This window comes from Rhipicephalus sanguineus, chromosome 5, assembly GCF_013339695.2.
Source record: "Rhipicephalus sanguineus isolate Rsan-2018 chromosome 5, BIME_Rsan_1.4, whole genome shotgun sequence".
NCBI lineage: Eukaryota > Metazoa > Arthropoda > Arachnida > Ixodida > Ixodidae > Rhipicephalus > Rhipicephalus sanguineus.
In genome coordinates, this window is record NC_051180.1 from 138,401,290 (window position 1) to 138,473,378 (window position 72,089).

The window sequence follows — 72,089 nt, forward strand, 5'->3', positions numbered from 1 at the left end:
TTTTACACGGTATAGATGAAAGTGGTGTGTACCAATTTGGGATGAAAGTGGTATGTATCGCGCCGCAGCACGCGATCGTTCTTGTCACGTCGGCTCAGGTCTGCAGTTAAAACATCAACACGACGTCGACCACTAAAAACTACTCGTAGACAGTTGTGACTCGCGCTGAAAGCAGGATCGAATCTCACCTCCCCATATTCCTAGCTTGAGTTGGGACGTGTCCAAGTTCTCGATGTAGTCTCCGAGAACGTAGTTCACGAGCTCGACAGCCACCGACTCGAAAACCATCGTCGGTCGCCGGCTGGGTAAGCGTGGCCGGAAGTATCCTTAGCGAAGAGAAACCTTGGTCCCGACGACAAAGCGTGTTTCGTTCCACATGTCATGCAGCGGGCGTGGAACGCTAACAGCTCGCACCGATCTCGCGTTCTTCTTCGTCTTCACGCGCAGGCAACACCCTCACGTGCTGCTCTTTGCTGCTTGCTCGCTCTCCCCAAAGTGGAGCCAGTGGAGCGGCGGATGTGCGCGCGCCGTCACGCCCCCTCCTGGTAAGACATGTGCAACATGCAGGGACAGAAGCCTCCGAAGAATGTCCGAAGAGCTCTCATCGCCGCGGTCGCCTCATGTTTGCTTCATCCGCTGCTGGATTATCTCCGCAAACTGTATGGAAGAACAAGCACTGATAGGCGCGCTTTACTTTCTCGTTCATATCCCTGCTGAAACAATGTGAAGACTCGAGTGCTTTCGGTGTTTTTTTCTCCCATTGTGTGTCATTTATTGGAAGCCAACGAGAGCACATTTCATGTAGAAGAAAACAGGCTACTGCAATGGGACGTTTTATTATATTGCCCAGCATTTACGTGTTTGCTGGGCGACCAGCAACACGACCGCAACCTTTCCGTCCCGCCTCTCGGTGGATTTGTCCCATTTTATCCTGCGATGTTCTTGTAGATGTTTTGTGGCTCCCGCGCGTGGAAAATTTTGGGAAACGGGCAAGCGCTCCCCGAGCACACTGATGAAAAATTCATTTAATCACAACACGCTGAAGTAGGTGTCTCAGCGAGTCATCTCGAAATAAACAAAGAAAAAAAAAGACAGAGAGAAAAATCTTGTGCAACGTGAACACGGCTAAGAAATATAATGGAGGAGTCCGTATGGAATATTGAGGTTAAACAATAAAAAGCCCAAACAAATGTAGAAACAACACAAATACAAGAAAAAAAGTTTTCTTTTTATTATTTATTCCTTCTCGCTCCGAGCAATTCGATTGGTTCGCTGAGTCACGTGACATTGAGTACGTCTTCAATGGAATAACGCTGCGCTCGTTTGGTTGGCTGGTTTTGGTGCTCGGTGTGTTGAGGAAAAGTGGTAGTCGTGGTTGTGGTTGTGGTGGACCGAATCTGTGGAGGTGGCACACTTGGAAGACGGCTCTGCGAAGATGTAAATGGGTTCATAAAGCCTGACGGTGCACTAAAGGTATTTTCACCGTTTCATCATGCTTGCGAGACGCTGAACTTCGTTTTACGTAAGCTGCGTTCGGGTGTACAACGACGCGATGCCAAGCGGGCTTCGCCGTTCCGAAGTCTCGATCGGGCTCTAGAGACGTCGAGGAATCGAGAAATCGCGGCTTTTAAAAGCTACACTCTTTGTGAGCTGATCTTGCGGGATATTTGTAGCTGAATGTTCTCGAAAGAAATAAACGATTTGACCGCGTTTGTGATGACCCAGTGCTGCTTTGACGGAGTCGGTTTCCCGCTTCTCGAGGTCCCTGGAAGTTTCCAACGAGCTGACCTTCGAACAAGAGAGCCAAATTGCTGCCCCTGTCTAAAAGAAAAAAAATTGGAAAGTTATGAAAGCGGCTGCGGTTTTTATCGGAGGTCTAATGTCGGGTATCGTGCGGCTTAAGCTTGCCAGCCGAACAAAGGGAACCGATTTTGTGGGGGGGGTCGGCTATATCTCGTCGGATTGCTAGCTTTATTAATGAAACGAAAACGATCGCAGCCGATGTCAGTCGCTCTCAGTTTTCTTTAAAGCAAGATTTCTCGATGTGCGCAGTAATTTTTCTGTGAAACGCGAGTCTGTATCGTTTCGTGTGGCCCCGTTTTTCGTTTCTGAACGTCACCTAGCCCGCGATAAAATTAGAACAGGAATAGCTTCCCGGTATTATAATACGCTTCCTGGCCTGTAGATATGCGTGAAAGTTGTTAACCCGCTTTTCCATATCTGATTTTGTTCGTGGTATTCCACTATGTCAAAAAAAGGTAATCGCGTCAAAGCACCGGAGCGGTTCCAAGGTAGATTATCGATCAGCCACCTCCGCTATTCAGATACAAGCGTTTATTCCGCATGTGATGTAAACATTCATTTACACTCGTTAATTTTTTTACGCTACGGTAATCGCATCCCTAATCGCAAGACTACGCTATCGTATCCTCTGCTGTCGAGGCCCTGATTCGATCCTATCACGCAGTTGGGGGCTACGTAACGCAGCTCTTTGTTCTGCATCTTACGAGATCATCTCGTCCACTCGGACAAAAAAATTTTTTGCTCTTGCTTGTTAGGTAATTTAGGACGTCGCCTCCTTTCACATGTGCGTCATTGATAATGCAGAAAACGAATAGATGCTTTCAATGTTTCGCACGAACTGAGGTGAAGTCATAATAGTACCGTCGCCCGGGCATTTTGCGATCGAGACCGAACTGCATTGAATTTCTTTATTGTAGTTTGTGTAACTGCCAGCATAGGAGTTCTATCGCAATTAGACTCGATTACGATCGAAAATACCCGATACACTTCCCTATGTTCAAAAGAGGCATGACCTCATTCACTTCGCTTGTGGGCTTATATCACTGCTAGATAAAAACAGCGTCAATTTCCCGCTTCTCAGAGTGTGAATAGGCTTTCCTTTAATGTAAATCACTGTGCACATCATCGCACTATGGTAGTTGTGGTAATGAACATAATTCGTTCAGTGTTGTGGGGAGAATTTGACCCCATATAACAAGCAGCCTCCTTGGATGTTCACTTCGTTAATTCATTGTATCTACAGTTATTTCCTGCAAAAAATACACCAGACAGCACTTGAACCTACGTAAATGCTTCTGTCAAGCGGAAACGAATAAAACACCTGGGTAAATTAAGGTTAAAGAACCCTCGATGGTCTAAGTCCGAGTCGCCTACTACGGTGGGTCTTCAATCACACGGTAGTTCTGCCACGTAAAAGCGGCGAATTTCGGCCTTATTTTGTACGTGTGGGCAAGGTTTAAACGCCACATTTATTGAAAAGTTGTGCTCACGAGAGCTGAGACTTGTGCAACGTCGCACTTGAACGTAGGTCTCACGAATGTCTCATCAGCCTTGTATCAGGCAGTCCTGTGAATAAATCAGTGCTATGGAATGTGCTGCCTAGGCTTCTACTTTGTCTAGTTGTGGTTTGCGGTGTGATCAAGATGAGCTGTGCAACTGCTACGCGTGTGTTATACCAGACATGCTCCAAGTATTTCAGTATGACGTTGCGTTGTGAAAGAAATTCTTGCCTGCTCAATGTACCTGCAATGGCTTTTCAAAGCATGTATTATCAGGGGAATCTAATGCAAGAAGACTTCAGGTTGGAATAACAGCTTTGAAGTAATATTGGCTAGCGCAAAGAAATCTCATGAATGTCAAAGTGCGTTTTGTTTAGAGGAAACAAAATTGCTGCAGAATTTACACCATTACCATCTTTTAAGATTGTAATGGCATGTGGGAATTAACTGGCCTAAATGGGATCCAGTACACAGCTGATGTCAACCTGGAGCAAAAATGACCATGGAATATCAGCAGCTCATCAGACAGTAGTGTCAGTGTTGAGTCCTTCTCTGCTGCCTTCACCTTTTTTGTTGTTTTTTTTGTGCTAATTAGTTATGTCTGTAGTCAGACATACCAACTAGGTCAACTAGGCCAACTTGCTTCTCTAAGAGAGTAGTGCTATGTTCCAAATCACAGGTTCACATACACACTCACTAATACACTGATAATGCACTCACTTTACAGGCATAACATAGAGCATTAATGAGAGTGAGTGTCCGAGTATAAACTTGAGTGCCATTTGACATCGACATGAATGATTAATGACCTGAATCGAGACACTGTAAAAGTAACGTCTCAATTTGCATTGTATTGATAGTGTTACTTTTTCAATTACTGTATGCTTGAATTGGGACTGTATCTTTCACTTCCAATTAATCCCCCCCTATGGAATGCCTTCCGGGCCCTTAGGGTATCCAAATAAATAAAGGTAAATATGCAGAAGACAAAGATAATGTTAGGAGGCTCAGCGGAAAAAACGGGAGTTCACATTTCGCAGCCAGGCCCTAGAGTCTGTGCAAAGATGATGTATAGCAACAGTCATGTATAACCTAAGAAGGCAGGAGAGGACTTATTCAGATTACCAAAGTGCGGCAGGCAGTTGTCTCCATGACAAGAGAAATCTTATGTTCATGTTCCCAGCCACGTTGTCTTGTCGGCAAGGTCACTGGTTGCGTGGCTCACAATGTCAATCTCTAGTTGTGCCCATCGGTGCTGGCTTACGTGCATCTTACCTTTGAGTGGAATGCTGACACCACTTGGAATCTGGAAGATGAATTAAAGTGGCTAGGAGCCCTGTGTTCATTCAAGCTGCTGCCATCTGAAGGCGACAGAGAAACCAGGGAAGATAAAAGGAGATCAAATATTTGTTTCAATCAAGTATGCTGTGGTTCACTGCTTGTTGATATGGCAGCAAAGATGCACTAACAACCTCGAGCCAAGAATAGAGAAAATGGTTGTGGAAGTGATTAGTGTTGCTGTAGCTCGGTCCAGTAGAGCACCACAGCTGTTGCGAGTCCTTCCGCTTCTGGTTGCAAATTCCTTTGTCTTGTCCCTCCACGTGGTTGTTTGTATTAAAGAGAGAGAAAGAAAGAGAAATGGTTACATGCTTTTGGAATGCTGGAAGTTTTTGTCACAAGAAGGGTTTGAATTTCACATGGTAGTTTTTTGTGGCGTTTCAAGATTTTATCAAAGCATTGGCTCAGGCTAGTCAGCACTCCGTGACACTTCCGATCTTCAGCACAGAATAGCACAGGTGATGTCTGCGCTCATTTTTTGCATTAGTCGGCTGTTCTTTTCTGTGCTGCAAGCCAGGGTTATAAATGTGGGCAGTAGTATCAGCTCAGGGGCGGTGTTCTAAGATAATGGCTTTTCGCTACACTTTCACGAGATTTCATGATATTAGTGCCAGCCTTATCAGCACCTTCGAGCAACGTTTGTGGCCGGCTGTCTTGGCACATCGCAATGCTGCTGTGACACCCATAGAGAGCCGAAGATGCCCTTTTCTTGTTTTCCTAAACAATATAGGAGTTAATGCGTTAATGTGTGGTCATGGATTCATTACTAGTTAGAGCCAGCTTGCATGTGACTGTCATGAACCACCAACACTACTGCACATTGCATGTCCACATACTGGAAAACAAAGGCAGAAATGCTACAGCACACTGTAAGGCTTACACATCCCAATGTTACCTTTAGGGGATGGTTCATTAGTACCTCTGGCTAATGTGATCAGCTTTTTAGGTGAAACGGATGTTTTAAAATAAGATTCAAGTACTGCAGTGCATGCTGCATTTACTAGCGAAATTATTCGTCCCGTAGCTGGTGCATCATAGCCTTAGGCACTTTTGCTCCACTGAACTTCTTAACTAGTGAATTTGCTTAAACCTCGAAAGGACCTGTTAGCTGAAGCCAGGATTGCACTGTTCTATGCAAACCTTTGCTCTATAATCTTTTTTCCTCACTTTATAACCAGGGGATTGTATAGCCTTGTTTCTGCGTACTAGTCACGCTAACCTTTATCTAGACTTAAATCACCTTACTGACGCATGCCTTTGACAGTGTTTCAGCACGTATTCAAACTGTAGGAGGGTTAGTGGTAGCAATGGCAGATTGCTTTCGTCCATATCGGACAAGCACCTCTCATGACTTATGAAAATGTGTGCGCAGTCCACTTGTTTCAGCAGTCAGCCATACCAATCCTGCCATTTGAAAGCGCCGAAACTTCATCATTGTGAACATTTTAAGGATCCTTAGGATCTGCCGGAAGCGACCCAGACTGTTAGAGGGACACTAATGAAAAAAACTATTTTTGTCATATTAGTAAATCACAAATCCTCAATACCGAAACCTCTATGTAACCTTAACGCGAGAAGACACGCAAAAAGAAAATACTATGGGCGGCGCCAGCGCCCTGAAGTTCACAGTGATGGGAAAATGACATGGAAAACTTCTAATGGAGAGACAAAGCAGCAGATTTTACATTATGCGGTAACCCAGAAATAGTGCAGGATGTAGAAGTAACAGGCAAGGCGTAGTGATCATAGGTTGGCAAGGACGTGGATTGCCCTCAATGTGAAGAGAGCAAGAACAAAATTAACCACTAAAAAACAGGCCGACCTACATGCGCTAAGGTAGCCAGCTGCAGCCTTGAAGAAGACAAGACCGCTTGTCGTAATGATGGCTCCAGTGACATCCCATGTCCAAGAATTTTTCATCTCTTCAACCTAGTCACGCTAAAAACGGATGAATTCAGGGTTGCCTGTCATTACAAGTATGGTGGCTTAGAATCAGGAAATGGCAACAGACTGATTTCTGAAGCAGCAGTTGAAGTTGAATGTAATGCACCAAGGCAAGAAGCAAGCAGTATCCCTCAAACAACAAAAGACAATAAAGAAATGACAACAGATGAGAGCGACCACTTCAAGGGATAAAATAGAATTTGTTGAACTCTCAGACCTGATCAGAGTAAGCTCGGTAACATACCGACTTCCAAAGTGAAAGAGATAAAAGCAACCGTAAGAAAAAAGATGGGAGTATCGAAACGGCTAAAAAGAAACTGTGTAAGGAGGATCAGCATGTGCGCACTAGAAGAAAAAGCAGTGTTAGCAATTTCAATGGCATAGTGATGTGACGGAAGACTTTTATTCTGCACTGTAGAGTTTGCATATTAGTCATCCAACCAACCCATCCAATCAAAGTCGAACAGGATGTTGAGGTTTCACATGCAACTATTCATGAGGTTAGAAATGCTACGAGATGTACATCACAGAAAAGTGGTCAGAGAAGGCGGCATGAAAATTGATTTGATGAAAGACGGACGGGATATTAAGTTTAAGAAGCTTGCGGCACACTGCACACAATGGCTTAAAAGATCAAATGTACCAACCAGTCAGCTAGAAAGATGATGTCATTATATTAATGCATAAGAAGGGAGACAAAGGACTTGGAAGATTGTAGACTCATCTGTTTACTTTCAGTATTGTACAAAATATTCATGAAGTTAGTTTTGAATAGGATAAGAGAAACACTTGACTTTAACTAACCTAGAGAGCAAGCTGGTTTTAGGAAGCGGTACTCAACAATGAATCGCAACCTTGTGATCAATCAGTGAAATGGGAAACCTTTTGAGCACAGCAAAACCCTTTATATAGCTTTCATAGGCTACGAAAGGGCATTCGACTTCGTAGAGATACCAACAGTCATGGAAGGATTTCGTCACGAAGGAGTACCTGAAGCAATGGTAAATATCAAACTAATGTCCGCAAAGGTTTCAATGCGACCTTGCTTCTTAAGAAGAAAAGCAAAGAATTGTGATTGAGAGAAGGATCAGGCAAGGAGATATTTCTCCAGTGCTTCTGACTGCATGCTTACAAGAAGTATTCAAAGATCCCAGCAAGCTATGGTTTGCAAATGACGTTGTGCTCATCAGCATTGATGGCAATGAATTGCAAAAAATTATTGAGGACTTGAACTGAGAAAGTAATAACCCTTTGCGACACGGGCATCCTCATTTGTAGACATTTGTAGACATTGAGCATTCTTGTTCTTTTATATCACTTCCGAGTGAAATATTTTGCTGTGTACGATCACTTTGGTTAAGGCAGTACCATGTTTAATGAGTCATTGCAAGTGGGTCGTTTTGGCAGGAATTTTGAAATATCTTTACCTTTTTAGGAATGCTCGCTGTTAGCAAGCAACTATTGCATGTAATTTGAGTGGGTAGTTGAATTCAGTTTATGAAGTGATATAGCGTGACTGCCTGGATATTTATCAGTGTTGTAATTACAATTAATTGCTGTAAAATACACTATGATCTATTCTAACACTTCCACTTTCTTCGAGTTTGGGCCAGAACCTTAGCATAAAATTATGTAAATTTCACGCCTTTATAGATGGTTGATTGTAATGGGTGTTGCAAAAGGTTAAAGTAGGGCTAAAAATGAATATGGAGAAGACCAAGATAATGCTCACTAGTCTGGCGAAAGAAGCAAAGCTCACAATTAGCAACTGCCCCTAGAATCTGCAAAGAGTAGGTGTATAGACCTCGTGAGCTGGTATGGTGGCGCTACTGCTCTCGCCCTCTATTGGGCTAGCGGCGCGCTGTTAGGATTGTCGCCTACGGGCCCGTCCGCTTGTTTCAAGGCGGCGGCTACGGTTGCGGCGGCCGCTGTTCTCCAAGAACGGCCACCGTAGTTCTTCTTTTTCTGTCTGCGTTTGTAAATACGCTGTGCTAACTTATGTTTATTTTTGTTTGTTTTTTTTTTTTTTTTTTCCTGTCTGAAAAACCTCTCAAACTACAGCCGTTTAAAGCTGTAGCCGAAAAACCAGCTTGCAGCCACTCTTGTTAACGTAAGCATTCAACAAAACTTCGTCCCCTTTTTGCCTCAAGCCATTCGAGAGAGACAGGCCCCCCTCTGTCCGTCTTTTTGCTGAAAACCGAACTGCGAGCCCTACCAAAAAAAGAAAAAGCCGACAAAACACAGCTGCTTGCGCCGGAAACAAGTTCTTTTCTGTCCCTTGGTCACCGCGCGGGGAACAGTAGATAATCACCCCCCCCACACACACACAAACACGCTCACAATGCACACACACACACACACACACAGGCGAGCGAGCGCACACACTTTACAGACAGTGAGCCTGCAAGCGCCCATCAGTTCGTCACTGGTTGTCGTCTGCTAGGAAAGCGCATCGCCAGCCCGCGCGTGAACGTGAGGACAAGAAGCGACGATTGTGTGTTGTTCTGCGGTTTCCGTAGGATTGAAATTGCAATGTGTGTTTCAAAAGGAGTTCTTGGTCGCTTGGTACGAAGTTGCACGCGAGTGGTCGGTGTGTCGTCTGAAAGAAGAATTGATGTGCGCGATCGAGTCTTCCGACACTGGGAAATGCAGAGTGCAATCGAAAACCATGGACTACGACGTACGAGTGGAGGTGAGCTTTTGATTTTTCAGTGCCCTACGTGTGCTGAGCCATACCGAACTCTTTTCGTTCCCAATGAAGAGGACGCGGCAAATTTGTGTCTGATTCCGCACCGGCTACCCCTGCTCGCCGCTCTGGCTGGCGAGAAATCACGCGTGAGAGCAGAAGACGCAGACAGGCACATTGCCCCTCTAGGTGGCCGTTGTCAGCCTGCTATCTTCCTATTTCTTTGTGACCTTGTAAGCTTGTGTATACATTTAAAATAAGTTATAAAAGGCGAAAAAAAAAAAAGCACGAGAGTGAGGACACTTATGGACGGAATTCGAGGCGTTGCTTACGCAGCCCCGCACAGCTGCGGTAGAGTAGTCTTTCATTTTCGTCCGACTTCTGAGGTAACCCGCAGAATTTTAAAGCTAGTTGCTTCCGAACGGTGTTCCTACAGCTTTTGTGCCAGCCATGCACGCAGAAGTGCGGAAAATTACCGGAGTTCTGCGACGTTTTTACGTCCTTTCGGCGAGGAGCCATGCGTTTCTACCATGACTGCGGGCAAGGGAGCAACAAACGACAATCCTAAGTTTTCCGCCGCGGCCGTCCGGTGGCGCTGCCTGTTCGGTTCAAAGCTGCAGCGCACTAGGCCTATAGCTATATAGTCTGGTACAACTTTGGAAGGCAGCAGCATTTTGCCCCTCATAGGCACACAAGCTTGCACCAATGGCCGCACTCTAGACTGATGTCATGAGCATGGGACCTTGGAGACAGAGAATGTGGCTGAGAACATGAGTGGTACTATCGGGCGATTATTTTATAACTAACCTATTTCATTGGGCTGTAGTTTTGTTGCAAATTATCCAATTTTAATGCGGCTTGCGGCAAAAGATTCAGGAAGGATGAAAATTTATTGGCTCGCTCCAGTGTCTGATGTGCAAGGTTGAAAGAAAAAGAATAAATAAGAAATAACCAAAACCAGGGAATTCCATACAAGAGGGACACTATGCGCACACAAATGTGCATGCGTCAAGGCAACGCGGCACGGGTGTGGTATATAAGTGTGTTTGGTTTTCCCGTCAGTGTAATGTGGTGAACCATATGTCGCCAACTTCTGCCGCTGCTGGCTGATGCTATCGCTGCGCCGGACTAGCCATCGCTCTTTGTATAGCATTTTGTGGTTTTCATCATTTCTTATTTATTCTCTTTTTTACCGGCATAGCACAAAAAGAAATGGGTCGGGCCATTAAATTTTCATCCTTCCTGAATATTTTGCCGCAAACCGCATTAAAATCGGATGCTTTATAACGAAACTACAGCCTAATGAAATAGATCATTTCTAAAAGAATCACCCTGTATTTCATTAGTCGTGAAGGCAATCTGCTGCCGCACTTTGGCCATCTAGGAGAGGCCTCTCCTGCCTTGTACCCAACTACGGGCCATTTACTAACAGGGAGGTCTAACTCATGAAAAGAAAATCCCTCAAAGAATAAGGATTGGCCAGAGCGCATGCAGCAGGCACTCCCAAAACATGACTGTCTACTCACTGCTGTCCCTAAACTGGAATGTGTACAACCATCGCATTTTACCAGTACTAACATGTGGTGCAGAAACTTGGAGGATAACAAAGGAACTTGAGTAGCAGTTAAGGGCCACACAACATGCAGCAGAGTACAAAATTATAGATGTAACATCAAGTGATTGGAAGACAGCAGAATGGAGCAGGGAACAGGGATCGACAATATTTTAGTTGACATTAAGCAAAAAAAGAAAAAAAAAAGAAGGTGTTTGTGCTAGCCACGTAACGCATAGCACAGATAATCGATGAGAGATGAGAAATGGTCAAGGATGGATGGCAGAGAGTTAGTTGGGGTGACCAATCTACAAAATTTGCCAATATAATATCGAATCGTATACAATAGGATGATGCTGGTGATGATGGAGGCTGCTTGCCGCAAGAGGTTTCACCTGAGAGAAACACAAACATTGGATATTGGGTATTCTGAACATACATGTGTTGCTTGCTTTATGTTCTCACATGAATTTTTCTAGGGGTGAGCAATGCACGGTATCTGGCCATCATATGATGCAGTGCTGTACTGATGCTTTTTTTGTTGTTCCAGTAGATTGATTAATTATTTATTTGCATTGAAATGGTTGTATCTTGAAACAGTGCATACTTCTGTAACTCTATTCACTTACAAAAAGGTCAACATCATTAGTAAAACTTGTTGTTGGGCTAGTTGATCATCATGGGGGGGACTGGGACAAACTTTTTCCAACTAAGCTTTTTCATTCTGAGAAGTCCACTTGGATTTCCTCGTAGCTTTGTACTACAGATTGGTGAATGCCAATTTTCGCTTTCATAACCCATCCTCGATCTTGTGGTATTCTGCAGAACTAATTTACCATCTTTATTTAGCCCATGCTTGTCTTTTGAGTGAATAAAAAAAAATCATTTTAACCGTAGCTGCACTTGCTGTCTGTAAAGTAATGAACGAGTACCCTTGTCTTCCAGGGCTGTGCTTGTGATTCTTTATTTGTTATGAAAATGTAATTCTCACTTCAATATTCTCTAACTTCTCTGATCATAAATGAAGTAATATGCAGTTCGTAACAAATACAAAAAGCAATGCAAAACTCCGATTATCCTCTTCGCTACTTGCGTCTACGTTCGTGGACATGACTTCTTAAGCAAATTACACAACAGCAAACTGCTCAGCATTATTGGGAACTTACGCCTTTGTCACCCAGAGTGTCCTTTTACTCATAGTCCAAGAGTGAGCTGCAAAAATCAACATTGGCGGCTGGTGTGCAAACAAAAAACTGCGGTGGGCAAACCGTGTAGTGCACAGCTGCATAGACCTAACTGCTTAAAGTTTGGAATTCTTTTGCATACAAAGTAGCGTGAACAAAAGTTATTCTGTTGGTCTTTGGGAATCATTAAAAAATATATTTGGAACAATGAAAGCCAGAATTCGCATTTATCGACAGTGTTCTTGCCATATTTGCAACTAATGTCCCCATTTGGGGACGTCAATTTTTGTCCTTGGAAAATGAGATTTTATTTGCAATGTTTTTCCTTTTTTGAAACCACATGAAAATAAGATTTTGCAAACTGCATCTTTTTCTTGCCTACATCTTCATTCATTAGTGAAGAGGTTGACAACCTGCCCTATTCTTCAATTGCACAGGGCTGACATGGAAGAGTTTTTCATTATTCACTAAGCTATGATTATGATTGCCTTTTTTTTTTTTTTTACAGTGCTCATCCGAAAAGATGGAGAACTGCGACACGTACGCACAGGATGATGAACAGGGACCAAGCACCAACCTGCTTGACCTGCCCTCCGAGATCATCGAGAAGATATTGCGGCATACGAACTTTGCGACCATTAGCAACACTCGCATGGTAAGCAGCCATGGAACCTTGGCTAACCTTGTGAAAACATTTACCTTCTTTGGCTTATTTAATCGAGAGTAAACTAGTACCTATGAATCCTTCTAGGCACAATGTTTGCAGTGTGCTCATACTGTGCTGGAATTTTTGCCGTAGAATTGTTTACAAAGATCAGTTGGTGTGAACACATTTTGCAGGTGTGCCTGTCACACGATGCATAGGAAGGAAAACGTATACGTGATTGGGCAGTTTAAATTATGCATTCTTGTACTAAAATACTGTTAATTATGTGTGTGTGTGTGTGTGTGTATATATATATATATATATATATATATATATACACACACACAGTCGCCGACCGTTTATTCGGACTCGGCGGGAACCGCTGAAAAGTCCGAATAATTGGGAGTCCGAAAAAAAGGATTCACCAGAAAAAAGCACTTTTATTGGCCCAGCGGCCGGAAAAAACTTGTTAGTGCGCGTCTGTACACATGTACGCTTACGCGCGACCAAGTCGGCCTGTATTTCAGCCAATGTTTGGCCACCCCTGCGGGTCAGCAATAGCACTGCAACAGCCTACGCTAAATCCGCATTTGATGGCTGTGGTGTGGGAGGTGCGTCACCACGGCAGTCACTGTCCACATGCGCTGGTTCGAGTAGCTGACGGATGATCTCATCGCCCAACTCGGCGAAAACTCCCCAGCAACTTCCACCTGGTGAATAATCGCCGCTTTTTTTCGCCATCGTCAGGGCCTTGTAGTTGCCGCGTTTCTTTAGTTCCGACGGCGCACATGGAACGGGCAGCGTCGGAGCAATTTCAGCAGATCAGGCCTCGCACGAGCAGGACACAAAGCTCGGGATGCAGATCAGGCCTAGCCACAGAAACATGAGAACGCAAACCCTCACACGCCAAAACGAAACGGTGTTGGTCTAGTTGATGTTGCAGCGCTTCTGTAATCTGTTGTACTCTCTTCGTCCGAATTAGGATCCGCGTCGTACTCGTACGCGCTGTCATTCGCCTCAAACGCCGCACAGAGCCGATTCCAAGCTTGGCTTGGCTTGGCCTGCTGTTTGGCCGTGGTAGCCGTTCAATGGATACGTGACTGGCTAAAGCCTAAAGGCAAGCGTTACGTGTAGCCAACAAACATAGCCTTCGAGATCTGTAACTTCTGCGTGGATTTTTGACACTGGCACGATCTCCAGTTATAGCCAGTGCAACATTTCAGTGCTGGCAACCTAGTAAAAATTTTGTAACCATTGCTGACGGCTTGTTATGGCGTTCAACGTCGCACTCTATCAGCCAGCCGGAGTCCGAAAAATCGAACGGCGGGCTGTGGGGCGTCCGAATTTTCAGTCGTGAGTTTACATTACTTCAATGGGACGAGTGGCGGTGCCGCGAAGGTGTCCGAATAAACGAGCATGTCGGAATTTTCGGCGTCCAAATAAACGGTCGGCGACTGTATACAGTAAAAGCTCGTTAATTCGAATTCCACGGGAACGCTGAGCAATTTCGAATTCAACAAAATTCGAAATAATGAAAGTGAGCAAAAATGGGTGGATTTCGGGGGTGGGGGCACGAAAAATATTTATTGGCCAAAAAAGTCGGTGATGACCATCTGCTTCTTTTCTCTGAATGCCACAGCTGCGGCTCTCTGTTCCAGCGCGCGGACGCGGCGCAGGGAATCCTCTTCACCCTCTTCAAAGCTCAAGAAGAGACGCGCCACATTAAGTGCCTCCATCACGGCAGAAGCTGACGGGCGCACAGGCGCTTCGTCATCTTCGTCTTCCTCACCTTCTGGCTCTTCAGCAACAGGCTGCGCACCGGCTACTTGAGCGATAATGTCCTCATCAGTCAGGGCACCACACACCGATGCACCGGTGTCAACTTCAACATAATCGGCAAAACGTACGCCCCGAAGAGTGTCGCGCAATGCCACTGGCATGAGCTCCTCAGCCCCGTCCACGTCGACGTCACAACTATCCTGCGCACTTCCAGCTGCAAATCCACTGTGGCGGAAACAGTTTGCGATTGTGGTCGCGGTCACCTGTTCCCATGCGCGCACCAACATGTGCATGGCAGTGAGCAGCGTAATGCCGAAGTCCTTCCTGTCGCCCGCGCACAAAATCATTCTCTCCAGCATGTGACGCCTATAAAAGCACTTGATGTTCCTTATCACACCCTGGTCCATTGGCTGTAGGGCCGCAGTCGTATTTGCTGGAAGGAACACTAACTTTGTTGCTCTCAGCTCAACGTCGACTTTGTGCGCCGAACAGTTGTCGACGACAAGAAGAACGCGTCTGCCGCCCAGTTCCATTCGCCTGTCGAATTTCAGTAGCCACTTCCTGAATAGGTCACCTGTCATCCAGGCTTTCTTGTTTGCGGCGTACTCCGTCGGCAGTGACCGAATGTTTTTGAAGCACCGTGGCTTGAGTGCTTTGCCAATCACAAAAAGGGGGACCTTTTCCGTACCGGTCATATTTGCGGCGACCAGAACAGTGACACGCTCTTTGCTGCGCTTGCCGCCGGCACAGCTGTCTCCCTTGTAGGTGATCGTCTTGTCTGGCTGCAACTTGAAAAATAACGCTGTCTCGTCAGCGTTAAACACATCCTGTGGTGAGTAGCTCTCCAAGTACTGCTGCAGGGTGTCGCTTCTCCAAGTAGCGCATGTTTCGGCGTCCACTTCCTTTGCCTCGCCGGATAACGTGCAGAATACGAGATTGTGCCGCTCCCTAAAACGATGAAACCATCCCTTGGAGGCGACAAAGTCTTCAATGTCCAAGCGCAGGGCGAAATCGGCTGCCTTGGCCATGATGATAGGGCCGCTCAATGCGATACTCTGGGCTCTCATTTCTTTAACCCAGATAATCAAAGCCGACTCCAGTTCCGGGAACTTCGCTGTCCTTAGCCTTTTTCGACTGGCGCTAAAATCCTCGGCTTCATAGGCGTTTTCAATGGCCGTCCTGTTGCGTATGTAGGTTGACAACGTGCTCGGAGGTATGCCGTGCTTCCTCGCAATTTCGTATTTGCTCGAGTTCCCTTGGTCAACCTCTCGCAAAATCTCCACCTTCTCCTTGACAGTCTTCGCGCAGTAGTTTCCCCGCGGCATCTTGCAACTACGATGCGGAATAAGACGGCTTGACGGCGTGAACGAACAACGTGCTCGAGGAACAAAGTGACGCTGCCGGGTGCGGCCTAGGACTGCTAGGACTACTCCGCCGACTCCTCAGCGTCCCACGGGTCCCGCGTATACAAATGGCGCCAGGCGCTGAGATAGCGGGAGGGCTACGGAAAAAAAAAAAAAATTGCTCCCTGGATTTCGGAGGCCATACTTTGCTCGCCCTTCGCTCGGAGGCCACTTGAAACTCGGAAAAGCGGTCGTGCCACCTATCGTTCGGCCGTAAAAGCTTCCACTAGTGTTTGACGATGATGACGCTCGGCGGCGCGTGCTTCGAATTATCCGTAGAGGCGGCAAGTTCTGTTCAAATTAACGAATCGTTTTACACATGGTCTCCTATGCACTGCGGACCGGACTGCGGCGACCATTTCGAATTATCCAAAATTTTGAATTAATGAGGTGTGAATTAACGAGCTTTCACTGTGTGTATATATATATATATATATATATATATATATTATATCGAACTCGAAGGGGATCGCGAAATAGTTCGATATATCGATAATTCGAAATACGAAATATGCATATTTAAGGCTTTAATTAAAGCACTGCAGGCCTCGACACAGTTTTCTGAAATCGTAAAAAGCGCGAACATGACGATTCGCTCACATATGCTAAAGAACAAGGCAAGAACTTCTTTTGCAAGTTAGCGCACTTTATTTCGCATGAAAAAAAGTCCCGTCAACTTATCTTGCTTCGTGCGCGCCGTGAATTCATCAAGTCATCGTCAATATTATATAAGCTTTCCAAATAAGTAAATTCAGCACCTTCCGCCACAACAGCGTGATCGACGCTGATGCGAGCTCTGTAGCGCGGTAAAGGGTTTAGCGGTGGCAGCGGCGGCTGGCATCTTCAAACCGCACGGGTCCATTTCCGCAGCACCGGCAACGTCACGTATGATCTCGGCATCGATGCAGTCAGAAAGAGCTACGTCGTTATCTGCACCGATAAAGCCACTCGCTGTGCTCCCGTCCGATACGGCGCCCGGAAACGCGAAGCCGCAAAATTCACTGACGCACCTTACGCCATAGTCGGCGGTCATGACGCGCCCAAAGTCGTCACCTGGCACCAAGGCCCGTAAGGAAGCAGTGCACGACGGTGCTTTACTTGACGTCGTTTCAAGCACCGGTCATGATTTTTATCGCTACGAGCGGGACAATGTTTAATTCGACTCCCGAATGACGATTTATCAAGAACAAAGTGCAAAGTACACATTCTGGAAGAGACAACGCTGCACGAAGAAACATTTCTCCACCGTCAACTTGTAGGCGATACCGATGGCACTTGTGGCTTTGCAGACGGCAGCCGCCACTTTGGCGAGAAATGCGAAAACAAGCGTAGCCTCTGAGATTAGCATTTTAAAACCGAAAACACTAAAACTACGTCACAAGGTTGCGGATCTCGAAGGCCATGCTTTGCGGGCCCGCATGCTATCGTGCGCGAAGAGACAAGGAAGGGAATGCAAACGTTACAACAAGGCTGCCAAGTCACTTCGAATTCTCATTTTGGTGCCCTCGGCAATCAGCCTCTTTGAAAAACACTAGCCCATGCGTTAAAACCTGCGGACCGCGCGTCAAATATACCGGTGAACTGACAAAGCGCTGCGCAACGAACTAGAGCAACGCAATTTCGTCACCTGCGCGCGACGAGGGATTGGAACTTACGCAAGAACGCGGCCGAAAAATGATCAATAGTTGTTAGGAAAAATTCACTTTCTGGGCTTCGGCGCGGGGCAGCGTTCGATAAAGCGGATGTTTCGCTGTGCGGGAGTTCGATATACGTGCACACCAACCCCATACTTTTGCATGGGAATTCAAGGGGATTTCTCAAATGTTCGATATAGCCAATAATTCGATATATCCGGGATCGACTGTAGATATATATATATATATATATATATATATATATATATATATATATATATATATATATATATATATAAAGGGGTTTAATGAAAGGGGATCAATAGCTGGGATCACTGGGCTAGCCCCATGGAAGCATTTCAATGGCAACACACAGAGCTCAATGTGCTTGCCTGAGACCCCTGAAATTTACAATACTATAGAGGAGGCTCTCAGTAAATGGAAATCTCTTAAATGGAATTGCTGCTTAAATGGAACAACTGCCTCTGATATGATTGGTTTCGTACCTGAATGCTACAACGCAGTTCATCTCTCGGTAAACGGAACTCTTGTTAAACGGAACATATTTTCTTGGTCCCTTCAGGTTCTATTTAACGACAATCTACTGTATTTTATAAGTGCACCACTATGCTTTTATTTTTATGTGCCTGTGAAACACCTTTTAATTTAAAAATGCTTGCATTTAGGACACTGCTTGTCTTGAGCAGACTGAATTTTACATGTTGGTGCAGTTTCATGTTGCAAGTGAAAAGTAACCTGTTTTGAGAACTTCATCGTGGTTTTTGGAACATATTTGTACCTGTGATCTCATTCTTCAATGCTTTGCATTAAAAAAAATTACTGTTTTGAAGGGGTGGACATTACAACTCTTTTTCCTAGGGCGAAATGTTTGAAGTGCCCCTTGCTCTTTAATAAATTTTTAACTTGGACACAGGGAAGCTCTCTCCATCTTTGTCCATTGTAGTGGAGTGTCCAGAAACAAACATTATTCATTTCAGGTGTGCCACCACCTGAACAATGCGGCATCTGGACTGCTCAACTCGGAGTTTGTGCGGCTGCGGTGTTCCATGCAACAGCGCTTTCAGGCCATCAAGGCGCAGATGCCACGACGGGAGTCAGCGCGCCGCAAGCACCCGCTCTCACGCGAGTGTGACATCATCGAGACGGTGCACATGCGGCTGACCCTGCTGCAGATGACTTTTGGGAAGCACATTGAGCGAAAGCACTGCTGCTTCTTCCCAGGGGAGGTACGCTGTTTAGGCTAGTCACTACTTTCGGTCACATAATGTATGCTTTCGGTCACATAATGCATACATGACAATATAGGGCCAAGCAGGGGTGCAACAGCTGCACCAATTTGACACAGTTCCTTAATTTTGCACCAAGCTGAGCCAAAACCATGAAGTTTGTTGAAATTGCACCACGCTGTGCCAAAATACCTGACCAGCCACAAAATGTTCTCAATATTGCCAATTTTATCGAGAAATTGAAAATGCGTTAATCGCCTGCAGTTTGTGCATCATCATCCAATTCAATCCAGATGTGCAGACCATAACCCTAACTACTAGTTCACTATACCCTAATCACACCGTGAAAAGAAAAAGAAAAAAAGGGACAGCAGTTCTAAACCTTTTTGTGCTTGTCCTATCATGTGCAGAACGCTTTTTAAGCCACTTTTGCCACAGTACACCTTTGCTGTACGGAGAAGCGTATTATGATACAGGAGGGTTACTAGTACTCGGTGTCACGGGACACAGCACATTTTGTTCCTTAATTACTCACACGTGCACACGCCATTTACTAACAAGTACTAGTGCGATTGCTGACATCTGAAAAAATTACTGGCAATCATTCAGAGCGGTGTATGACAGTTCTGCGGCCCGAGAAACAATAAACAAAAACGTATGCCAGTTTTATCTTTTCGCTCCTGCTTCACGAATCTCCCGAATTTCAAGGTCACCATGTTGGCAGATTCACAATAGCAGATGCAGCGCTTGTCAAATGGTTTGACAGGCTGTGCAAATGCTAATGTGGACTTCGACATTGCTTGCACTGTGGGGTGGTTCAACAGACTGCTTTTATTGAAATAGCAGTGCTCAAGTGCACTGTGCACGAGTTAGCTGATGCTACAGTTTGCACATATATTTTTCATTTCTAAAAGTAAGTCTTATTTGTTGTACTGCTCTAAATTTGTGATTTCGGGCCAGAAAAAAGTTTTTTTTTTTTCCCGTAACTTGCTCCAAATTTAGATTTTCGTGCGCCAAAAGCAACATTTTGCTGCTTCAAAAATTGCTCGAAATCCTAATTCGGCTGTTGCACCCCTGGCCAAGTCATGCACATACTTCTGTTTCTATTGTCTTCAGTTTCATGATGTTAGATTGGCATAATTTCGGATGGGACACTTCCATCAGAGCCAGCATCATCTCTAGTGGCAAGATTCTTTTTCTTTTTTTCTTCATTAGAGCATAGAGAGTCACAATTGGTTTAACCAAAATGTCGGTTCTACCAGGTCTGCGTGTGGCTTCCATTATTGATGGTTCAGTATGCTTTCTTCAGGCTGGAAAGTCATTGCTTTGATGAGGAACTCATGATAATACATAGACAAGTCGTCTTTATTTTGTCGCGTGCCAGCGTGCCGATGCAGCGAGGATGATGAAGTCTGCGGAGGCACGCTGGCACGCGACAATTTTATCTTGTGTTATTTTCGAGCTTCTATGCGCATTGATTTTAATTTAGCGCAGGATGGCTACCCTTCAAGCCACTGCAAACCGTAAACAGTGTTTACTAGGGATGGGCGAATATTCGGGTGTTTCAAATATCTGAACAAATATTACAGTATTCGAATTCACTTGGATACGAATTTATATTATTCGGAATTTCGAAGTATTCGAAATGAACGAATATGTGGATGTTTGACCACACATAACCCCCTGTAAAGGTGGTTTCACTGCAGCGTCAGGTTGCTCTACCGTGAAACCACCTTTACAGGAGAAATCTGCACTGCCGCGAAGCCACACTTCAAGCTTAAGTGTACTTTTTTTTTTTAAGTTTAAATCGTGTTATATGGGCTAAGTATAGTAATTTTTAAATTGTAACATATTGTGCCACTTATAACTTGCACCCTACTGCTATTCAAATCTTGATACTATTCAAGGTTGCTTCCACTTCGTTTCAAACCAAAAAAGTGACTTTCGCTCATACCTAGTTCCAATTCTTAAAAATACTGTGCAAGGGTCATGATAAAAACGCTCATTTTTCATAATAAAATGCGCTATATACTATACGAACTATTCGATTCGAAATTATTCGACCAAATCACTATTCGCTTTGGATTCGCTTCGAACCTCAAATTTGCCATTCGCCCATCCCTAGTGAGTGTTTACATATGAATGATGTGCTGGAGGGACTTCCAAGTGCTTATTCTTTGCTAAAGAAAATGTCGCATGTTGATTGTGCTACAAGATACTATGTATGTTATAGTACCCAGAAGCCTGCTGAGAAGAGAATGCACCCATTTTGGGTGGGTCTTGCAGTTAGCTAACGCGGGTTGTCATGGAGGTATGCGAAATTAGGAAAATGAAAGTGTGTGTGTAAGTCCAAGTTCTTATCCTAAGCTGTGTTAAAAAGAAAAAAAGAAAACCATGCTTTTTTGTGTTTAGGTAATTGGCATGACCTCAATCGTAATTAGCCGATGGAAATGAGTATAAGCTTATAGAAATCTGTTTGTGCATGCAAAATTGTCTTTTTATTTCTTTTTGCGTGTTTTATTGTTTGCATTTATAAATTATTGTACTTGCATACATTGAATATAATTTGGGCTTGCAAGTGCCTGCATTTTTCGCTTACTTGTCTTTTGTGTTTCGTTTATTTATTTTTGCTTTGTTACATGCTAATTGGGCAAATGATGCAAGGTATATCCTAGGTGTACTGGTCGTCTCACATAAGTTTGGTGCTGCCGTTCGTGCCTCCAACTTGCGTGTGCGGTCTTTGTATATACCAACTCTGCTGTCTCTGGGTGTCCTCCTCAGATCTTGGACGAAGTGCACCGCATCCTGAGGTACGTGGAGGTGACGCCCACGCTGAGCCGTGCCTACAAGGTGACGGATGAGCTCTTTGACCTGACCACCATGGCCATGGAGTACTTCAAGGAGCACATTGAGCCCACGCTGCCCGAGATCAGCTACTTCGCAGCCGACTTCCTCGACTACCCTTCTTCTTACTCTCGTGAGCACACTTCCATTTCCCGCTTCCTCCTTTACGTCTCAAGTTTCTACGAGAAACATCAGACAAGCAATGGTTTAATTGTCGGGTCTTTCCCATTGCTCCACAGCTAGCTTGAAAAGCCAGATATCGCTGATGGAGGCGCCGCCGTGTACAAGCACGCAGGGCTCACTGTCCAGTGCACCCCAGTCTCCTCAGCCGCCTCCAGTCAACCCAACAGTGAAGAAACGCCTACGAAAGCTGAGGGAAAGCATGAAGAAGTGAGTTCGACATTTCGTGTTGCGACTGCTTTGTGTTTGTGTGTTGGTGGTGTAGACCATAATGGACCGATCATCTCCCTATAAAGCAAGTTCGCTTGTCTGCCTTTGCTCGTTTGCCCCCCTTAAAGGTGGCAGCGATTATCGTTCAAGTAAATAACTGCTAGCTTCTCTTGCTGTGTCTTTTCTCCTGTGCATGGTTCAGTCAGAAAAGCAGCATGCGTTTTTGATGACAGAGTGCACCATGCTGGTACCCAACGCTGTTTACAGAAATTACTACACTGCCACTGTAGAAAGCTTTTGGGAAATCTAGCTCTGCTCATGAGAATCTTTGCTAGCTGGATCACTCTGGACATCACTGGGTGATCAGGAGAAAGGTTGGTTCTGGGCCAAGCTTATTAAATCACTTTTTTAATGCTCTTAGTAAGTAATCGCTAAGCAAGATTGGACGGCACCTTGCAACGTTAGTGGCGAGTGATACGTGCTCACACATGACACCGTGAAGATCAAGTTGAGGGTAGGCCCTTTTTTCTTTTGTATTTTGAATTTTCTAGGCTGAATAACTTCAGGCTGCGTGCCCCCATCGCTGCCATTCTTGCTGCACTAATCTGTCCATCTTCAAGTCTACGCAACCCGCAAGTTAAAAATGTGGGCTTGAATAGTGTTAGAGGGCCCCTTTAAGTCCCTGGCCCTTTTAGAATGCAATGCAATTCATTTTTGCCGGTGAATAATTATGTGGGCCCTAGCAGGCGCGTTCCAAATTTATGATGTTGCGGGAACTTGGAGTGGGATCCTCAATGGTGGCGTTGCCACCCATAGTTCTTGCATGTTTTCTGCCTTACCGAGCACCTTCTTGCAGCATGAGTGCTGCTTTTAGTATTAAATCATTTTCCTCTTTGGTGTCCGTTTAAACCCTACCATTAAAACCCTTAATGATTATACAGTAGACTCCCGTTAAGACGAACTCGAAGGGACCGCGGTCATCTGTTCGTCTTATCAGGAGTTCGGCTTATCAGAAGTGCCCTCAAAAAGAGACATGCTAATATGCCAAGTGCATCCAAATATGTTACTTGAAAACGCTGAATGGAGTAGACTTACAATATGGGCAAAAAGACAAGAAAAGGCATTTATTTGGCTCATCTAGATAAAAACTATGCCTTAAATTAGAGTATTTACACGAATCTTAGGGCACCCGATTTCGCGTGTTCAAAAATAAAAGTGCTCATGAAGATATTTGCTACCACATTTTAATGATAAAACTGTAACACACTTCTATGTTGACGATTAGAAAAATTAAGAGACATGCACCATTTTCCTCAAAGAATGCAAAATTTATTGTCCTGGCAGTTCCTTTTCTTCTGTGAGCCTGTTTTGCTGGCTCTAAGATCACTTCTGGATACGCCTCGGTCGCGTGCTGTTGCCTTGACAAAGTCATTATACGCTGAGTTGCTTAAGAAAGTCTGCAAGGTTTTCTTCGAGGTCCGGATATTTTCCCGTTTTCGACCCGTAGTAACTTTTCCTGATCGACGTGCAGCTGGAGATATCCCATCGCGCTACTCACGGTCACAAGCCTCGCGCACACACAAAAGACACGACGCAGCTATATTCACTGTGCAAAATAGCCTTCCTTTGTCGTGCGCTTCCACAATCAAGATTGCTCATCACAATTTGCACTTCACTGGGAACAGATACAACGCGCACAGGTCCTACGCGAACCAACCACAAAAAATACATGTGCTCAGCCGCCATTGTGTGATGGCGATGACAATCGCCGCAATCCTGGTTTCGGTTTGGTACTCGATTGTGATGTTGTCGCTTTCTTTTTTTTGGCGGAGGGGCCCCAAGCCAAGCTCTTGTGTTCTTCTGTTCTCCTTCGTACTCCAGCTGGGAGGGAGACCGAAGAACGGGGAGGAGGGGGGGATACAAAAAGACGCAATGGCTTGGGGGTCCCAGTTTTAAATCCCCCTAGTCTTTTTGTTGCTTGCTTTGCTGATAAAGCCCCGCACCTCCCCCACCCACAGGCTGGGGGTGAGGGGGGACACCGGCTTTATGCGCTGACCGGTCTTTTTGGTTCGCGTCTTTGCTACAGGAAGCGCTTTTTTAAAATCTTTTTTGCTTTTTCTTGGTCGCCTGAATGCCCCACCAAAACTGCAGTGTTCGCTTTGCGCACGCGCGCTTGTCGATCACCGCGAAGGTTCGTCTTAACAGAAGAGTAGAGTTGGTTCGTCTTAAGCGAATTTTTTTTGCATTGAGTCTATGGGAAACCAAACAAGTGGTCCTGTGTTGTTCGGTATAAACGAGAATTCGTCTTAACCGAGTTCGTCTTACCGGGAGTTCACTGTATTATGTGAACTTAAACTGCGCTTGAGACAAAACACCAGAGTAGAAGTAGACAGGCGCACACACGCTCCTTGAACCATAATGATGCCTTTTTCTTCATCGACAAACAGAAACAGCGGGCAGGTGCTGGCGCTGCGTCGAGAGCTGAAGCTGACGCGCCGGCGGGTAACCAACCAGCAGCGGCACATAGTGGAAATGAAGGCGCGCCAGGACGACTACGACCAGAAGTTGCAGACGACGTCGCGCAAGCTGAACGCGGTGCTGCAGGAGCTGAACCGGTGCAAGACGGAGTTGCAGTACTGGCGCTCCAAGTCGCCCGCCGTGCCGGCCTGCACCTGCGGCAAGACCACTCCGCTTAGCGGGGGGCCCTCCCAGGGTGCCCCTATCGACTTCACACCCATCGACTTCCAGGAGGCTGCCTCTTCCTCTTTCGGACTGCAGGGTGAGTTGCTGGTAATTTTCACTGTTTGGAACCGCTTCACTACTTCAGACTACTCTGAAATTGCAGCTAAAGACACACATATAAAAAACAGAACAAATAAAAAATGAAAATTGGTTTGAAGTGGAATCGAAGCGAAAAGTATGTCGTGAAGGGCAATGCCCAGTGCTGCAGCCACATCACCAACCCTTTTCGAGCTTGCCTGACCTGTACTTGCTAGAGTAGAATCTCGGTGATAACGAATCTCTAGAAGCAGCAAAGTATTCATATCACCCAAAACTTTGTATCGCCAAAAAGCTAGTGAAATCCATTTTCAAACCATGACACACGCACAGAGCATTTGTTTCTGTAAAAAGAACTCTCGTATGTCTTTCTGGGATACACGCGAAAGGACCACTAAGAAATGGCAGCTGGTGGTAAAGCGTGTATAAATGCTTCGCTTGAGGACAACTGAAAACTAAGTGCCAAAGTTTGCTCCTCGATAGTCATAAGCGAATGACAGGAACGCCGAGGCGCTTCGTGCCTTTTTACGACTTCATTGCATTTAATCTAACGCTGTGTTAGTCGCGTACCTTCGGAGCTATGTAGCCAGTAGCGACTGTGGTTTCGTGCGTAGCGGTTGCGGAATACGATAGCTCCGTTATCAATCCGTGTGCACTGGCCGCTTACGTGGCTTCAGAAATGCGTCTTTGCTATCTATGCGTCTATGCTATCAATGCGTATCTATGCAGAAATGCGTCTTTGCTGCGGTTGCAGCAAGCAGCGTTGCTTTGATGCTGTGAGCGTTAGATGTGTGTATACTTTCGGTTTCTTTGTCACCATACATGACCGCGTCGATAGCAACCGCGATCTCGTGCACAGTGGTTGTGGCAAATGGTACAGTCGCCGACCGATTTTTCGGACCTGGAGGGGACCGAAAAATAGTCCGAAAAGTTGAACAGTCCGAAAAATTCGTTCACGCCTACATTGGCTGGAGCACACTTGGGGTGTTCGGTGGCAAAAATTCCAACCAAATGGCCTCAAGGTTAGGCACGCTCCCATGTGCGCCGCAGTTGTCTACGAAAAGGATGACTTTTCTGTGCTGACGCGCAAACTTGTGGTCAAGTCTTCGTACGTACTGCTCGAACAAAGATTGGGTGATCCACGCATTCGAATTGCTCTCATATTTGACAGGGAGGGTTTTCATTGCCCTGAAACATCTTGGGTTTCTCGCCTTTCCTATTACAAGAAGAGGGAGCTTCTCTGTTCCAGTTGTGTTGGCACCAACCATCACTGTGATGCGCTCCTTGCTGAGCTTGCCGCCGGTGCACGGGTCACCCAAAAATGCCAGAGAGTGATCCGGCAGCATTTTGAAAAATAGCCCCGTCTCGTCACAATTGAAGGTGTCTGAAGGAGGAGCATATTCTTCGATCAAGGCTTTGAGCTTGGTGAGACGATAATCAGACACAACAGCCTGATCTACCGCTCCTGTTTCACCACTCACTTTTTTAAACAAAATTCCGCGCCTCTTAAAGCCGCGCAGCCATCCGTCCGTAAACTTGAAATTCTCGATGCTCATTTTAAGAGCGAACGCCTCGGCCTTTTCTTTTAACAAATCTCCCGACACGGGCAAGTTCTTGGCCAAACTCCTTTTAAAGGGAAGCTGAAGCACTTTTTAAAAAAAATGACTTTGGAATGTGTAATCATAGTTTGATCCTTGCTGAATACGAAAACCAATGTAAGAGTTCACAGAAGTGAACGCAAATGGCATTTCTTGGCAAAATAACAGCGGCTGCAGCCGCAGGGCTTCTTGAACTGCTGAGCGAAGGCGGTGACGTCAACTTCGGTGTGCCGCGTCATCGGCGCCATCAGCTCTGTAAAAGCATGGCCTTCGCGATCAGTTCCACCAACGCGCGCAGCCAGAAGTAGTCACGGAGGCCAGGGCTCCGCCAAAACCACGGTGGTAGAATAAAACAGGTGGCCCATCGGGCGCCGCGAGCGCGTCGCCGTACTGCTCGAGTTGCTCGTGGCCGCCGCTAGGTGCGCTACGAGTTTTGGGGCCGAAAGACGCGCACCGCAAGCTCTCGCTGTGCTGTAAAAACCGGTTTCTCTAGCTAATTTTGTGGCTTTAAACGGTTGTTTGTGCTTTTACTAGCTTGTAGTGGCTGTCTGCGAGCTTCGACGGCAAAAGTAAGAGCGCCAGGCTTTATGAAGCTTAAAATTTTTTAATCGACGCGGGTAGGCCCGATATGACTGTCACAGGGTGCCGATTGCAAGAGACGTGCGCGTATTTTTTTTTTTTTTTTTTTTTCGAAACCGTGAAAATTCTTACCGGCGAGTGTACAGAGTAAAAAAAAAGCATTTGGTTTTCACGTTATCGTATGTATGTCTGAGGACTGTAGCTGGCGGTCTTTCCATGGAATTGCATTTCTCCACAACTGCAGTCGCTTTTCGTCTTTCGGCGCGGAGAAAAGACACAGCTTTTCTTTGCACGTTTTGTAGCCAGATTTGCAATCTGGAGCAAAGCATTTTCGTCCCATGGTGGCCGCCGCATCAGCGGCACAGATCGAGCCACCGTGGTTTCAGCCGTGGTTCCAGTTTACAAAGTGAGCGGAAACACTGATGCGGTCGCGCACGTTGGTTTGACAGAGCGCAACAAACGCGACGCATCAGAGCGGATCTCAAGCCGTGGGATCACCTAATCACGACCACAGTGATCTGGCCGTGATCATGGCTCGAAGGCTGATTGCGACTTTGCGACGCTGGTTGCGTCACATAGGGACGCTCTTGCTCTTCGGACGCTTCCACCCACGGACGCCTCCGCATTTATCGAAGATGACCACGCAGAAAGGAAGAGACGCGGCTGCAACGCTGGTTGCGTTGCATGCTTTCATTAGTGGCGCGTCCGTTCTAAGCGACGGCAACTCTTTAGTTTTGCTCTAGGCCTCTCTGGTGTAATAAATATACCGCGGAACTCTTTCTAAAAAGTTAAAGATGCAAATTGCAGTTTAAATGCTCGCGACGCACACTGGCCACATGCTTTCAAATGCGCCGGAGCGGAGATATCAGCCCAGAGTATACCTGCTGCCACCTTGCGGAAAAGCGGTGGCAACTCGAGCACCTCCGTGACACGCGCGGCGCATTGGCGGAGCGGCGCGTCAGGCGACCTGTTATTCTACCACCGTGGCCAAAACTACCGACGATGACGAAGTTCCGGTCACGCCCACACTTTCGGCGCGTTCGCGTGGGCGGAGCAAGATGAACTTTTCTTTCGCGTATTTTAAAGCTCCTGCTGCGACAACAGCGAAAAAAAATTACGCCATCGTCGAAAATAATGTTGGTCCTTGTTAACAACAAAGTTTTATCGAATTGTAAAACCACTTCAGCATCCCTTTAAGGGGAGACACTGGTCCGAAAAATTTTTTTTTTTATTTTCAGTATTTCGAGCTGAACTTTTAATACAATATGTATCTTTCACAGCTGAAAACAAATATGCAATTAGTTTTTTGCTATCACTTTTAGATTTTTAAATATTGACTGTTACATAAACTTGCATTCTGCCCAGCCTTTTGACATCTTCCTCATAAAATATTGTTACAAATTTGACATGACAGCATTCTATGAAGGCCAGGGAGTGCAACAAAACCATAATTTTATTTTTAGCTTCATTGATACCAGAGTTATGGCCTTAACAAGTATACTAATCAGAAATCTAAAACTGTTGCTTAACTTTGTTGCTAATTAAATCCCTGTTCTAAATAAAAATATCATATTTTTTTCTGGTTTTGTTGCACTAATCGATGCATAAGCTTTCAAATGCTGCAAGAATTATCAAAATCCGACTGCTACATCAAAAGATACTGTGGGCAATGGCTTAGGGTGTGATGAAAAATGTTGTTTTGAGAAAACGACAAAAGAAGTTTAGGAACATGCTGAGCATTTATATTCAACAAGAAAAGGTGTGAGTCTGTGTATTAACCATGTTAGAAGCCACCAGGAACGTAGTCATCATCATTCTCCTTGGTGCGCTTTCTTTTCATGGCATGCTTGAAGTTTTTAGCATGCTCATGCTTCCTCTCTGATGCCACTAGTCGGCGACTGTCCTTTTCTGAGCATCTTTCAGCGGCCACAACACTCTGCTGCAGGTGCAGCTCCTTCAATATGGCAGCATCTGCTCTCCCTTTGCCAGCGTTGAACCTTGCGACGGCTTCGGCCACAGCAGCTTCAACAGTGAAAAGGGACGCGTGTTTGTTCTTGGACACGAGCGACCAGATGATGGAGTGCAGGCTCTCCTTTGGGTTCTGCGTTTTGCCTCGCTGACAACGCTCCAGCAATTTCTTGTCAGAGAGGCGCGTGTAAACAGGCCGCAAGGCATCAACCACATACTCCGGCAGGTTGTAGCGATGCTTCGGAGGAGTCTCCTGCTTGGCAACAGCCCTGTTGTACTTGCACCATGACTCTTCACCAGTTGGGCAGTGAGAGTGCTGAGGGCTTGCATCAGTAGATGCTACGTGATAAAAGGTTGCCCAGACAGCATTATGCATGGCCTCTATGTTTCCTTCGTTACTTTGTAAAGCCCATCCATAATATGAAGTGAGCTTCGTGACCAGCTCGCCCGTCAGTTTGCCCTTGCCGCCAAGGCTTGGCTTTCCTTTGGCTCTTTGTTTTTGCAGGAGGTTTCGAAGTGCTGTGCCCATGCGCTTATGCACATGGTTGACACAGTCCTCTTTTTCTATTGGCACGAAGCCATATACCTGTGCCTCCTGCAGACTGTTGAAGGCCCGGCTGTCTCCATCACACAACATGGTCGTGTAGCGGAGCCCATGTCTCTCCAATGAGCGGCCAAATAAAATTTGTGCTGCTTCCACCTCCATTTGTCCTGGCTTACTGGAGGTATTCTTTTGGCAAGTGTGGCCAGCTAGCCACTCGGCATACCTTGAGTTGTCATCCTTCAGCCCTAGCTGGCAGCCCAAACAGAAGTTTGACAGGACGACGAAGTCGAGCACATAACCCGTGAATAGTTCAATCACGGTCCCTACACAAATATGGGATGAGTGGCCCCTGGTCAGCCAAGTCCCATCAAAGGAAACGGCGATGTTACCAGGATTTCCAAAGTTAAGTTCGGAATACACCGTTTTCACGGTGCTCGCGCAGTCCTCAATAACGCGCGCGGCAGCCTTCTGCGAGGCAGGGTTCATTTTCAATTTCACATAATCCTGGTATGTCTTGGTATGCAGGCCTCTCCGTGAAATATTTAGGGCGGAAAAAATATCATTCAGCGCAGTTTGTCCGTTTCCTGTGCTCATTGCCGCGCGAACCGCGAGCACGTTAATTTCAAAAGGGCCGTGCGCTGCGTCCCCCCCTGCTCTCGGCGAGCTCCATACGGTCTTCAGTTTGCCGCACTCGTCACATGTCAGAACAAGTTTCGCGGCGATGCCATATTCGCGGTCTTCCTTGGAGATTCTGCCAGGCCCGCCACACACACCGCACTTCATACACTGAAGAAGTTCTTTCACCAACTCTAAGCTAACGACGGTGAACGGCGTACCAGACGTTGCGGCTCCATCCGAGTCTTGGAAAAAAGACCGCTTGCGTTGTGTGGCAGACTTCGATGAAAGGTCTTGGAGAACATCACTCGCACGACACTCGAGGGCCACTTTTTCAGCGTCGGAAACCAGGGGAGTGTCGACGCGCACAGCTCTCGTGTGATCATGGGACGCGGCTATCGCGTCCGCGATCGCGGGTGCCGCGGCGGTGATAGCGCTGGCACAGCCTGCTTCGTCCGAGTTCTCGGCGGCAGAAGGTCTCACTGGTGATAAGGTGCGGGCTCTCGGACGCCGTTTTCGCTTTTTTCCGAACACATGAGCACTCCGGAACTTCCGATGACCGCCTGCCATTGCACCGAATTCACAGCTGTTGTTAGGCCTCTACGCAAAATGGCGGCTTGCACGCCGCGGTCTAGCAGACGAATCCCTTCACGTCCAATGGGAAACCGGGAACTGCCCCACGTGACAAAAACGCACCAATGATGTGCGAGTATTTGGTTTTTCTTTATGCGTGATAGCTGCGTTGTTGCTAGACGAAAAACGTTCTTCTGCTAGGAACAGATAATAGAAAAATGCGTCTTTAAAATGAGACCAAAATGGCCGCGCTACTTGGCGCGGTTCTCGCGCGCTGCGGCGTTGAATACGATCGTTTTTGAGGTGGTTTCGGAAGCAAAAATGGTCATCAAACTGACTTTGCGGCCCAATAACTCGACAAATACGCATTACAGAGCTATAGTATTTTAGGAGCAGCTTCCTTAGAACTTAATGATTATGAAAAAAAATACTTCAAAAAAATCGGTTTTTGAGAAAATTTTCGGCCTCCCATACCCGTGTCTCCCCTTAACCACAACTTCAGGGCTTCTTCAAGGGCTGGGTGAACGCCCTTACTGTCGTTCTTCTGGAATTTGTTGCTTGAGTTCTCAAACGCTGTCAATATCTTGATTTGGTTTTTCACATAATCGGACACAGTTTGCTTGGAGAGGTTGTATTCCTTGGCTGCATCAAGCTGGGAACGTCCACTCTCGATAAGCTTGACAATCGCTACTTTCTTCTCTAACGTCAGGGTCGTGTACTTGCCACGTTTCTTCACACCACCAGGCTCTCGCGATGGCGCAGATGGTGGAGCCATGGCGTCGAGCACGTAAAATCCGACGCTGCACACACGAGAAGCACAAAATGTCACGATGCGTGCGGAATGGCGACCGAACCAACAAGACACAAGAATGAACAAAGAATTACTCCTTCGCCGCTTGCTCCGCTAGCTTCGCTCATCGCCGTACTGTGTGATGATGATAGTGCTGACTGAAAAAGAAAAAGTGGCGTCTCTTGACACGTTAAAAAAAAAAAAAACAGGCTTCACCTCCGAGATCGGCAAGCGCTTTCCCATCTCGGAGGCGGTAACGGCCATTTGGAAACCAATTCTCGCCAAGTCAACTGAAAATCCAACATGGCGGCATTTGCATTGGCTGGTGGCGTGGCTCAAAACGAGTGATTTGGTCCGAAAAATCCAACTTTCAGGTGCAAATTTGTCCGAAAAATTGGTTGAAAAAATCCATTAGGTCTATGGAACCCCTGGCGGTGCATTTATGAAGTCCGGAATATCCAACAAGTCCGAATTATTGGAGTCCGAAAAATCGGTCGGCGACTGTAGTTCCGTTTTCAATCTATGTGCGCTGGCCACTCACGTGGCTTCAGAAATGCGTTGTTGCTATCTATGACCACGTCTACTGCAGTTTTGTCTGTGTCTGCAGCAGTTGCAGCGAGCGGCATCGCTTTGATGCTGTGAGCATTGGATGTGCGTATGCAGTGAACCCACTTATAACGATCCCAGATATAACGATCTATCGGTCAGAAAAACCATGTTTCGGTGCACTTAGATTTTTCTATGCTAACCATTGAAATTGCGTCCGCGAACATTTTTCAAAGCCTCCTAATTTTACAACGAACACTTCAGACACACTCGCGATAAAAATATGGCGCATACGAAGCGAAAAAAAGTTAAAACAGGCCTTCTAAAGCACGAGAGAGGCGCGCGCTCGCGCGTGCCCTGCTCCACTTTACTCGCGACGAAGATACCCTAGATTGGCGAGCACCACACGCTGATTTTGGACGCTGCAAGCGAGCTTTCCAGGCGTTTCTTCGGTGCAAGAATGGCAATGAGGAATAAAAAAAAAAAAAAGAAATAGGAGGCAGCACGAAGCCTTGTAGTCGGCTTTTGCACGGCAACCTTTTCTGGCGCCGTTCTCTGCAGCTACGTACGTCTACGATAACTTATGCCTTGGAATTTAAGAAGCCATAAAATGCAATAAGCGATGACCGCAATAACTTTTTGGAGCTTAAATGTTCACTGCATCGACGCCACAATGTGATTGTCAGAGCATCGTAGAGACGTAGGGTGCGCGTTGCTTGCAGAATGCTTGTCTTCGCCACGTTGAACGAACAGGCTACTCGCCGCACCCGTGCATGGTCTGAAGTAAAGTGGCCATGAATAACGCACAAATGTGCATAATACAGCTCAGACCACTTATAGCGTAAACCGGCTATAATGCGGTTTTTTCTGACTCCCGTTTACCCTCCCATAGAACTCCATGTATACGCATACCGCTTATTGTGCAGTCCCCCGAGATGAAAGACCGGTTATAATGCGGGCTGCCAGAACGTTCTCAGAGATGTGAGGGAGCGAGCGTGCTTCTCAGCGGAGATGCGCCGGCGGGGGTGACAGCGGCGACGGCGTCACGAAGGAGGAGGGGACGCGGAACGAACGAAGAAGGAGCGGGGGGGGGGGGAGAGAAAAAAAGGGATGGCTGTGGGGGGCAGCAGCCCGGCGCAGGTGCGTGGTGTGAGGAGGGGGAGCGGTTGCGTGGCCGTCGGAGAAGCCTTTGCCCCCCTTCGGCAGCTTGACATGCGCGCTCCGCGACGTGCGAGCGCCCGCGTCCACATCAAGAGCGCGTCACCGCTGTTTGTCTCCGTCGGGAAAATAGTTGTTTCTTCGTACAGTGCAGATATCGCGCGTGCAACCTCGATTCCCCCGCAAGTAACAATGCTTCGAGACGCGATTGAGCCAATTGAGCTTTCGCCTTTGCCACCAACAGGCGGACTTAACAAGCTTGAAAGACTTTTTCAGAATAGTTGCCGCGGCTGTTCTCCCGATCGCTAACCAAAACTTCGTTTCACGCATGATGCCCTCGGTTTAGCTCGCGAGTGCGATCTCTTCTACGCCCGATCTACGTGTTGTCAGGGCAAGCTTCTCGCGATGCATGCCAAGTTGCAACACGCACGCTAGGCCTAACAAGCGCTAGCTGCCATGTCGGCGGCCGCTAACTACAGAAGTTGCGGTTTGGTGCCAAGTCAATGAAACATTTTGCAGTTGTTGCATTTAGAAGGGGTGACTTACATCTTTAACGAAAACACGGGCGTGTGTGTGAAACACTCGAGTGGTGGTTTGTGGTCGCCACCGTTTTTGACATCGCGAACGCGCAGTGTGTTACCGCGGCGACTTCCCGTGACGGCGCGTTTTTTCCGCGTTCGTTATGTCGGCACCGCAGGTCCGCGGACGTTAACCGTTCAACATTTTCAAATGTAAGCAGATGCAAACTTACGTCCCAGTCGCATGCCACGATAGTCGCAATCGCGCGCCTGCCTGTTGGACATGTCTTGCACACGTGCAACCTTTCAAAAATGTTGTTTTGGTTATAGCTCCAATAACTTTTATGACCAGTCTGGCCGATCTACATGTGGACACAAGAAAGATAAATTTGCGGCTAACTCCTACACAATTTGCACAACAACTGACATGCCTCTGACCGCATTTTTCTTTGCCCACCGCAGACCCCTGCGACCTTAATGCGACTAAGCTTATTTAGGGCGGCATACACAGCCTTCACCCCCACATCGCTTCCCTACATTCTTCAGGCCATGCGACTTAATTATACATATGTGGAATAACTGCAATTAGAGCTGTGCGAATAGCAAAATTTTGTGTGCGAAGCGAATTCGAATAATAAAGATTGAGTGCGAATCGAATCGAATAATTTCGAATAATTTTCGAATATTTCTCAAACATTTTTCGAATAATTCGAAGTGAAATTACAGAAAAAGTTGCAGAGAATCCCTAAGTATGTTCTTGTGAGATCGCAACATGAAAGTGTTTCTTTTCGTTAGGTTGATGAAGCGCTGGTGGGGTCATATTTCATAGTTGTCTTTCTTATCAAGAGTGAGACAATGTAGAGGCCGAATTGTACTCATGTACATGATTTGTTGCAACCAAAGTGTTGCCGACAACACTTTACACGTGATAGGCAGAGATGCCATTTCCTCAGCCTCTCCTCCTCTTTCAAGTTCTGTGGAAGCCCAACTGATCTGGCGGACAAGGGTGTGCTCCCTTCAAGTCCGGAGTTCCAAATCTGCCTCGTAGACGTCGATATATAAGAACATCTGAAATTCCGGATGCTAAAAAGCTTCGGCGTCCGACTTTTCGGACTTCCTGCCCGAATTTCAGGTCCAAAACAGCATTACTTGAGCCCCCAACTCTGCCACATCTTTCATCTCCATATCGGAACCAGCGTTTTCTTGAGTTAATACATTTGTGACCGTAGCGGAGCTTGAAAAGCAGCTTTGCCGCAATACTGGTAAGTGATGAGGTGAAGCATATTGAAAATCTAGGGGCCACTTCCAAACGGACGTTGACTGTCTCTTTACCTCTGTCACACGGCCACCACCGAACTCCATTTCACTCCGTTCGGCATTTAACTACCTGATGGAGCATTACGAGAATGGAGTTGTGTCCGTGCTACACGGCTCGGTGCAAGCTTTCGACGGTTGCCACATGGGGCAGAAGGAGCGCTGCTGCGCTCGTCGAAACGTCCAATTTTTTGCCTGTGCAGTCGCTTTTAAAGCAACAAAAACGTGTTTTCGTGTGTTGATGAAGTGCTCGGAATCACCATTGTTGTCACAGTGCTTGTGCGTGCGCCTCACACGTACAGACACAAATATCGCGCGACGCTTCACAGCGGCTGCTTGGCGAGGCGTTGGTGTGGAGAGTAGCGCTGATGTCCGAAAAAATACAACCGAAACTTACACTACGGGGCGTGAAATGCCACGCAAACAAGTGCATAGTTTTTAAAATTATAATTGAGCTCATTAGGACGATTTTGCTAGTGCGGTTTTCAGCGTAGCAGTAGCTGGCTGGGAACGAGAGTACTCCATCGAGCCGAAATGGGCATAACCGAACTTCCTCCACCAAAAGCTCCATTTAACTTCCTCAGCGAAATGGTGACCGTGTGACATGAACCCCATCTCCCTCGAGGAAAAGACGAGGGAGTTAAACGGAGTTCACGGGTGCCCGTGTGACAGGGGTATTGGTCAAGTTCGACCGTAACGGACCCTGAAAGGCAGCTTTGCCGCAGTACGGGGGTGTGTGGAGGTGAAGCATATTAAAAATCTAGGGACCACTTCCAATCAGACGTTGACTGTCTCTTGCCCAAGTTCGACCGTAACGGAGCTTGAAAGGCAGCTTTGCCGCAATACGAGAGTGTAATGAGGTGAAGCATATTGAAAATCTGAAGGGGTCACTTTCAACCGGACGTTGACTGCATTTGTCTTTGGGAAGTTCGAATAGTAAAATTTCAGTGCGAATCGAATCGAATAGCAAACACTATTCGAAAAATATTCGAAATTTCGAATATTCACACACCCCTAACTGCAATATTTATAGTTTCTTCATTATTTACGGATGGAGGACGTCCGTGTTAATTTTTCTTTGCTATGCGAACAGATTTTTGCAAACCAATACAACGATACGCAGGATGTCCCGCTTTGATCACTTTGCAGCTAGAAACTACTGCTCATCTTATGTGCGCAAGGTTTTTTTCCAATGCCGTGCGTATTCATGACATCACAATTCCTCGTTTAACAATATTCGAATGCGCCGACGCGAAATTGCGGGCTATTTGCGGGCCCTACTGCCCGCAAATATGTTCCATAGTGAAACTTCAAAGCATGTATCAAGAAACTGCGAATTATCAGAGCAAGGCATCTCGCAAGTGAATTCTAGTCCCATCCCTTTTTCTTTAAACACGTTTAGAATGTGTTCACTTCTTTGAACAGCGCGTGACTTGTCAAATAAAATCAAATAATCATCTGTATACCTGAGCACTATAACACTTCTCTACAGTTTGGTTAAACCCGATCACGAGCCGCTATGCCATTAATTGCTATATAGCGGCTTGTGAACAAGTAATCTTTGAATAAATAAGAATTCGGTGTTCCAGCTCACATTGCTCACGATAGCACGTTTTGACGGCATGTATCGGCACGTGAAAACTCGCATGCCGCTTAACTGCTACATCCGGTATACATCCGCTCGGTAATACCTACACTGACTGCATCATTTATTTCGCATTTCATGCGTAGAGATACATGCAGGTGCGTTCGGACATGTGTCGTATTTAGGATTAATAATAGTCAACCAGCGGTGACGTGTTTTTTTTGTTTGGTGCCCCCACGGCACCAACGAAGAGCGAGCGACAGAACAGCCGGCGGGCTCACTGTACACACTTTTCCCATAGTGCTTCGCGCGCCCGCTGGGGGTCCTGGGATCGCTTGAAAATGGTCTATTCGACGACTTCGTATCAGACCAAATTTTGTAGCAGCCGAGTTCTTGTCACTGAGATTCTATTGTAAAATACTGCCTGCTGCTGTCCAGTTTGACACACTACATCTTGACACACTACAACTGCTGTCTAGCCTTTGGTTGCTTTATGAGTATAGTAGAACCTCGTTGATACGTTCCCACTTAGTACGATTTCCCTGCTCCTACGCTCGAAATCGCGAAAATTAAAAATAACCCAATACAGCTGTGTGTAAGACGTTCTGGTTAATACGTTCCCGGAAAATACGATTATTCGGCAGCAACGTTCAGCACCGCGGAAAACTGTGGTCGTATGATACATTTCGTACTCCGAAACTCTCATTCAGGTGTGCAAAAAGGGCCCTCTCGTGTACTTGTGAAGCGCGAAGTGGCAGACAGCCCACGGCGCGGCAACGGCGGCTTCTCCGCAGTGCCTTTCCCCTCTCCGCGCTTCCTCTGCTTTGTCTTCCGAATGGCTCGATCGCCGCTCTACCACACACCGACCCGAAGGCAGGCAGTGACGCTGGCCGTCAAAATCTGCAAACGGTTTTCAAAAAAACAGAGAAAAAAAGACCCCAAGGGTATTTTCTGTAGCACTTGGCACGATTTTGCTGAGCATTGCAAATCCTTCATCCGTAGCACGGTACATACATGCACACTCGTTTCACACATGTTTGTTGAGACCCCATGGCTACAACAACAGTAGGGGAAACTACCGTATTTGCTCGAATCTAACGCGCACCTTTTTTCCGGAAAAACGAGTCCAAAAATCGCGTGCGCGTTAGAATCGAGTACCGAAAAAAAAAGAAACTCGGTTATCGTATTGCCATCGACATTTCAAAATGGCCGCCTCCTACGCGCCTTGGCCATTTCTGCCATTTTTTCAGTTCGTACGTGTGCTGAGGAGATTGTCATCCCGTTTTGCGTTCGCATCGACGGCATGGAAGTGCCGACTCCAAATACTCGACGAGTGTACCACGATGCCGCATTTAAAATAGTTATTACATGTGCAGAGAGACGAACGGAAATCGGGCCGCATCGCGGTCGTTCGGATATAGTTCGGAGTTCCCAAAACGTGCGTGCGAGACTGGCGCAAACAGAAGCAGAAGATTTTTTACAGCAAAGCTTCACGAAAAGGTTTCAGTGGACCAAAGCAGGGCCGGTTTCCCGAAATCGAAGAGTGTTGACAGCGACAAGGAGTTGTCCGACAGCGACGAGGACTGATCCATTACGCGACTCGTATCGCTGCCGTAGTGGTGACAGTTTTAGCGGCAAGGCCCGCTTTTTGACTTTGTGTTTTACTTTTTTGAAACTTCAGTTCTTTAAAACCCAAATACTTGTTCTTCTGAATGTGCGAAGTTTGACTCCTACGTACTTTTTTTGTTCTTTTCTCTCACGAAAAATGGGTGCGCGTTACAATCGATGTATTACTTTTTTTTTTGGTCACGGAAAACAGGTGCGCGTTACAATCGAGGGCGCGGTAGAATCGAGTTAACAATGTGGTCCAAAGAATGGAGGCTGTTGCTCCTCCAGTCCATCATGGTTCGGTACAAGACCTATGGAAACGCACATGCCACCGCCGCTGCATGACACGCTGCGACAAGTAACCATAGCAACGCCGCCATTGTGCCCAGTGAATATGGCCGATAATTTCCCCCACCCTTTTCTCCCGGAGCGCGTGCGTTTGCCGGTTGCTCCGCCCATTGCGCGGCGCAATTCCAGTCGGCGTTCATTTTTCTCTGGCTGGACAATTCTGCCTACCAGCGGGTCGTCAGAAGCTGCCAGAAAAAATTTGTTCTGGAAGATATCTTGGAGGTTTCTGGTTATCAGACACCCAAACGAGACGATGCGTGCTGGCCGCCATCTTTGTGAGGACTCGACGGATCGCAATGCGGGCGCTTGGGGCCTTCGCCTTCGGTTGTCATTACGCCTGGCATTATCTTTTAAAGCCCATTCCGCTGGGCGAGATGGTGTGATTACCAGTGGCGGCAAACATACCAGCGCATGTCTCAAGTTACGACAGGACTCAAACTGATCAGCGCGAGTGTGCAATGTAGTATGTGATAGCAGCAAGCAGCTGTCGCTTTTGGGGATGCTTATCACTTTCGCGAGATTTCGCATATCGTGTTGTACCGCGATTGTTACGTGCACTGCGAAGAGTTCAGCTTGTTAAGCCTTTAGCGGGGCGGCAGTTTACTTCACGGTCGGGGCGAGTCGCACGTGATCGTATCCCAAATGCGTATGCTCGAGAATATCACTTCCGCTCTTCGGCAAACCTAAAGTCACTGGAACGGGAAAAGTACCGCGACCGTCCTGCGCGCCGCCATATTTGGTCCAGCGCGGCCGAAGCGGCGGCGGTGCGGTGTTGATTTGACGCGGAGTAACGCATGTTTTACGCATTGCGTGCGCTTTTGCAGCCCCGAATGAAGCATACCGTTGTTCTCTGACTGATTAGGAAAGAAACTGCGGCAGTTTTCACTTGGCTACATGCGCACGCACGCGTGCTAACGCGATAAAGAAATGCGAACTGCGCGGCATTTGCGCGCTCGCCTGTCTGCATTTATTGAATGCGAAGCATTTCTTAGCGAATTTCTGCGACTATCTATCTATCTATCTATCTATCTATCTATATATCTATCTATCTGTCTGTCTATCTATCTATCTATCTATCTATCTATCTATCTATCTCGTTAATGGGATGTACACCAAATTTGGTATGGCATAACATGACTGTATGACGAATATAAATTACAGGTGATCACATGAAAATAATGACATGCATGCCATGTACGGCATGAGTTACATGCCACGCTCATGGTGCACTCGCGGCCGCTTCGATAGCTTGATACACAACAAAATTGGTATGGCGTGACAGGAGTGTATGACGAACATAAGTGACTGGTTATAACGTGCAAATCATGACAGACATGCCATGTAAAACATAATTTACATGACATGGTCTCGGGGCACTCGCGGTCGTTTAATGAAATGCATATATACCAAAATTTTTATGACGAGCTATTTCTGTATGACGAACGTTAGTGATAAGTGGTAACATGAAAATCATGACTTCCATGTCATGTACGGCATGACTTACTTGCCACGCTCATGCTGCGATGGCGGGCGGTTCCCTAGCTTGAAATGCACCCAAATTGGTATAGCGTGAGGTGACTATACGACGAACACGAATGACAAGCGGTAACGTGAAAATCATGACTTGTGTGTCATGTATGACGTGTCTCGGATGGCACGCTCTCGGTATGCTCGCGGCATTTTGTTAGCTTGATATATACCAAAATTGGTACTGCGCCCTGACTGTATCACGATCATGAATGACAGGTGGTAGCAAGAAAATAATAATATGCATGACATTTACGGCATGATTTCCATTACACTGTCTTGGCGCGCTTCCGTCGTTTTATTAACTGGATGTATAGCAAATTTGGTATGGCATGACTTGGGGCGTGACGAACATAAATTACAGGTCATGCGTTGTATATACCAGAATATACGTACGTTTCATTCGCGTTGTGATTCAACATGCATGCATGTCAAACATGCAATGTATAGTGAACTAGATCTTACATGACATGCGTACCAATATTTTCATGTTACCGCACGGTATTTATGTTCGTCATTACAGTCACGTCACGCAATACCGATTTTGGTGCATATCAAACAAGCGAACTGGCCGCGAGGGCATCATGAGCATGGCATGTAAATCATGCCTTACATGACATGCGTACCATTCCTTTCATGTTACCGCAGGGTATTTATGTTCGTCATACAGTCACGTCACGCAATACTGATTCTGGTGCATATCAAGCAAGCGAACCGGCCGCAAGAGCATCAGCCATTATTTTCATGCTACCACATGTTATTTGTGTTCGTCATACAGTCACGTCAGGCAGTACCAATCTGTAGCAGTCAGTTTTAATGGCGCGCTGATCATTATATGTGAGCCCAAAGGCGTCAATTTTACGCCAAACATAATAAAGAGCCGCCCTGCAATGTTACTGTGCATGAACCTCCTGCGACAACCACGCGAAATAAGCTGCACTAGTTCAGGGTAGGCGCAAACATTCTCCGAAACAACATTCGCGAATTCTCAATGACGCGCTTACCTTACAAAGGCGGATATCAGTCGTGGGAACAAATTTTTCCCACCTTATTCTGTGCAGCCACAAAGCCCGTCGCTTGGCAGCCTTTTTCCCGCTGGGAATGGCAAAGAGGGCCTTGCCCTTTTCCCGCTGGTTGCTGCACCCAAAAGCGCAGCAGCCGGGCATTCTTCGATGCCTCGATAGGCTTTCGATGAAGTCTCAAAACGATACGGGATGTCGTAATGTTCCTGCACGCTTTCCTGAGCCTATAAAAACAATCGCCCTCCAAAGCGCCGTGCGTTTGCGGCCGAGAGACACTAGCGAGGCGAGCGAGCTGGACCATTTATGTGGCGAAGCCGCCGAAAGGGCGCGGCGGCGAAGAGAAAAGGAACGCGGTACTTTTCCCATTCCAGTGACTTTAGGCAAACCTAGCCCCATATTTCCAAGCGGCAATGTAGAAAGAACCGACACTCATGCGGCACAAAGTTTCGTCTGCTGACACGGCGGCAGCGTTTCTTTATGTTTACAGAGTTCGATTTTGCAATATTCGGGTTGTCTCAGGATTTCAGCACACGTGACCATGACGTTATTTCCAGTCAGGACCGGAACTTGCTGGCTGACCTCTGGCTACCAGTGAGATGCTAGGAGTTTGAAAATCGAAGAGTCCCTCGATGTTTTTTAAGAAATAAATGTTTTTTGCCCTTGCACCTCAATATGGGCTTGTCAGCCTCAATTTTTACTGGATTCGGATCGTATGTTTTCCCAGATTGTACGTTTATTTTCCGCTTTTTTTTTTCGGAAACGTATCAACAAGGTTTTACTGTATATACCAAAGTTACCACTCGTGCAAGCCTAGTAACAGTGCCTAATATTGTCGATTTCTTTGCTACAACCGAATGCTAGCTCAGGTGTACTCTGCGTTGTTTCACTCAGGTGAGGGACAAGTGAAGCTGGTACCCGCGTGCTACGGAACTCCACCGGAGAACATCGTTCCGAGCCTGAGTGACTCTGAGTGTTTGTCATTTGAAGAAGTAACCACGGAGACATTGCCCTCAAACAAGACGGCGCCCGTCGACAAGTCGGCACAACCAAGGGCGTGCAAACGCAAGCTGGATCTGGACGGAGAAGGAGCCACCACATCAAGCCTGGTCATCAAAGCACACAAAGTACAAAGGAGTTCTTTGCCAAACGTGAATTAGCGACGCCCGACTGATCGTCCCCTCATATTTTTACGTTTTGTATCTGGGTGGGGCTGGGGGGGGGAGGGGTCATGCTCGTTTACCTTATATTGCGTGTGCATCTGTTGTGTACTTGTGTTGAGTGTGCGTTTTGATTTCTTTTTGAAGACCACCTTGGGTGTGACTGAACGAACTTTCTGAAGATTTTTCATCGCTTGCAGAGGCTAGACTGGATTTGGGAACACCTTTTTTTTTGTGTGTGTGCATCGCTTTGTTATGTAATGCTTCTACCATCAGTGGCTTTCTTGTGGGTTTGTCTGGCAGTACCAGTGAATCCATCATGTGAACAATTGTTTTTTTTTTTTCTTTAGCAAGGAGCCACAAGCTTGACAGGAAGCGAAGCCTCATGATTATTAGTGATAGCTGTGAGGCATGCACGAGGAAAGTGGCCATCTGTCACGTACTAGAACTGTTCCACAAGAGCCTGTGCTAAAAAGGTGGTGCGTAACACGGGGGGGTGTTGTTTCTTCTAGCTAGCAGCAAACTGCTACATGGTTATAGTATACACTGTTCCATAGCAGGAGTGCTCCGATATCATTCGAACACGCTGCAGCATGATCAACATGTGGGATTTCATAACTTCGGCTGCAACAGTGCTTGAGAAAGTGCGGCTTCATCCTGCTGCACGCTGTTACTCGAACGCAGCTGTTCGTTGAACTGCATACCCTAAAGCTTCCCTCCCCCGCACTTTCCATGTGGTGTTGAGTGATTTGAGTTGAGTGTCCGTATGTTATGGAAAGTGAGTTGTTTGAATGAGTATCCTTTTTTTTTTCTTTGTTTGTTCTGTGAGATGTTCTGTATGTAGTAGTCCAATAATACCACCTGCTTCTTTTCATACTTTTATAGAAATTGTATGCAATTTTTGCCGAATATTTTATCAATTCTTTCAGGAGTTGAAATGGAAGGCCTTAGTATGCAAAGCTTATAAGATTGTGGGAAAGTGTACAGATAAAATTTCACTACGGGGGCTTAACAGAAGAAAGCGAGCAGTTTGGCGTCAGATTTGATGAAATCCATGTTTTATAAACTCTGAGCTGAATTGGCGTGTGACTGTAGTACCTGCGTTATGTTTGTGTAATTGTCCGTGTCTTACGGTTCAAGTGCATCTAGGTACTTGAGGAAAGGCAAAAAATTTTTTTGCTTGTTTTTTGTTTATATTTGTAACTTGGCACTTCTGTCTGTTTACGTGACTTCTTGCACAACTTTCCTACTGTAAATTTAGAATGCACCGTTTCTATTTCACCTCATTTTGACAAAAGTTGTTTTGCACACAGCTGCTGACATTATCTTGCCAGGAATGTTAGATTTGTACTCTTATACAATGAAAAGCGCACGGATCATAGTCAATTAATTTTTTTCCATAGTGATATTTCCTTTGCGAAAGATTGTGTTCAGCATTACAGCCACATTGGAAGGCTATGCTAAGCTCTTTTTTTTTTTTTTTTTCGATCGTGGCTAGGCAGCTTGCCATGCGGCCTTCTAAATGGCCATCATTGTTTTTGTGTGAGCTGCGCTTGATAAATAACTACCTTGATGAAGCCTACAATATGTATAATCGTGCTCATTGCTTAATACAATATTGGTTGTCAATTGATCATGTCCAGTGGCCATTGATTGCTCACCAGGATATTTTTTGCGAGCTTCTTCTACATTCGCATCTCTGAAACGTTTTAATGGAAGCATGAAATTTGGGAACACATTAGCCTCTTGTAAGTCATTCTCCAATGTGTCTCATATTATGCTAAGATTAATAACTCAACTACTTGTCACATCAGCAGGTGAAATATTTACGCTGTGATCAGAAAACTGGTTATAGAAACAAAAATGGGGGTGTGTGAATATTTTAAATTTTTAATACGAATTGAATGGTGCACGGTATTCAATTGCATTTGAGAATTTTTGTTCAAAATGGCTGAATGTTCGTTTCCTTTGAACATCTACTATGGCGTTGGCTCTGGGCAAGTCTAATGACGGATGGTGCGGACTGTTCCAAATTTTCCATTTTAAGAGTAGCTGCGGTGGTTGTGTGGAGGAAGCAGTTTCATTAGTCATTAATTAATCACTTACTGCCATTCTATAAGAATGACTTAGTTTTTAGTATATTCATGGCCACTGTTGACACATTTTTCGTGTTTCAACAGTGGCCACTGGGATTACGTTAGTCAACGTTTTGCCTCAAATCAGGGAAGCGTTCAATTTGTCACTTAAAGCTTAGAAAAATGTTCGCACACTTCTACATTCTTGTAATACGTAAAGCAGGTGTCTGTTCTTGTGCTGGCGTTTTGAGTGTTTCATGGGGGGATGCAAGGAACGACAATCTCTGTCTCATATCCAATGCTCTGTGGTCGTACTACTCATGTCAGCTTTGCAGTCTCTCTGGAATCGTTGCAGCGTTTGCGTTTCCCTGCACATCTTACAGCTGGAGATGGGGTATGGGTGTTGCACGTAAACTGACAATGTGCGGATATTCCAGCCGCTGAAGATGGTGGGGTATCCGTAAAGTATGGTCGTCTTGCACCTAACTTACTGACCGATCAGTGAACCAATGATCGCACGTAAGCATTCGACATCTTGTGGAGCTGCATGCACTGTTCTGGTATGCAGAAATCTTTTCACACTGAGCATGGGGTTAGCCCCATGCTCATACGCATAGCCAGCATATGGGCTACTCTCCTATAAGGCATAGCCAGTGCACAAGCAACAAACACAAGTGAACACTCCCAAGTGTCAGCCTTCTCCCGTCCGTGTGTGTAAGCGCTAGTTTCTGCATACAAGTATTATAAGTTAGCGCTGTTGTCAGCCTTGAAGGAAGGTTCTAATAGTTAATAGTAACCATGGCTTTCATCCACAGTTGAACCATTGATCATTATCATCAAAATCCAAAGTCTCATTCACTCTTTGCACAAACATCCCGGACACTGTTCACTTTCTGGTCCCCCCCTCCTGCGATTTTTTTGTTTTTGTTTTGTTGGGTTTCTTAGCTTTTGGAGCACCAAATAAATCTGTGGGTCTTGTGCAAAAATGAATATACAGGACCAAGCAGCACACTACTTTTTGTTCACGTTATCTATTATCTTCAAAGCTGCACTTACACGAGAATCGCACAAGAGCTGCGCAGTTTTCAGCGCTACACACAGGCAATAAACTACGCGTGGTTATGGATTTCTCACTGTGGTGTCTACAGAGTGTACCCTGAATAGAAACATTTGCCATTGTGTGTACTTCCTTTCTTCCTTTTTGTCTCAATTAGAAATGTTTAGGCTTGTGCGAATATTCGAGCACTTCGAATATTCGAACGAATAATACAGTATTCGAATTCGCTTCGATTAGAATTTAAATTACTGAAAATTTCGAAGTATTCGAAATGAACGAATAGGTCTAATTAGTCCGCTTATAACCCCCCTGCAAAGGTGGTTTCACTGCAATGGAGGGGTGCTATGCCGTGAATACACCTTTCCAAAAAAAATTTGCAATGTCTGTTTGTAACCTCCCGTAAAGGTGGTTTCACTGCGGTAGAGGGGTGCTATACCGTGAATACACGTTTTCAGGAAAAGTCCGTACTGCCGCGAAGCCCCACTTCAAGGCTAAATGAACATACATATTACCCTCACATCGATTCATCATTTTTTAAGTTTAAAAACTTGTTATACCGGCTTATATGCTCCAAGTATAGTAAATTTTAAAATGTAACAGATTTTATAGGTTATTATTTGCATTCTACCGAAAGCCAAATCCTGCTTCTATTAAAAGTTGCTTCTACTTCCTTTGAACCAAAAAGTGACATTTGCACATGCCTTGTTATAATTTAAAAAAAAAAAAAACGTTGTGCAGGTTGGTTGGGTTATGACAAATATGCTCATTTTTCTTTATAATATGTGATATATACTATTCGAATTCGATTCGAACCTAAAATTTACTATTCGCACAAGCCTAGAAATGTTACTTCGGAACCAGACGGATTGTGGCAGGAGCGCCATGATTTTTTGTTTCCAGAATGTAGTATTATCGTTTGATCGCATACGTCCTTAAGTTGGTCTGCTTTGCGGAGTTATACGAATAAAAAATTATTACGTTGTACGTTTAAGGCCAAGCTATGCGAGGGTGCAGCTTTGGTGTCCGGGCTGATAAAACATCTTGCTCTGAACCAGTGTTCAAACATACAAAAAAAGGGGGGGGGGATGTTATCAAATATGTACTTGAATCTCTGATAAGCACAGACCACATCATGTTAAAAATTTAAGAAAATAATGTTTGAAGATAACCGATTTTTGGGGCTATGGTTCAGGAGTGTTAGCTCAAAATTTTCTGTATAAATCTTGCAACGCAACAGTTCTTGGTTCACACCTACGATATGCTGTTGCATCATCCACTTTGTATGTTTTCACAGCATGAGCTCAGAGCAGTAGTTTGTCGCAAAACGTTGGAAGCGATAGCAAGGGTGGCCGGCATTTGAGTGTGCTTTGCATGCAGCCAGCCTTGTGTGATGAATTTTGCCACATCTAGAAAGCTTTACGTTGCAATCTATAGGCCGAAAAGTTGTTTTACCCGCATCTCAGTGTATATGATGCCTCGCACGCTTTCCCCGTGTTGCATTTCGTGTGCAGAGTAACCTTTGCTTCCATTTCTTGCTGTCTGGAAAGATGTGTCTCGTGTACATGCGTGTGTGCTCCAGTGAACGTGTGTGCACACCTATGCTTTGACACAACTCTCGTATCTCTGTTTCTTTACTGCACACTATTTTGCTGAATGTGTATTGCCCAAAAGCACAGTCGTTCTGAACACTTTCTTGTTGAAAATTGTTTTATTGTACGCCAACCACGCCTTGTAGTAGCACGTGTTTTATGAGTTGTGCCAAATTGCCAGGCTTCTTTTTTTTTTTTCTTTAGGTTTAGAACATTTAACCAGGCATTCCCTGAAACAAGTCGCTTTATATTATTAATGTTTGCATTGTGAGCTGAATGAAGTGAGGGCTAGGTTATTTGGTCATGTGCAATTGTATGTTGGTAAGCATTTCTAGTGGAACAAAAAGGGCGTCCAAATAGTGGAACAATCACGTCTCGGTCTTGTACAGTTCGAACGAAACAGGAAGGCTCTTCAATTGTGCTTTGATTGGGCTGGCTGCATGAACTGCGTATCTTTGTGAATTTTTAGTGTCTTGGAGAAATCCCTATGATGTTGTGCCACATTTTTAATAGTGACACATTGATGTGTTGCGTTGAGTGTGCCTTTGTGCATTTTTTTCTTTCGCTGTTGCACTAGTGTTGTAGGATAAAACGTATATCAAAATGGCTTGCCTGTTTAAAGGTGGATGTATGCAGTAGCGTTGTGTCATGTATTGCAGTTTTCATTGCCTTATTGCAATTTTTTTTTTTAATTCTCGCTCAACTGTGGTTGCATTCTCTACCTCTTGAGGTTGTTGGGCAGTACTAACAAGCATTTTTTTTTTTTATCTCTCTTTCCCGTGACCCACAGAAGATCTCAAATTTCCAAATGTCACAATGTAACAACGTACACAACAAAGATACCAGTGTGTATTTTGCACAGTTATAATTGTGACTGTAGCTTAACGCTGTAAGCACAAGACGGTTATTTATTGTTCCTTGAAATAAAGCTAACACTTCACAACTGTTTTCACTGTTGTCACTTGAACGTGCAGGTAACATTGGTTTCTTTATTTCACAGGAGCTTGCTCCTTCTCGCAGATTTTTGACTAGCTAATTTGCCTATTCAAATTGTTTTCCTGCATGCATCAATTATTTCAGCATAAGAAGTGCTTTAGATTGACATTGTGGTCTCTTCTCATTGATATACAGAAAAGGCTGCTTGCTTGGAGAATCTTGCTGTGTGTAACTAAACTTTCATGGCTCACAGGCAAAAATCTGGAAAGACTGCAGCTTAAATAGTACATTGCAAATGTGCACCACACATGACAACCCCACCGCTTGGAGGCTGAAGCTGCCTGTCCATACACGCACTATCTGCGAGTGAGATCATTTTATCTTGGAAGACAATGTCATACACCTCTTGGCAAAGATAGGTCCACCAGTTGAAACATTGGCCAGCCAGTCTGAGGCATTCTACATCTGTTTATACAACTCTTACTGACACCGTTGATGCACGGCACTCTGTGATGCATCGTCACACCAGCACATTGCTGCCATCTGGGTACTGAACATTAATTGTTGTTGCCATATACTGTATGTATATTAACTGCAGAATTAGCCATATAGATAAAATGGCACCGCATATTTGCAGCTCCCATCTGTTTTGTTGATTAGCTGCCACCGACACTTACTTTATGTATACACTCACCACAACTGTGCTGTGTTATGATGAGTGTATTCATTATGCATACGGTGTTCCTGCTCAGAAAGATAGATACTGCCAAATGCAATGCCTGTGGTACCAAAAAATATATGGACCACTGCTACTACTGGCCATCCTTACAAAATGAAACGCTTTGACCATCGAACAGCTCTAAACCAGCAAAACGGAAGACCATTCTCATCGGTCAAGTGTTTGAACCACTGGCGTAGCCGAAAAGGGGTGGGGGTCTAAATTACCACCCCCCCCTCGAAATTTTTCAGTTTTGTATGTGTATATTCGCACACACATACAAATGCATGTACAAACATGCAATAAGTATAGTTGAACACCCCCCCACACTGGCTGGTTTGAACCTATGACCTCGCATATCAGAGCTGTAGAAGACCACAAAGAGCACTGCCGTGATTTCAGAAGGCTGCAGGACTGAGTGACCATTTGTGGCACAAAACGGAGTACTTTCATTACGTCAGCGACACTAGGCTTCCCCATTCTCCTTAATTAATGGTAGCCAACTGGGCTTAATCCTGGTTGAGTTAGCTGCTTTTCATTTATCCTTCTCTCTCTCGCGATTGGAAGTGCACAAGCACTGAGGACCAGGTGAAAGAATCGCTTCAAGAGGTTTCACATTTAGAAAAATTGGGCAGATCCCACGCTTTGTGGGAATCAGTTTTATGCGAAGCAGTCGGCAAGTACTTCTATGCTGTATTTTATGGCTTTGAGCCAAGCGTTACGAGGTGGATCGACGTGTTTCTCTAAGTAGCTGTGTGCACATCGTGGGCTTACCAGGCACGTTGACAACACTTTCGTTTAAAGTGTAGCTTATGGTGCGACGTAACGTCAGCCCTCGCATTAGAGTACATACGTCAGTATTATCGAAACTAAGTGCACTTTATGGTGCAATCATGTGAATACCATACGTAACTTTAGCTAATGTATTCCTCAGGGGTTTAGCAATCCTTCAATACAGCTTGCTGAGTCATAGGAATACAAATATACTGCTTATTAGACTGCTATAAAAGCAGAGCCAACACTGGAACCACAGACATTAATCTGATATGACGCCTGTATCGTAGGAGTACATATGTAGTGTTTATTGCTTTCTTGTAAAATTAGATAGGCAGCACAACCACAATTTACGTTGCACCAACATTACACCTGCATAGGCTGTTTTTCCAAACCACTTTATAGACCTGGCATGGCTCTGTAGTAGAATACTTGATTGCCACGCAGAATGCTTAGGTTTGATTCCTGTCGGGATCCTAATTTTGATTCTTTCCACTCGTCGGGTCAACGCTGCCAACGTCTGCTTTTCTTAACGCTCTTGGATTTAAATTACCAATGTCTCTTCTCGCGATTCCTGGGTAGATATAAACTGTCAATCACCTGTGGCGCATACCCGTACACTGCGGCCCGTGGTAAACGGGTATGTGCCACACATGTCCGGAGCAAAGGGTTTGACGATGTACGCGACAGGATTTTCATGTTATTCATGTCGTGACCCAACAGTCATATTCATCAAATTCTCTTGCTCTCCCATGCCAATTTTGGTTTACACCAAGTTATGGAGGCGATCATGAGGTCACCCAGACGTAGGCGGCTAGGTAGATAGATAGATACGTAAACAGAAACGCTCAAAGTGCCAAAGGTTCGCTAAGAAATGCTTCGCATTTAAAAAGGATCACTACAGCTGCAAAGCACGACGGAGGCGCTGGCTGCCATTTCGCCTCTGGATTTTTTGTGCTTGCGCGGGTCGGATGTCCATACGAAAGGCTTCTCTCTCCGCTCAATTCTCTTCTCCCTTGTACCTCATTTTGCGCGGTACCAGCAGTACAAACTTCAACTGGTGTAAGTGTCCCCCTTCAATGCATCGATATGTCACCTCACCATTGTAGTTGGGGTGGCCGTACCGAACGATCCACGGAGCCTCTGAAGAATCACAGAAAGGTTTGCACAGGCCCGTGATGCCCGTCCAGTACGCACAACCGTGCTTTGCCCGTGTCGTTCCATAAATTGCATTCTCAGAATGAGAGGAGGGACGTGTGGATGAAAGCACTGGGGATTCAAAGCGGCACACACCGTCAACTGTGTTCGTTGCACTTCCCTGAAAATGCCTTCGACATGAAGAAGCTGCTACATGCGCCAGCTTAAGGCACCAACTGCGTTGCGACGTGATACCGATGTGTCGCACAACAGCGCCTGCACTTGGAGCTGACCATGGTCCTCAGGATTCGCAAGACAACACAGCTGTGAGTATACCTCAACGCCGAGCATTCGTGCTGTAATTGCTCAAGGGAAATACGGCTCCGTCATTCCCTTTTAGACTTGTGGTGTGCATCGCTAAAGACTCTGATTAGACGGGTTGTCGCATTCAGGCGAAACTGTCACCTTCCTTGCTTTGGTAGGCGTTTCGGCGGGTAGCCCTGAAAATTTAGTTTGTCTGCTTGAGTGACATTGAACTGCATATTGTTGCTTACTTCTTGATTGTTGACATTTAGAAGGCAATCCGTGAGCGCCTTTAACACGCCCCTAAATCTAAGAACACACACCTCTAGCATCTTGCCTCCATAGAAATGCAGCTGCTGCAGCCGGCATTTGATCCCGCGACCTTCGGGTCTGCGGTTGAGCACCATAACCTCTAGACTACCGCGCCGGACGCATTTATCTATTGTAAAATCACATTGCTTATATTTGCAGTTTACCTGGGAAAGCTAATGGACGAAGCGGTGCATATTTGTAATGCTTCGTCATTCAGGGAAGCATGAATGAAGAAAAGTAGCACGAGCCACAGCCTGTTGCCAATGGCTCAGCAGAGGGTGGCAAGTCCTACAAAGCAAGAGCTGATTTCCTCACGGCGGTCACGATTCGCCAAACAGCCTACCTACCGGACTCTCGAGTGAGCACAATGCGAGTGGCTGATGGAAGGCACACACCCATTCTTGGTATGTGCACTGCTCACGTTACTGTTACCAGCTACCACACTTCAGTTCTCTTTGCATTTCCAATGTCGCCGCTGCAGGTCACCCTCGCCAGAGTTTGTAGTCTGCAAGTCACACTCGTCATGGAGTTTCTATGGCTATGGCCCCACGCTGCTACCTATCACACTATATCGCTGTTTCACTCAGTCTCTGATGGTCCCATGCCAGTCCCATGCTTGTCTTCTGTTTAAGTTAGGGCAATGGGGGGCCTTAGTTTGCATACCTAGTCTTTGACATTCAAGAATTTCTCTTGGCGCGCTAGGTTTTGAGGTGTCCTCCTGGGCGATGTCATCCACGGCTCGGCTTGTCATGCCTCGAGCAAAGCACTCTGCCCATTCGCTTCCCTCTACTCCCAAGTGTGCCGTGCCCTGGTCACGCCATGATCCATTATGAGACCCGTCCCCAGAATAAGCAAGACACAGTCTAGTAAGGCACCCGCCATGGAAAAGGCAGCAAACATCCTACGAGTCGTAGGAAGAAATGCGAATTGGTCACTGCCCTCGGTGGTGTGTTTGGCCGAAGCTATGGCTGCGGCTTCGGCCCTTGCAATTGATCTCATGCATATGGACACTCCTGTGGTTGTTCGCCCTTGGTTAGTCACAACTGCAGCAAAGGCAAGGACCGTACTTGCATATTGATGGTAGGGACTCGCATCTGAGGTAGGTATTAGGATCGTCCCTCTGCTTTTGTAAGGTGGCCACCCGGGCACATTGCCAAGTGTGTCACGTGATTGGTTGGGTGTGTGTGACAAGAAATCGGGGCCACGTGGATCCTCTCTCGGACTTCAGATGGGACGACTGTGGTCTCGCCACCGCAGGACTGTGGTGTTATTGGTTAATGTAATGTCTGAAAGGTTGAACGGCCCGGAGGTGTCATATTGCCATGTGCACTTCTATTTGCATTTCTATGTAACCGGTCTTGTCTGTTACACGTATGACCACTGCCTTTCGCAAACCGTGCCCAAATGTCGGGGAACCTTCCAGATTATTTTAGAATAGTCCAGTAGGTTTGAACGCGCAAACGCAAACAGTTGCGTTGTGTATTCTGGAACCAGCGCAGCCACCAGCGATAGGACGCAGATGTTCGATGCCGCATGTATAAATGCTGACGCGCCTAACTGCAGATCAGATTATCGACGGCCGATGCTCTGTTCGCCGCAAACAGTGTACAGTGTGTATTGCTTGTAGCTTGACTTTCTGTTTCTCGTGCACAGGTTCGCCAAAATAGTTTCATCTAAAACCCACCGACTGCTGCCTTCTACAACATCACCACCACGTGACGAAGTAACATTTCTACATAATTTACATTCACAGTAACATTACAGTTACAGTTAGTCACGTTTTCATGTAACCGGTCCGTCACAATATTAACCCTTTCCGTACGAAAAACGAGCTGGGCTTGTCCACTCAGTTTGTACTTCTCCTACCGAAGAAGAGCTGGGCTCTTCTACACTAAAATAAGCATATGGAGGCGCCACGGTTAAGCTATCCTGATTAATTTTGCTTAGACCTCTTTGCCTTGAAAAGACGGTGCGGCAAGAAACTTAAAAGTGTCCTCAAAGCATGAATTTTGGCTGAGAAAGGCCGCAAGAGCCCCAAGGCCGTGGAATGTAAATCATGCTGTTCGTGACATGCGTGTCATGATTTTCATGTTATGACCTGTCAATCCTCTTCTATTGACTCAGCAACTCGCTCCCACGCAAAGCCACGCCGCTTGAGAAAACGCCATTTTTGTGAAAGGCAGAGATGGAAATTTTACAACTGAAGAGCATCACTTCCATGTGATGCACCATTAAAGTCAACGCTAACACACAGAAGCAATAGATTCCCGTCCCGTCCTCTTCTCTTGTGTGCCTTGTCAATTTTGTGCGCTGCGTAAAGATGGATAAGCTCCAACTTGCCCGCCTATCAATCCTACAATAGATTTGTGCTCACCAGTACGCGCATCTTGCTTGAAACGAGCGTTCATCCAGTGTGAGTTTCAGCGGTGGCTTCGTTCTGCAGCGGCACTTCGAAGGGGTAAATCCTAAGTTTCACCAAACATTTTACAGCGAAACGAAACAGCCCTAGCTTACGTTACACAGCCCGAACACACCGCAAACCATTACAACAATTACATCACCTCTGCCGCCGCATATTTTGAATAAAGGAAACAAACCATGACGTCACATATGATAATAATGTCAATAGGCTGCTCACAACCAAGACAAAACAAGAACAAGAAAACGCTAATAAAGGTGGTTGATACAGTACCCCAGGAAAACAATCAGTATAAACAATTTAAGTATCACGCTACGTAATGAAGCTGTGATCGCTTACTTTAAGAATTTCTTGCATTGAAATTCGGCCCTGATATAGGCACCCCTGGCATCCTTTCAAAAAAGTGTAATAGGGCAAGATAAGAGAGATGTTAGTAGAGCGACTCCCGGCGCATAAAAATGGAACTCGATTTTTTTGCCCTCTGCGGCAATTTATGGAACTTGAGAGTTTCCGGGCCCTGGTAGGGGATCAACATTTTGCGCGGAAAACTTGAATTCCTATGCAGGTAAAAAGTTCCCAAATTCGCTTACACATATGTGTAAGTCGTGACTGAAGGGGATAATTAAACATGCCTAATTGGGCAATTAAGAAGAACACAAAAAATAGTGTGATGCTCTCCAGGCAATAGTCAGCAACATGCATTTGGTCACGTCGTCATAAAGTGTGTCGGAATATTTTTAAGCTCTGGCTAGAGATAGCTGGGGCACCCTGTATATTAAGATGTACATTAATTTCCAGAGAACCTCCTTGATGAGCCATCACCCTTTGAGCTCTGGTAGGCAAAAGCACCAGACTCCATTCTAGTGATTATTGTAGGCCACTCTATACGAGTGAGATCAAGAGCTACCAAGAGTGTGAGGCCATGTGTCACAAAGCCCTTTTGGGTTGCCACTTCAGGAGCCGTATATAACACAAGCTTCAATGGCAAAAAGCGGCAACCGTACTACATGACATATATCACATTTATATATGTTTCGTACTCTCTGCCTACTACCAGAACAATGACGGCCGAATAAGCGAATCCGTCTAAAATGGTAGGTGACGTGTTCTGACACGCTGCCGGTGTTAATGTGTCCCAGGTTGACTCATACTGCGATGTGTTATTGGGATGTGCAGTAAGCTGTGATTGAAGGCTGCACATGGCGCCTTTCTTTGCAAGAGGAGCGAGGACAGGCGTCACAACGGGGGGTCCGTGCCGAAGTTGAACAGAGGTGCACCACTCGCGATGAGTGTGTCCTGTTCATTTCAATTGCACAACTTGAGTATGGTTCTGATGTGAGGTATTACATAATACTTCTCGATGCGCTGCATTGCGCCCTGACAGCGGAGTGACAGCCATCGGCACTTGCAGCTGCAATGCTGTGGGTAAAGTCAGGCGTATACTTGAATCTGATGAGATGGAAGTGATGATGCAGATTGTTGTGGTAGAGATATATATGTGCTTCTATTTCCTGACGACCCTCGACTGCGGTAAGCATGACAACATGAGGCTACCGCTCATAGCGGATCTTACATGGCAGTTCTGTGGTACCTCAGCGTGCGTTCCTGGAGCGGAGAATTGAATTCCTCACCACTCGTTATATAAACTGCGGCCCGTTTTCAGGAGTCACCTGAGTGCGAAGGTAAACTCGCGGTGCTTAATGATTAAGTGCTTGAGTCAGGGGATTTAAATTACTTGCATAGTGATCGGTATCACGCTTGAGCTGCAAGTTGATTTAATAACACATGCCACTTTTGTTTTAAGACCAACGAGGTCTTTTATTTTTCGTGAGTACATACACTAATCACAACAGGATCACATTATGCTAAATTGTATTTCAACCTTACGCCAGTGATTCCACTCCTGCGCCAAAGAGTGCCATATTGGATTTACGGCGCCATCCTGATAAAACTGACGCAAATTGCACCAAGGTTCCCCACTCTCGGGTTTGACGATGTCTGTCACTGGCAATTGCACCGCCGAGGCTTCAAAACATATGGAGCTTGATCTTGGGACCACTACACTCACAACCACGGCTTAAGAATTATTCCACAAATGAAACAACGTTCGTGCACGCGTCCCGATTAAGCCATGATACCACGCGCGGTGCCAATGCAGCTTCTGTAGGGTAATGCGGCTCGAGGGCAAAATGCGCTTTCCGCAGAGGATCATGCCTTCTAGGCGAATCAGTGGTGATCAAGTATGGCGGCGATTCGTCAGCTGACGTTGTACGTTCCAAAAATGCTGCTGGTAGCTTGTTTCAAGCAGCATGCCATGTAATTAAGCCAATATTTGATAATAACCACACACATGTCGCTGAAATGTCTCGCATCTCTTTCTGGAGATTTCAATATGAAATCTGGCAAAAATAGAAATAGATATATGGAGCTATACTGAATTTTTAATGCAAGAGTGTTAAAGAGCTTGTTTCGCAGAAATTCCGGTGTCGGCATTGGTGTCGTTGGTTGTGATCAAAAAATCATCTTGTCCTTGACTGAAAAATCAAGAAAGATGCAAATAAAATAAATGAAAAAAGAAAACTTCGGTCTGAAGTTTCGAACCCAGGCCATGTGCGTAGCAAGCAGGTGCTCTACCACAGATCCACGCTATTGCTCGAAACTGATTCGGAGAAAAACACAATATGAACGTCGTGTAGTGGAAGGAGTCTCCTTAACACACGTAATATTGTGTGGCAGAAGCATAGAATCACGCCAGGCGTCAAAACATGTGAATTGCGCATCAAGTGGGTGTTTTAAAGGCCCACCCATTACAAAGCGCTCCTACATATGCTCGCGTGTTGCCTTACAGACATGCAGTGGACACTCCAATGATTCGCAAAAGAAACAATTATGGCATGATGGGCACTTAAAAATTGCACTTGCAGTAGACATTCTAGGACAGTCTGAAGCGGCCAATGTTACGCGCACAATCGTTCGTTTCCTTCCTGCGCAGTTAAGGCATGTACCAAGAACAGAAGCCAGGCGCGGTTGAGAAGGCGATGCGCACGCGGTCCGATTACGCTATCGCATTCTACTCTTCAAGGCGAACCTCAAGCGTCCTCCATGCTTTTTTCTAGCTTTGCATCCATAGGAGAACACGTTAACTGTGGCAGCACACTGACACTTCTCAGGTATACTTTCTGTGTGGATCTTCATCCAGAAGAGTTTTTCCATAGTTCCTTTCACCAATGCATCCGGGTAGGTATATATCGCGTTGCGGTAAATACCCTTTAAACGACCCACTCCTTTCGAGCTCGTGAGTGCAAGGACCCAGATTTAAATATCTTGCGTGCTTTTTTAAAAAATATCTCATTCTTAAGGCTTGCCTCCTGGTCGGAGTAGCTGCAGTTCTGTTTTAATATGCGTAGATGTCACTAGCGAGCCCATCAGTGATGGTCTTGGTGCCGGGAGGCCCCTAGTGAACCGGCTGTGCTATGTAACACGTCCACCCCTTACCTTCGAGGGTGAATCGCTGACTGCAAAAACGAGAAAAAATGCAGACAGCTTCACTCTGTGAAGACCATTGAAAAGGTGAAGTTGATGCCCTCTTTTTCAGACCTTTCTATGTTTTTTGGAAGTCTTTGTGAGTATATGTTTTGCAAGTCTTTTATAAGTATTTGTGTTGTATCATCGCTCTTTATTTCAGACTATGTTAAGCTATGTGGTGATGACGTGCTCTTTCACGGCCGTACTGGAACGCCACGGTAGCATTCCAGTGCGACCGTTCAACCTGCCCACTATCATGGCTGTGCTGGGACAGCTACGCTCAAGCAGCATTGCAAGCGCTACTGCCGTGCATGACATGACCGCCTTGGCACTCCCTCTCGAGCCTACTCATTAGCAAGTCTTGCCTTGCACCACTGAAGACGATGTCTCTACCACGCTTAGAGCTTCTTGCGTGCCTTCTAGCGGCGAGATTATAGCATTACATTAAGAAAATACCCGAGTTCTCGTCATGTGTCGCCTCCTTCTGCACGGATTCAACGATAGCGCTACATTTGGTCTCTGGCGATGCTCCAGCCCTAGCCACTCCAGGTGTGCCTCCCATTGGCTCACATTCTGCGTCGAGACTCACCCTCACCTCTACACCATGTGAGCAGGTCTATGACGTGCATGGCAGAGGGTCGATTAAGAGGGTTCACCAGTGCGAATGCCCATAGAGAATATATGCGCACTTTGAGAAGCCCTAGAGTGCCCAAATTTGGTCAGATATACACGGGGTTTTCGGAACTGTATTTTTTTTAGTGTATGGAGGAAATGTTGTGGACCGATATTTTACTGAGGCTTTCATTTTTTTACAAACAAGAGGCAAATAGCCAGAAAAATCTTACTTTCTAACGTCTCGCTCTTTCTTGTTGTCTCCTAAAAAAAATAGCCTAATTTATCTAAATTTCGTCTGCAACATTTCCTCCCTTTTTCTTTCCTTATTGTTATGATATGATTGTCATGCATATCAACCCTCTGGTTTGCACTTTACAGGCTTCGAAAGTGTTTTGTGTACTTTCAGTGTGGATTTAAAATTCACGCCAAATTTGAGAGATGTGTCCTGGCTCCACCTGGTGCCGCCTATATTCAGCTGTCCTACATTCCACCACCAACCTCTTGTATGGGGGTATTCGTGTGCAGCGGAGAAAAGTAAGGGACTTGCTGAGTGAACCTGAACAAGGTTAAGTATTTTTTTCTTTAGTTTTTTGTGGGGGAGGTGAGGAGGCTGAACTGCTTCTTTTATTCCCCTTTATGCACTTTCATGCCATCTCTTGAGGGTGTTCCACGCAACAATGAAGTGGAATGCGAGGCTAATGCAGGGGTACGTGCGGCCAAACACAAAGCAGTGTAAGAAACTCTGCTTTGCATCACGGCAATGGTGACAGCATTTGGGCTACCAGCACTTTGTCTAAGCAGGGTGTCAAGAGGTCCTCGATGTTTGGAGATTATTCCCTATCTGTAGCTAATCGTCCTATTCAGCACTGGCAGGAGTTTGCTGTGATGGCACGAGGGACAGCGGTGGCTTGTGCAGCGGAGACTAGCCAAGAGACTTGCGTGCTTCTGCTGTGTCCTGTCGATCAGTACACAGGTTCAATTCAGTAAAAAGTGCGACATCGTGGCTGTTTAGAAACGTCATAGGGAGACAGGCAAATCTGGATCTACTGCGAACTGGTTCTTCGAAGCGCCAACTACGCATGCCGGGACCAGAATAAGCTTTGTTTTTTGGAAAGAAACGTTTGTTAATGTTGAGCTGTCACTGTCACGTGTATGACTCGACAGGAGCCTTTCACATTGTGGCAACTTGGGGTGATCAGAGAACATCTATACCACTTTAGAGAACGGAAACTGTACCTTTGGCTGTAGTACAAAAATAAGGGTAGTGGCAATGTACTGAACTGCAATAGAGCGAGGCGAGATGACGCTGCAAGTACTATCATCATCATTAGACAAACGAATTTTTACTGCTGGTTTACGCTGGTCTTGCTACTGCACTTCTCACTGCCTGTGGGATTTTTTTTTTGGTCATTACTAAATCACAGCTCGCATGTGTAGTAGTTATCGCCAGGTGACCAAACTGGCCTCGACTGGCAAAAACGTCAATAAGTAAGGTTTACATTGTTTATTGTGAGTGCCCAAGATGGTATAAGCAATGTAAAGACCTTTGCATCGGGCGAGGAGGACCGGACTGGCAACCAGCACTTTCCTCCTTTCTGGCAGGTGCACGACGGCGCGGAGTGTGCGGGCTGATGCTTGGAAGAGTGGTATTGTCAAACAATTTTTGCGTGTTTTAGGTCTACCTGCGGATTTACTTCTCTTTTACTGCTATATCAGTCAGCGAAAGGCTAACGGGAAACCACTGTGCCGTTTTTGGTTGTTCTAACAACTACAGAAAAAAGGAAACTGCTGTCTGAATAAGCATGCACGTGCATCACCAAGCGCGGAGTATCTGCGGTTGCGGACGCTTCAAGGCACATCGTTTGTGTTACGTTAAAGGTTCTAAATTGGCAAGTGCCGCAATATATCCAGAATTATTAGTGTCCCACGCAGTCAAATGACAATCGGATATGGCCAGATTGGCGAATAAATGTAAGCGATCAAGTACGCGGCCCCGTTTGGTAAAGCGCAAAACATCTAAGCTGCCCTCGAGTGTTGTTTTCGCCTGTGTTGTCTTCGCTTCGTTTTATTATTATATTGTAATATGATCTGTTTGGTCTAACAATTAGCCTCGTAGCTCGGCTCAACACGGTGATCGCTGCAGTTGATGTAGCTGTATTAGTACAGACGAGAAATCCATCACTTCACAGCGGGGTAACCGGCATCATACATTTAATTTGTGCTCTGCACCAGCCTTGTATAACCCGAACATTCATTAAACACTAGTACATGAAAAAAACATGGCGATATCCTTGTTGTGAGGTTACAACTTCTGTAAGAGAGCGGTGTGTTCGTATACGATGTGCAATATGAAAGCCGAATAGTAAAAAAAAAAGAGAGGGTTCTGTCGCTTCGTGTGCAGAAACAACTAACTACCTCAGGAAGACGATTTTTTACATGGTCAAGAAACGTGTTCGACAAGCCGCGCGATGATATAGAACATAGTTAATTCTCTTCTAAGCACAAAACAAAAAACACGTTGTTACGCTTGTCTAGTGTTTCTATAACTGCCAATTTTGCTGCTTAGCAATGCGAAATTCAACAGCAAGAATTTCGCAGAAAGAGTACATCTGGTAGACGATTTTATTTAAAAAAAAGATAAACACGAATCACCTCCGATGCCGATCATACGATCGAGCCCGGGCACGCTTGGTGCCTCACCGGCAGAAGAAACTCTCTAACCATCTTCACCTCATCACCGCCTAAATCCAATCAAATATCATGATTCTCAAAAGAAAAAAGAAAAAAAAGCACTACGGCATGTGAACATCAGCATCGTTTCTATGTACCATCTCTCGTGTCATCCAGACTGGTGGGCAATAAATGAGCGAGTAATAAGCAGTCACTTAAAAGCTGAGAAACAAGATAGACAACAGTTTGTGAGCAATAAACAGATGCCGCCTGCACCACGAAATCAAGACCGCGCTCATGCACGACCGCATGTACGAGCAGTAGTCGGTTCGGCACAGCATAAACAAACCGTGAACGAAAGTAACTAAAAGATTGCAGACCAAGAACAAAAAATCATTCTATCCCCGTAGTGCTAGCACTTGCTTGCCCAGCTAGAACGAGTCAAAATATTTGCGTGGTTTTCCGACAGACAGTGCAATTATATGTACATTAGGCAGTTTTAGAACAGCGTACGCAAAGCTTTGCGCTGGCCTTTAGCGCAACTGCGCCTGCGCGTGCGTCGTACGCTAAGCGCTTGCAGGCTCCCGGTAAGTGACGGAAATAGCGGGCCGCAAACGCAAACTTAGCGTACGCAATTCTAAAAATTACACCATCTCCCGCTAAAGGGGACCTTGAGTAGATGCGAAGCCGGAGCACTTGCACGATCGCGTTCCGTTGGCGTTCGTTGGGCATGCTACCAAGCTTGCGTCCTGGAATGCGAAGCACGACGCTACGCGCGTTATATCTTCCATCTAGCCTGGTCGTTTCACAGTGCGAGCGGGGAACGCGGTCAACAGGCGGGCGAGAGGGGGCAGCGTAGGAGAGGAGAGAGAAGGGGAGGGGACGCGCATGCGCTCGAGCTCATCGCGGCGTTGCGCAGGAGAGAATTTCGGCATGTCTAGCCCGCGTTTCAGAGGAAGAGTGGAAAGGGAAAGGGGAGAGGGGGGAGAGGGAAAGTGGAGAGGGGAAGGGGAGATGGTGAGTGGAGAGGGGAAATGGGAGAGGGTAGATGATAGGGGAATGGAGAGGAGGTGTGTGGAGAGGGTATGCGCATGCGCAGTAAGGGTGGTCACGCCGCACACCACCACTGGATTGAGCTCCGCCTTAAGATACTTCGCATCTAAAACTGCCTACTGTCAGCGGGATTTTGCGGTCGCCGCTGATCTGTACAGAGTCCAAACCGATAACAGCGCTTACGCATCGTCTGTTTCACGTGCGAGTAAATGCACGCTAGCGCTAGGGACCAACACGGTTGAAGCAGAAATGAAACAACCCGGCCGTCACCGTCGCGCGAAGGGCACATGCGATAACATCGCTCCGCGTGCGAGGCCTGTCGTCGCTTGCTTACCAGTTATTTCGTCGGGCAAGGGACCATAAGGGGCACCGCTGAGACGGGGACGGTCGCGAGCGCTGGCGAACGCGCTATCTCGACAGACATCGGCTACCCTTTTAAGTGCTGGACTGCGGCGCAAAGTGCACAGCTACTTCATGCGCAATGAAACTGAGTTGAACCTTTCTACCATCGTTAAAAAGAAGAAGAAGAATCCTTTCTACTACGTGGCCAGACAACTTTGCTCATGTGGCCAGACAAAGCACTGGACGCGCGGGGCAAAACTGGATTTCCGGGAGATTTCTCTATGACCCGTACAATCGGGAGAAACGTTCAAAATCCGGGAGACTTGGCAGGTATGGCATAGCTTTAGGACAAGGGTCCTGCCATTAGCTATGCGGTGCTTGCCAGGTTGTGTTGATCTTGAAGTACATGGTGTGGAATCGGAAATGAAACGTGCGCTACACCGACAGATAGTTGGCACAGTGAGAGCAATGTAGTTTTGCTAAATTCGTTATGTAAACAATCGCGGATGCGTACAGTTCTGCCTCTTTCGCTCTGTGATGTCACCTTGACTGTGTTACAAATAAGTGATATCACGTTGTGTCTACAGGGTGGGCACAAATGATTAATTCTCGGCCGTGAGGCCATACCATAGGTATTATGCATTCAGGTAATAGGTGGAAGGAAATGTCTCAGGCTTGTTTTTTTCCTCATTATAGTTCAGTCACACAGTTTCTACAGCTAGAATTTCTTGGCGCAAATAGTAATCGGACTGCTCAGTATGCAGCGAAGAGGAATGCTAAAGAAACAGAGATATAAGGTGAGTGCTTACAGGTTCAAGAAGCACAGTTCTAAGAAAATAAGTTTTGGGCACGCATTGTACATCTCTGTTGGTGCTCGCACAGAACACTAAACAAATGCTCAGCCATAAGCACAATCTCTGTATCACATAGACATGTCGATAGAACTTGAGCACTCTGTTGCAAGCAAACACTCACGAAATCAACTGGTGGGGCATGATGTGCACCTGTGCCAATGCTGGATAAATAAAGGTCATATATGTGTATTGCATACTTGTTATTGTGTTATTTACGTTTTCAATATATTTGTGCTTGGAAGCTGAAGTATGTATTCTCCCTGCTCCTTCTAGAAGCTCCGGCTCGAAGTGTGTAAAATCTTGCAGTGTGGCTTGGATAAGTCAAGTTCGTGTATGTTTTAAATTACCTCTTCGATTTTCTAGTTTTTTTTCGTGATAGTAATGCACAGAATTTCACTTCATAGTGGTAGGCGCTACCTATAACTGTGACATGTTAATTTAATCAAACAGCAGAAGTAGGTGTGCTCAAACAAATTTGGGACGTTTCTCTGCTATATGAAAAAAAAAACCTCATTGTGACAAAGTGAACGTGCTTGGTGTAGCTGTGCTGCAAGAAGTGGTTGTCACATTTACAATTTGTTCATTAGCTCAATAATCTGAAGGTGCTCATTGAGCATAAATGCAAAGGCTAATGTAATTGAGCACAGCCTTGTAAAACTTTGGCATATCTTTTTGTAAACTTCTATGATCTAAACACAGTTAATTAAGGCAAAACAGTTTTGAGCATAGTTTGTAAAGTCTCACAAGGCACAACTAAATGTCGGAAAGACTTAATTCCTCTCACTGCCGTGATGTTCGTTTTGCAATGTAGTTTATAATTTAAAAAAGACTGACCCTACGTTTCGAGATCCGTTCGGTCTTTAAGTTTTTTTAATGAAAAAACAAAAGACTAAACATGGCTGGAGAGTCCTTTTATTCTGATAACCTTACCCAGCCAGACACATTTCTGTCGAATATGTTTACCTTTGAATTGATCATTTCTAATGAATCACATACAAACCATGATATGAGTCATACAGTAGTGGGCAACTTTAGATTTATTCTGACTGCCTGGGGTTAAAACAACCGCAGTTGTAGCCTTGAAGAACATGAGACTGCTTGATGAAACATTTGCTCAAGCGACACCTCATGTTCTCAAATTGTTGGTCTCTTCAAGCTTCCGTCTGTTCCTGAACTTCAGATGCAAACCTAAACACACAAGTGTCCTTGCATTTCGACCCCATTGAAATGTCACCACCGTGGCTGGGTATAAAACCTGCGTCGTTGAGCTTAGCAGTGCCACGTAATGTAACTAATGCATGGAGCTAGTGTTCAGTTTCAACGCTATTGCAGTGTATATTGCATGACACAGTAGACAGCTAACGCTTGTGGACGATCGTAAGCACCCCTCCATGAGATTCATGGTAAACCATTCACAAATGCAGCATTGCAAGCGTGAGGTTCAAGATGACCTGTTGTAGCAGGTGTTCACATGTTTCACCACACTGGCAGAGTGTACATTCGGGGGTAGTCATCCTGTCGTTGCATGGCAGTCCTGGAAAAACAAGTAATGACATCACCAGATATCAATAAGCATAATCAATGTATATGAAATATTGCAAAGGTAAACACATAAACATAGTGAACAAGTAAACAGGAGTTTGTTACACATATATGCAAACGTACCTTACAATGCGTGTTGTATCACTTGGGCTAGCTTTTTTGCAAGGCATGTCATGTAGCAGGTGCCTTGCCCATTGCACACAGCTGTTTCTTTGTCAGGCCAGGAGGTTATCGCAGAAAAAAAAAACAAGAATATTTTTCATCATAGTGACGGTTTCTTTATCACACTAAAGTGAATGTGCACTCATAATTATGTGAAGCTTTTGTTGCACTAAATGTTTAGTAAAAATAACCTAAGCTGACAACATGGAGAAAGGAGATCTCTAAAACCTTGCTTATCAAATGCGACTGCGGCAGACTATACTCGTATGTTTTTTGCACTGACATACGGGCTAGTTACGAAGATACAATGGAGGCGTTAGTTATGTAGCTGTCTTATTTTTTATTGCAGCGACCTGGTTTGTGTTATCAAACGATAAACTCAGCAACTCGCTCCTACGTGAAGCCACACCGCAAGGAACGCACGATTTCTCATCGACAGAGCATGACACGTTGAAAATTTTAATATTGCAGTGCGTCGCCTCCGTGTGACACCACCCACAAAAAGACATTGGTAAAAAAAGCTGAAGCAATGGGTTTTTATACTCACCGGTTCGTATATTCTCGGGCTTGAAACGAGTGTTCATCCTGTAAAAGCTTCAACGGTCCCTTTGTTCTTCCGAAGTCAACTGAATGCACTTCGCGAAAGCATTTTAACTCTTTCCTTACCGCGCCACTAGGCATCGTTCACCGGTGAACGATGATTTCACGCAGTGCCTCCTCTATAAAAGTTATAGAGGAGGCACTGTTTCACGCCGCTATTTTTCAACTAGAGTGACCTAGAATAGGGGGAGTGTCCAAAGCGCCGGCTCCCGCGTGGGCCTTTTGCCGTGAACTCCCGCGCCGCGCCGCTGCTGCGCCGGACCCGTGGGCTTTGCGCGCTCGGGAAGCGCGCGGAAAGCGAGGGGCGTCTGCTACGCGCTGTAGTTTTTCGCGCCGCGTTTCCACACAGGGCACTTGAAGTCTGCTTAACTTTTATAATGCGGTGCGGAATGGAGCTTACCCATCTTTAAGCGTTGTGTTAGTGCTGCGGCAACAACAGAATGCAAAAAAATCACGTGTAAAGCGGCATCAGCGTGGTCTAGTTCCGCTCACAAAGTTCGAGAACGTTGATGCGTGTGTAAAAACGCGCAAAACGGACACGCACAAGCAAAGAACGAAAAAAAAAACCTTATTCGCACGAGTAATCGGGCAATAGCATCGCGCATGCACGAATTAAGAGTAATAAAAAAATAATAAATTGCACGCGCAGTCAGCTGAAATAATTGCGCGCAGTGACCGCTTCAGACTACGAACTTTGTACTCATGGTCGCCACTGGTTTGCTAGCCATATGCACACCGCTTTATTCGACAATTGATTAGCCTCCAGCCCTCCAATAGCTCTTTATTATGGACTGAGCACACCGGGAAGACGCAAGGGAAACAAAAAGAAAAAGAAAAAAAAAAAGAGTAGAGACGGCCATACGACCGCAATGCTGTTGGCTTATTTTTGCTTCTGAGGTAGCGTACAACAAGGCTCACCGTGCGCAAACATTTGAAAGAAAAGCAATGCCAGCTAAACTAACCTTATTCCAGAAGTTCTTGCATAAAAGGCGTAATATATAAAATGCTTTACAAATATCCAGATATCATGATACAAGTTACAAATGCCCCCATTCTTGCTGTAGAAGCTGCTTGAACCGAAAATACGGTAAGACATTGACAAATAGAAGTGTAATATCTCAATCACTTCAGAAAAATTGTTCAAATGCAGATATCCCTTATGTACCTAGCCTGAAAAATGCAACGTGCGATAATATATATGCATATATATATATATATATATATATATATATATATATATATATGCATTGGATCGCTGAACGTTAGTTAGTATAGAACGTTCGCGCGAGATGCATGCATTGCTCCAAGCATTCATCATACAAAATGAAAACAGTTTCAAACAACTCATTCTCAACTTCAGATGTTTTCACGATTCTCGGAGGTTAGGGTTCGCCCGGTTCAGAGACTTTACAAAAAGATGTGGACGAGTAGTTACATAAAATACAATTGTTTCCGCGGCAGTTGAGTGCGCGCCAACAGGGCACCCGACCGCAATTTCCCGCTTTTTCCTGATGACCTCAATATAGCGTCCACGACAATTTCGTGCTGAAGCTCCGGAGTACTTAAATAGTGAGTCTGCTCATCTCTTGAATAGATATAAAGAGATGGCCAGACGGGTAAAGCCAGCCTCTTTTGTCTCGCAGACGCGTGCAATCAGCTGCTCTGAACTGAGAATCACGTTTGTTTTCGGGTAATCGCTCGTAACATGAAGTGAGGCATACACGATGTTGCACTGTTATCGTTTCATTTTCTTTGGTTTGTCTTTTTTTAAGGCCTTAGGTGCCTCATCAAACACGAAAATTTACCGTCGGTATCCCGCGTAGCCAACACGACTGATGCACAAGATCATATCACGCGATGACGTCGACAGAACATGTGACGTCACTATGACGTCATTCAACGTGACGTCATATGATGACGCCACCACGTGACATGGTCGCTTTGCATTGCCTCTGTGATCGGGGGGCGATCACGGAGGCGATGTAAAAGCAGGTGAGGTGCAGAAAGCTTGCAATGCCTTCGATCCTGTCGGCAGTCCGAAACCACGTTATGTGCAGAAAGCTTTCGGAGAGGGGCGAGGGAGGTTCAATGCATCGACTGACGAAAAAGATGACTTTCGTTTTCGAGTAATCTCAGGCGAATGCATAAGGGACCATGTTTTTTTTTCATGTAATTTTTTCGCATACATTTTACCTATGCGGTCAGTTCTTCAAAATATATGGGTAAGTCTACATGTTGACATCGATATCGGTGACCACCACGTTTTTTATAACCTGACGGAAACAAATTGTCAGACCACACATCGTCAGAATTATTTTTGGCTACAGAAAGCGGGTTTGCGCGCCACATACCATGTTATTATTGTTAGTCGTTACGCAAACGGCAATCATGTCAGGTTAGTGATGCCATGACTTATCGGTCGTGTTGGGCATACGTACATTCGTGCCCCTCCGTGCCAATTTTCGTGTATACCAAGTGAACGAGACGCGAGTTACGCGAGTAATTTTTTACTTTTGGTACCGCGGCCACGCCGACTGACACATTCGGCTTGGCATGGAATGGCTTGAGACAGCAGAGCGCCGGAGGAAGCCTTGTAAAAAAAATCGAATGCACGAAATAAAAGATAGGATATGAAGGGTGCAAATGCGTTAGCATGCATGAGCTAGTTACTACGTGCATTATGTGCTACGTTCTCCTGGTTATCACCAGTTTATTCTCTCCTGCAGCAAGTTTACGTTCGTCATTCCACACGAAAGTAAGTTAAGCGCCTTTTCTCACGATGAAGTGCGCGCAGGATGCGTTCCTCAAACAGCCACGGAAGTGTGGACCAATGCGGTGACAAACCAGCTGAAAGGATATATACAAAATCCCCGTTTCACAACACACAAACTAACAAACGCGTTCTCTGTATGGTGAGTCGCTGCAGTATTATGTTGCAGTGACGCAGTATTAAATATTGCCCAAATCTCCGCAATTTTAGCTAATAGCTGCCAAAATACCACGCGCGTAGCAGACGCTCGCCGCTTTGAGGCGGCTTCCGCCGCGGAGAAAGCCCACGGGTCCGGCACGGCAGCGCCGTGGCGCGGAAGTTCACCGCAAAAGGCCCTCGCTCCTCCCATGTATTCGCGCGGCGCTTTGGACACTCCCCCTATTCTAGGTCACTCTATTTTCAACAACCGCCGTGCACTTCGACATGAAGCGCCATCTAGACGATTGTACACACACTAGAATTGCTGTTTCTGCACGGTTCGCATTTTTACCGCGAGGCGGCGATTTTTAAAGGGCGTGCGCATTCAAAGGTTGAAGCGCACGTGAGCCGCGCGATGGTGTTGACATCCGAAACGACGCGCGCTCGGAAAAAAGCAATTTCGCTCGATGCCGGCGCTTCGACGAGCAATCTTTTGGACTTCTCGAGCAGTGATGAATCAGACAACGATGTGGTGACGTCGGATTTCAGCTCCGATGAAGAAATTTCACCAGATCAGCCGGAAACGTCAGCTGTTAGTCGCGAGCAAGTTTCGTTTTCACTTTCGCTTTTGTTTGTAGTGTTCTGGAGCCAGCTGACTTGCTCTGTATGTGTCCCACATATTATTATTGTTATCTTTAGCGTGTCTACTTCACTTGGGCATGTCGTGGTGCCTCTAGCACAAAGACGCGTGGACTTCCGACCCCAGAGGGACGCGCGCATCTGGGCATCGACCTCGACATGACGCTCCGCAGTAACTCACATCGGCTGACGAGAGCGCTGGATTTTTTCCGCCTCTTCTTCACGGCGGAAGTATGCTTTTCAAGTATGCGTGGGCCCACATACTTGAAAAGCCGACATACAGTGAGAAAGACGGATCGTGGATGGAGGTGACGCCAGAGGAGATGGTGAAGTTTATTGGACTCCCGATGTACATGGGGATATTAGAACTTCCGCGTCTAAATTTGTACTGGAGTACGACTAAATTGCTGTCGGGACTTCTTCCGCCAAAAGTCGTGGCAAGGCAGCGTTTTACCGCGCTCCTGGCCACGCTGCATGTTTCGGAACCCGAAACGAACGGCGAACGAACTGTTTTGGTGCCTGGCACACTGACCTACCTGAGTGAACAATTTATAGCTCGAGAAGTTCTTGAGCTAAAACTTTCGTTTTTTCCCTTTTACTCCACTACGCTGTTTTAAATATTTTGCATCTCTCATAATTTTTCCATAATTTTTTACTCTGAAGATATAAGTCTATTATTATGACGTTTGTTGTGAACGTACTTAATTATTTGTGTTTGTCAATTTTTGTTATATATTTATATCTGCCATTTCTTTCGTCGAATGTACCTTTCAAACTCTACATTTAGTACTTGCATTTTAGTATGTAATATTGTGCTGTAAAATTTTATTTCTTGAAAAAAAAAAATCTTGGCTAGGACCAACTCAGAACTTCACTATTTCGCTATGCATCAAGTAATTTTTTTGTAACTCAAAGACAGCTTTATCGATTTTAGCCATTTCTCTAAATAATGTTGCCCTGTGATTAATAAACATTTTGTGTATTTCGGAATTTCTCAAAAACATGTTTTGTTGGAGATGTGGCTTCCTTCCCAAAAATTTTTTTGAAAAATTTTGATTTTTTTTTTGTATAGGAATTTTCTTAGCCAAATAAGTTTTTTCTATTGTTGTAAGATAAAGAGCATTCAAAAGTACGTTCATTTGTCTTTATTTTGATGTATGGCATGGCACTGTAAACCTAGTAGCAACGGCACAGAAAATTCCTAATTGCAACATACAAAAATAGGCCAATTTCCCCGTGGTAAGGAAAGAGTTAACGAGTCAAAACGGTCAAAACAAACAGACCGAAAGCGCAGAAAGCGAGGGAGAACATGCCTCGGCTAGTCTCGGCCGGCAGTGGCTCGAAACATTTACAGCGAAACGAAAGAGCGCGAGACAGCGAACACTGGGAACAACGGTGGGAAAAATGATAATCATGATAATGCTTGTCTGGGGCTTGCGATTTAAACAGCACTGATAATTTTTCTGTACAAATTTTAGTAGTGCACTTTATATTATAACTGTCGTACAATATAGGGAGAAATAAAAAATAAAATTTACCTGGCTGTACAAAAACAATCCAAGCAAAGACGAAACTAGACGACACAAGCCTTGGCGTTTTCGGCCGCTTGTTTTATCCGCCACTGCCTGCTTCACCTGTGTCATATCGCAGGTAAGATACTTGCAAATATATTTTGAGAGAAGGACTGTCGTTAAGTTCCTACAATACTCCCAATTACTCTTACCAGGTCACCTTAAGAGAGGGAGTCTGGGCTCCTACGAACGCAAGTACACACTCTTGAGAACTCTGTGAAACTAAATACCAGTGTTTCGTTCTTCTTGCCTTCGTTCACGAGTCCTGTGTCCGCAGGTGTTGTGATGGACCCAGCACTACTGAAAGAACGAGATGCGTTCAAAAAGAGGGCCATGGCCACTCCTGTGGTCGAGGCCCGAAAGCGCGACCGCGATTCGTCGGCGGGAAATGCGGCGTCGCAACCGAAGAAAAAAGTCAAGCCATCAAAGCCAAAAGGTATACCGTAAATTTCGGCCGTTGCTACGTTCTTGACGTGACTGTAAAATCCCTTCTTTTTCGTTTCATCTCTAGACACGTATAACTACAAGACCACTTCTGGGAGCTCGCAGTACAACTTCAGTGTCCTAGCAAAAATCGTGAAGCACATGAAGGTAAGTTTGAAGTCACCAAGTAAGCACTGAGAACACAGTGCGCTATCAAAACAGGCTTGAACGTTGCTATTAACAGAGCAATAACTTTTTTTTTCCTCGGCGTATGCACGTTTTGTGCGATGCACTGACAACCGTGAACAGTGATGATTTTGACAGCAGAGCACGCTTCTTCCTCATACGTTTTTTCTGATAATCTCTTTTGGATCTGCTCTTGAATATGGCCACACACTGTAGTCGAAATTCCTGATCAGTATGTTCTGCCTTCGTAGCTGAAGTAACGGGCTCAGAAAGTGCATCCATTCTAATTCATATGATACGTTACGTCACACACAGACACTGCGGCTTATAGGTGAGAAAGGGGCTACGCATTGGTGACGCAGTTGCGCATGGCACGTCGCAGCAGGGGCAACGTGATGCATTACACAACACATGCAATTAAAAAACGAATGAAAGAGCAACTTCACCCTAATTTGACCTATCCTGTTTGCCATCAATTTGGCCATGATGGCGGAAAGAATCCATGTGTAAAATGGAAGTTTATGCTTCTGTTTACCAGATGTTCAAACAGTTTGAGATGATCACAGCTGGAAGACACATGTGAATAGGAGACATTTGGTGGAAATGGCAGGCTACCTCCGTTCAACACGAACCAAGGTGTCATGTGTAGCAAATGCTACACACCGAGAAACGCTTTTTAGAAAAGTGTGCGTGTAGGCCACTTTGTCATTCAGTGTTCATTGCTGCTCTGTGTTGTCCAATGCTTGTGCCCTATGTGGTTCTTTTCTGTCTGGAGAAGTCTGCAACTTTAGTGGTGTATGTTGTTCCACACAATAATCATCCATTCTGCTTGTGTATTATGGTGCATGCAGGGCACTTTAACATCCTGAATAACGCATGTACAGTAAACTATATCTGGCCTCTATTTCATACCTCTTGCTTAATTTGAGGTGGAAGAGTCATGAGAAGTAAGTTTTCAAATTTATTATTAAGTATCAGCTTGTTAACACACACATTATGGACTAACTTCTGGTAATCTGGACATTATTGCTGTATTGGTGGCAACCTTGCCCGCTACACAGGGGAGGAACGTTGGTCATTATGGGTGACGAACTTTCAACTGGTGTATAGTACCACTGGAATTGACAAGTTGCTCAGGAAACAAAACAAAGATTTCTAGGGCTACTCGATTTCGGAGCTATGATTCGTTAACGCAGACACTAAGCACCAATTCAGGTTATTAAGGACACCTTATTGTGTTTTCAGGTCAGTTTTGAAGCAGCACAGTGACCATCTATGCTGTTTTGTTGTTTCGCTTTTTGCACGCCTCAAGCAAAGGCATTTGGAAGGTGACACACACCCTCTGTCGCTTGAAGAGATCTTGGACGAGACGAACCAACTGGACCTCGGAGCACGGCAAAAGCACTGGCTGGCAACAGAGGTATTTCACATTCTGACTCAACCTAAAGTAACATTCTGTCTCCATTGGTATTTATAAGGCAGACTTCATCGCTTGGTCCTAT

General features: G+C 45.6%; 2 protein-coding genes and 1 long non-coding RNA gene across 3 annotated transcripts in view; 2 read left to right on the forward strand and 1 right to left on the reverse strand.

Annotated features, from left to right (window-relative positions):
* The first annotated feature begins 1,301 nt into the window (after positions 1-1,301).
* Positions 1,302-47,841, forward strand: LOC119394270 (F-box only protein 28). Its single transcript, XM_037661553.2, has 7 exons — positions 1,302-1,473; positions 12,515-12,661; positions 18,467-18,715; positions 21,497-21,692; positions 21,799-21,949; positions 24,397-24,728; positions 41,912-47,841. Exons 2-7 carry the CDS (start codon positions 12,530-12,532, stop codon positions 42,175-42,177), a joined length of 1,326 nt encoding a protein of 441 aa, XP_037517481.1. The 5' UTR covers positions 1,302-1,473; positions 12,515-12,529; the 3' UTR covers positions 42,178-47,841.
* A 15,230-nt stretch (positions 47,842-63,071) lies between these two features.
* LOC119392972 (uncharacterized) lies at positions 63,072-64,909 on the reverse strand. Its single transcript, XR_005183785.2, has 3 exons — positions 64,808-64,909; positions 64,222-64,308; positions 63,072-64,090 (listed from the first exon to the last, which is right to left on the reverse strand). It is a non-coding gene; the product is annotated as an uncharacterized LOC119392972 (long non-coding RNA).
* A 5,224-nt stretch (positions 64,910-70,133) lies between these two features.
* LOC119394272 (general transcription factor IIE subunit 2) overlaps positions 70,134-72,089 on the forward strand; it is a 7,570-nt gene continuing 5,614 nt past the window's right edge. The window contains exons 1-4 of the mRNA XM_037661554.2: positions 70,134-70,169; positions 70,256-70,414; positions 70,490-70,569; positions 71,900-72,007. Of these exons, the coding sequence (XP_037517482.1) occupies positions 70,264-70,414; positions 70,490-70,569; positions 71,900-72,007 (339 nt within the window). The 5' untranslated portion in view covers positions 70,134-70,169; positions 70,256-70,263. The remainder of the gene's footprint in view (positions 70,170-70,255; positions 70,415-70,489; positions 70,570-71,899; positions 72,008-72,089) is intronic.

What these genes read in the sequence shown, in the direction of transcription:
- LOC119394270 (XM_037661553.2), top strand. Translation starts at nt 12,530, where the DNA reads ATGGAGAACTGCGACACGTACGCACAGGATGATGAACAGGGACCAAGC. An exon ending in CTACCCTTCTTCTTACTCTC is followed by an intron (nt 21,693 to 21,798) that starts GTGAGCACACTT and finishes ATTGCTCCACAG; the next exon opens with CTAGCTTGAAAAGCCAGATA. An exon ending in TTCCTCTTTCGGACTGCAGG is followed by an intron (nt 24,729 to 41,911) that starts GTGAGTTGCTGG and finishes TGTTTCACTCAG; the next exon opens with GTGAGGGACAAGTGAAGCTG.